Raw genomic sequence first — 67,901 nt, 5'->3', positions numbered from 1 at the left:
GTGCGGATGGCGGAGAAGATGAAGGGCTCGCAGAAAGCAAGCATTAGCCCGTCACGACTCGTCCAGCCTGCCGCCTTCTTTTCTTTTCTCTGCGTCCTTCTGGCTCGCTGCTGGCCCATGGCTGGCTTCGTTTTCCCGCCGAGCACGCTCAGGGTGCTGCACGGATGAGCTGGCGTTGCAGCCATAATCCCTCCTGGCCGGCACGACTAGGGGTTCCTCGCACCGCGATAGGCTCAGGGTCGTCTCCTGTGTCCACCTGCGGCCCATGTCCAAGTCAGCAGAATCAAGGCAGAAGGCCCAGTCACCGCCAACTTCCACTCGGAACGGGCCTATGACAGGTGCAGTGAGCAGTCAGAACAAGGCCAGTTGGCTAGCGCCATGTAATAGCTCGAGGGCCTGCTGCGGCCATTGTGACGGCCGGCAGCAGCAACACGACACATTCGACGTGCATTCTCTGCCAGTCGGCCTGTGTTGGAGGGCGGGAGTCCAGACACTCTGGCCAGGGAAAGGACACGGCTTTCAATAAACACGGCGGCAGCGAAATGAGACTGATTGAGACGCGAGACGGGCTGGCGCTGGAAATGAGTGGTGGACAATCAAGACCAAATACGTATCCATACGTATCATTGCATGCTGCGCACGTATGTGATGGTGGTTTCTTGGCCTGACACATCAAGCACATCCGCCCTGCAGAATGAAAGGTGCCAATGCTTCGGGAACAGGGATCATGAATGCCAGCAGGGCATGCGGCATGGCACGCACGACGTGGAGTCCACCCCGAATCCTCCCCTCCCCGACCGACCCCCTCGCAAACCTCATCTCGTTCGTTCGCTTCTGCTGTGCTCTCAGAAGCCTTCGTCGTCGTCCTGCAACATTAAAACCCGCTGACCCCCTCTCTCCCTGCCCAACGTCGCTTCTCTTCCCTTCTTTTCAGCCCAACCCGCAAGAACATTCCTGCCCAAGCATTCTGCCTACTGCAAAGCTGATCCTTTTGGCAACCCAACAGCCGCCAATTTCTCTTTTTCTACCCGCCTACATCCCTTCCAACCCTTACACAACAGCAACCCTACACAGAAGGTCAAAAAAGATCTTCCCCATCTTGCCACCCAAGGATCATCCCACTCGACACCAACTCGACCTTCCCATTCCACAGGAACTCTGCAAGCAGCTACCCGCCCGGGTTATCGCTCTTGTTATTCTGTACACCGACACAGCTCATCCGAGTTGACTTTACTGCCCCGGATTGCATGATATACAACCCAAGGAATCAATGACTGCTCTTGTTGTTCCGCGCCCGGATATGCCTGGCTACAACCTTGACCTGGACGACGTCCACACACCTTCTAGGTATTGTCTTTTCTTTCTCTGTTCCCAGGGTGGTCCATTGTCTTTTTTGAAATCCTGTACTGCAAAAGTCATGTTTGTTTCATTGCGTCTGCTTCTCAGATCTCGCCGGCCACGGAGGCCTTTTCATACAGGACATCTCGACCCAGGATTCTTCAGCCCAGGACTTCATCCGAGGATACTTGCCAGGACTTTCTCTCTCTTGCCCGGAAACTTCTTCCCTGGAATACCTGCTTGACTTGCCAACTGGATGGAGACCGGTGTGCTTGGGCCTCGCCCTATGCACTTTGTCAAACCGAACGGTCATCACACAAAGAATTATCTATCATCACATTCATACCACGGTTAGTATCGCCTGCCGACGAATCAGGATTTTGCAGCGACATAGACCCATTGGACGTTTCGCGAGAACTGGATTTTCATGCCTGGCTTTCTCCCTTGAGAACCGTGGGTTTTTTACTCCCTGGATTTGTGGACAAGGTCTCGCCCGAGACTAGAGACTGCCCAGTCTCGCATTTGGATCGGATTCCTAGGATGACCGCTGAAATAAACACTCCGTGTTTGTTTTCCCGTGTACCTGTCATAGCTTAATTCAGCTCATGCTGGTCACAACCCGATATGGACCAAGGCTTATCGCTCCTTGCAACTTACGGCTGGTTCCGTCTCTTCTGTTTATGGATTTCCCTTTGCTTCGATTCTGTTTCTGATCTACGGACTTCATCGACCTTGGCTTCCAGCCTTATGGACTTTGTCTCGACCCATTGCCGCGTTCAAACGGACTTGTTACTTCAGATGGACTTCAGCCTAAGGATTCTATTGACCCATGGAACTCAGCTGCACCAAACGGCACACCTCGGCATCAGGAGACTATTGAAATTACCAACTTCGACCTCCACTGTGGGAAGTATGAGATGACCGAACCAAGACCCATGCCTGGGTGCCTGGAGAACAACGAGGAGCCTCGAACACGTACATGGCCGCAAAGGACTTTCATTTGTCTTAGACCTGCCGGACTACCAACTGGATCGACCACCGCACCTGACATCCTGGACTGCATGATACATTCCGGCTTGATCTATATGATCTGTGCTCACTTGGTCTGTCAGCACGAAACCCCAAATCCGTGAGATAAAGCAACGACAGCTAACATGACGGGTGCTACAGGAACAAAGTTGTGCCATGTTGAGATGTTTTTTCATTTCTTGTTTTGCATCTTAAAAGATTAGTGGTGAAACAGAACACTAACCTCCCCTTCAGCGACTACAGCTTCTTCCACGCCGGCATGGTGCCCTCAGGAATGTTTTCCTTTTCTTCTCAAACAGGACCATCGGACCCCTTGAGTGGTTCGTGGGAAACGACAGGAGAAGGTGCACAGAACTTCCAAGACTTCTCAGACAACGGATCTGCCCACCCGGGAGACTCCGAGGACTTTTCTTTCCAAGTTGAAGGCCACATTACGCCCCGAGGACAAGGACAAGCCGTTGAGGACCTTCAGAGCAAGTGGACTGCTCGCGCACCTGCCACGACCGTGGCGCCTGTCGGTGGCGAGCCGATGAGGCGGGGAACTTCAAGGAGTTCCACTGGAAGCCGCAAGCAACACAGAATCTCCAAGATCACATCTCCCAAGGCCAGACCCAGAATGACTTCTTCTTCTGCGTCATCTCAAGTATCCGCACAGCTGTCCTCCATGGACATCACGGGTAATGCTACTGTCTACGGACCTCAGACCAACGGCCAGTTGATGGACGTGAACTCTTACTTCCTGGAATCGGACACGGGCGCCGTCTCGTCCCAGTGGTTTAACTCCATGGAGCTCGGAATCGTGGATGGCCTTCCATCCCAGACGGACATGACTATGCACGTCGTGCCTGCTCAGATGCAGCTGGACCCTGACTCCAGCCTTGGAGCTCACTCTCCTTCTGCCTCCTGGAACTCTTTCAGCCCCGCGGAATCCCAATTGTCTTCTCCTGCTCAGACCCCTGAGGAGTTGTGGCTGTCCGCCCCTCTCATGTCTTCGCCTTCCCACTCGGAGCACGTTTCTCCCATCATTCAGAGCCAGTCTCCTAGGTATGTTCCTCAGATCAGCTGCTCCCTCGAGCAAGCCTCTGACTCGGCATCAATCTACAGCGCCAACGGCAAGTTTGGCCCTGAGCTTATGGGCGATGAACTCTCTGGAAGCGTCCTCACTATCGTCGGTGATGCTGCTCTGCCTCCGGCTTTCCCTAGCCGCCGCAACACCAACGACGGTGACTCTGCCCGGGACCACCCTCTGTACAAGAACGCCACTCCTCAGGCCGATGGCCTGTTCCACTGCCCCTGGGAGGGAGAATCCAGCTGCAACCACAAGCCCGAGAAGCTTAAGTGCAACTATGAGTGAGTTGAACCTTTTTGGGAACCTGCCAGCATGTCCCTTTTCCCCGTGTATGACTAACGATTGCGTCTTTCCCCTCTACAGCAAGTTTGTCGACTCTCACCTGAAGCCCTACCGCTGCAAGATTGAGTCCTGCGAGAACGCCCGCTTCTCCTCCACTGCCTGCCTTCTCCGTCACGAGCGTGAGGCCCACGCCATGCACGGCCACGGTGACAAGCCCTTCTTGTGCTCCTATGATGGATGCGATCGTGCCATGCCTGGCAACGGATTCCCCCGCCAATGGAACCTCAAGGACCACATGCGCCGTGTCCACAATGACAACGGCGTCCCCGGATCTCCTAACACCGCTTCCAGCGGCCAGCAGGTCGCCAAGGGCCGCAAGCGCAAGGACGCGCCCAAGGCTGCCCCTGCCCCTGCCTCCCGCAAGGTCACTGCCAAGGCTGCCATCGTCGAGGCTGCCATCAAGGAGGAGCAGTCCACCAAGCCCCTCATTGACGAGTGGATGTCCCACCGCCAGGCCTTGGAGGACCTCGTCCGCGGCTTCACCCAGCCCGAGGATGTCAAGAACCTCCAGCTCATCAAGGATGCTCACAACCACCTCTCTGCCATGGGAAAGATCGGACAGACCCTGAGCCCCCAGCAGGCTCCCTTCCACGGAAACTTCGTCCAGGCCGGATGAATCACACACTTTTTGGTCCGTAAAAGCCCGTTACTACACAAAACACAAGACGCAATCCACTGACCTGTGACGCTTACAGACATAAAACGTTACAACACTGGATTGCCATCAGCCACAGATGCAAGTGCATCGGGCTCGTCATCAACAGCGCGCCGATCCTCGTAGGGTGAGGATCGCCGCCGCTGCTTACTACCTGGAGATATCGGACTATTCACGAGGGACTCGTGTGTCCACCATGAGATATACTTCATCGACCCCCTTTACGGACAAGCCACAAAGCCGGATGGACAGTGTTTACACAAGCCGCCAGGCTACGGATTTCCCAGGAGCATTGAAGCCATGGAACACACAGAAGGAGTACTCGCGAGCAAAGGATGATGCTCTGGTAAACGCCGAGCCGAGAATGGCGGAGAAAGAGAAAGACCGACATGATAGGAGAGGTCGTCTGATTTTTTTGGTTTTGCTACTGCACAGTTTTGTTCAAGGATCGCATTAGAAGAGACATCAAAGTCATGTAAGAGCTCGCAGCTCGACACAACAGAAATTGTACTTTTGAAGACAACCCTCGCTTTGAGGGTAAAGTCCGACGAACAGCGTCGAGCTCGGGAAGGATACATTAGCAAGGACACACATGTTTAGGAGGATATCATGTACAGAGACTAGAATTGTTCAAACCTTGAGAGAGAAAAGGGAGATTCAGAGAGCTAATAAAAATCAAGAAAAGGGTGTCGCAAATCTACGTCCAGCTTTGTATCGTGATGTTCTCGCTCTTGACATGTCAGTCAGCCTTGGTAACAAGGTTATCGGCAATTAATAGTGGCACATGGGGGTGCTATAGTCCGACTTACACATTGGCTTTCTTTAGTAAAACCTCATCCATGAGCATGGGACGATGTCGTGCAGCAGCAGCGTGTGAAAGGGCTTGCTTGCCCAGTCCGAGCTCCCAGGCTGTCTCCTGTGTCGACCACTAAGGTCTCTGCCTCCCCCTCCCCACGCTTCTGCTCTTCCCGTCTTCTTGCTGATCTCCTTCACAGATGAGCATCTCTCTCCTGACGGAGGTATCTGTACTTCCCTCCCCTTCCCTTCAGCCTGCAATCATGCCATCCCTACCAACACCACACCCTCGGACCAAATAGACATTTTTCCATAAAAAGGGGTATCAGGGGCACGCAGCATGTTAATCGGGCTAACGTTCAGCAACCGTCGCCGTTATTCACCTTTGATTGGGGCCCTCTTGTTTTCCCCATCCTACACGCCGCGCAACTTTCTCGTCTCATCGAGATGGCGCGGCTACTGGGGTTGATGATGATGGCCTTTACCGTTCGCCGCTCGCCGCTGTGGGTGTCGGCGCCGTCCGTCAAATGGGGGGTAAAATGGGGAGACGGGAAGTCTGCGTCCAGCTGAAGGTGCACCCCCATTCAGCGCAGCCTTCCTACAGGCTCAATGAGAGAGGGCTGCTCTCAGTGAAGGTCATCTGCTTAGCGGATTACGCGCTTGGAGATGGCTACGGATCGGACGTCTTGTCGGTGAATCTACCTCAATGTCAACCGTCCCACATTCGGTTTCCCTCATTAGCCGGGCCTTGAAGAAAGACATCTCGATGGCTTTTCCAACTATCAACCGCCATTTAGGAGTTTCAATCACATACCCGGTAGCTAATCTGTTTATCTTTCTTCCTTCAGGCTGGAACTGCGCTGCTGCTACGTCTCTGTTGTGGGAGGGGGTTGGGTGGTTTGCTGGCTATCTGTTCTTCAATCCATACGACCTATGCTTCGGATGACGGCCCCCCATCTCGGCTTGTGAAGAGGAGATGAAGACGATTGGAGGCCGAGGTGACATGAGCAGAGAGGCACGCCACAATCACGCAGACACGAGATGATGGGAAAGCAGAAACAGAGGAGAAAATGGGATTTTGGGCAAGTCAGTGATATTCGAAACAATAGCTTCGTGTTTGTTCAGCAGAGAGAAGAGAGGAAGCACGAGATGCCAACAATCAACGGGGGGGAACGAGATCAGGCCAAACGGTCTAACGGAAGATGAGAATGCCTGAGCCATCTCGATGCTTTTGTGAGATGCGCTAGGTGATGAGCGTATGCGGATGCCCGAAGATCAGAACAGACGGACGTTGAAGAACGGATGACTTTCTCTTCCCTCCCTGCCCCCCTCCCCAGAAAGAGGGGTAAGAAGGAAACGGTGTAGGAGGGAGAGGGGGAGGAGACGACGGCAAGCGCGCGTGGAGGGGGACGGGTTTGGGTTGTGTCAAGAGTGTTGTGAAGCGACGATCACTCAGATTAGCTGATGATGACACTGGCTGATTCCCTTGTTGACATAAACATAGTCGTTGAAGTTGAAATTTGTTCATTTGGGTTTGCTGTAGTACGTTAGCTAGTTGGCCCTCCCCCCGACTGACCCGGATCATCGAGGTTGAGAAGGCCCGATGCATGTTAGCAGTCAAGTTTATTCGTTGGGACTGGCAATGTTTCTGTCCGTGCTTGCGTTGGGTGCTGTCGCAGTCTGTGCCTGCAGTAGTGGCCAAGTCTATTTGTTGCATTGTTCGTCATCACCGCTTAGCAATGAGCGAAGTAGGGCAGATTTGGCAGTAAAGCAAATGTCTTGTCTGCCCAGCTACGTCTGCGCCTGGCAGTAGCCTCGTAGATTCACTTTTTCAACCACTCTTTATTGCGGTATCGTCTTTCCTCCTTTGGGATCTAATGCGTGTGGGTTTGTTTCTTGGACCGCCTGTGCGCTGCGCAGTCAGCAAGTTGAGAGAACCCATCCCCTCTCAAGCTTCGATATCTGAAAAGGCGGCCATGGCGGCAGCGGGCAGGCATGCTTGGGAGGAGACTTGGCGGGCACGTGGGTGTGGACTGACTTGTGCACGACAAAGTGTAGCTCTGCAGCGGGACGTTGACGGGACTTTGGAGCTGCTTTGCAGTCACTCTTTGTTTAGTGAGCGGGACGGTTGCACGCCATCATGAAGCCACCTGCAGGGAGGGAAGGCTTGACGGCTTGGATCGACATGGATGAAATAAGGATGTGGGGGAAGATGGAGAGCTTTCGATTGCGGCGAAAGAACAGGGCCGTTAAATCGGGATGGCTCCAGTGGATTGTGCTAAAGGAAGCTTATCCGCAGATGGTGGCTTCGATAGAAGCAAGTCATGAGTTGGTAACAGGAAGTGGGTGGGCATGTTTGTCGGCCGCCATCGGGACTACCCACCGACACGCATCTTTCCCGGTCTCCTCTCTGTCTGTCCTCTAACCGCGGGGCGGACGGCCCAACAGCGAAGAGCGAAAGGTTGATTCCCATTGGGGAGAAGACCGTCTGGGACCTGGGCCGGAGGTAGGATCAAGCTTTCCCAGAGTTCAGGCAATTTGAGATGTTTGGAGTGATTAAGGTTATCCAGAGTCAGACGTGGAAGAGATGGTAGGGCACAAGGACAGATTGGCAAAACCAACAGTGACTCTAAGTACTACAGTCTGTTGTATATTATTGGTCGTAGACGTCGTGACGAAGGTTCGGGTCTGGCTCCCGAAAAGCTAAAATTTATAAGAATGTACAAAAAAGGAAATGAGATGCAGGAACTGCCGCCTTCTTGCCATCCAGCAGACGGTGGGGGTGCGTATGGGTGTATCATAAGCTGCAAGGTGTAGCCGCCGTATCCCGTCTTATGAAGAGAAGAAAAAAAAAGTCAACGCCGGCAGGACGGCGTTAGAAAGCCTCAAACCATGTTTGATGGGTCCCTCTTCCCGTCGGTCTGCTGCTGCAACACACGCCACCACCTTCGCTCTCTGGCACACCGAAAAGAAGCTTCGCTGCCGAAATCAGCCCCCAAAAGTGCCGACGGACGTGTTTTTGGCGTGGCCTTTCATCGCCGTGGCGCCGGTAAGGTTTCTCGTAGACGCCGCAAAGCTCTGGCGGTCGTAGGAGCTGTAACGGCCGGCCTCGAGGTCATCAATGCTCTGCCGGTAGTTGCTATCCGAATCATCCAGGTTTTGGCTGTGACGATCCGAGTCGTGAGCATACTCGGTGCTCAAACGGTGTACGCTGTGAGGCTCCGACGTACTCCTCGTGTGAAGGACTTTTGGTCTGCTGAAGTTGTGTATTGTTGGAGCCGGGGCCGTTGGGGTGACTTGGTTCAGCGCGCGGTCTCTTCTGTCCGCGGGACTGAGGCTGGCTTCATCCAGCTGAATTTTGATGGTGTATACGGAATTCTTCTTGACGGCCGGCAATGGCTTATTCAATGTCGCTTCGCTGAAGCGCTTGACCGTCGTGGTTGGTGTTGATGTTTGGGAACCCATGGGTATGGCGTCCTCCAGATCCGAGTCGAAGGATAACTGGCTGCCCGCTTGGGAGCCCTTTGTTGCTTTGTCGGTAGGTAATGGTACGCTGGTAGGTTGTGACTTGCGAGACCTTGAGGCCAGCAATCTGGGAAGGTATCGGTTGAAGAACGGCTTGGTTGACGGGATGCTGGTGCAGATGATCCCAAGGAATAGCTCGAGTGATGACATGAGCCAGTTCATCCAGGCGTTCCAGGTAACATCCGGTTCCGTGGTCATGATCCACGTAAAGTAAGTGCGAGCTATGCCGGCGAAGCACGCCAGGAAACCGGCACCGAAAAGCAGGTTGACAATAACCATCTGCCTAGAAGAGAGTTTGTTCTTATAGACAATACGAACTAGAGCCAGTGGTAACAGGACCACGGCGAAGTCGGTCGCGGTATTGATGATACTGGCAACGAGGAGGTGCGCTGCCTCGTTAATACAATTCTGAGGCTCAGCTGAGAGCGTCCAATATTGAGAAAGAGGCCTACAGAGAGTCAGTCTTGTTGGCTGTGGAAAATTCAAAGCCTGCATACCGGCATTGCAACATGGCCACCATCATAAACACAACGCAGTTGATGGAGATAAACACCCCTAGGCCGATGACCAGGAGACTGAACTTGCGAGAGGCTTCGTGGGCGATCCGGTACACTAATGCCAGCATCGACAGCTTCGTAAAACTTGTAGTCAAGTCGAAGAGGATCTGGCTAGCGAGTCCCATCTGCAAAGACCCCGTGAATTTGTCGATGGGCACATCCCATACGTGTCGTCCCCAGCCATATCGATCCATAGATATCATCCCTACGACAACGAACGCTGCTGCGGGAATGTAGGCGAGGATGACGAGCATGTCGTCCCAGCCGAACCCGTTCGTGATACATTTTCGCGTATATGTCCGGATGGCGATGATAACAGTAGCGATGGCCAGGAGGATGAGGGAGACGATCTGGTTGGCCGGGCCTCTGGTTTCGGGGTCATCGTAACGCGGTGGCGGCCAACTGAGTATTACTTCTGGCGGCGGGATCCTCATATCGTCGATGTCGTGAACATCGTGTGGGCAGAAGACAGGGGACCAACGGTACCGAAAACGTAGCAAAGACGTGGAAAGGAGAGCGTCCTTATTCTTCCCCTCACGGCGGCAACTGTGGCCCGAAGACACGCGGGGACGAATGAGAGACGGGACGAGAGGGCTGGGCAAATTCAATGGGAAGGGCAAAAAACAGCCTTCAGCGTTGGTGACCGTGCCTAAGCTTAATCAACAGACGGACGCAGTGAGAAAGCATATCCACGGCTGTGACATCAACATGATGATGCGCGCTCTGGCCAATATATCTTTCCAACCCTGGACCGTTAGACCGCCCAACCCTGAGAATCGCTGCAGGGAACCGCAGAAAAACGTTGCCGTCTGGCGAGACATTCTCAAGACCGCACTGACGGCTTGAACTGGGGTTCTCATGAGGAACCGGTGGTGTTGTATCGTGTTGTCTCTCTCAGACCATTGGATATCCTTGGGGGCGGTGCTGGAAAGGGAGCAACGGATGCAACTCCGTGGATCCAGCGGCACCTTGGCCGGTTGCAAGTCTGTGTGAGGAAAGCTGGGTAGACAAAGCAGACTTTGGCGCCTTGCTTCTTTGCGTAAGTCATAGTCTGTCACAGCGTCGCATGTCTTCTCAGCGCCGTTCATGGTGAGGGCGAGAACAGTGAGCCCCCAGCCCTACCGTTGATCTTGCGGCTAGGTCCGCTTGGCCTTAGAGGAGGCTCAACGCCCGACTAGCGTGTTGCGAGTCTGGAGGCCGAGCTAGGGTTGAACAACCGGGATGGAAATGCCGCTGACACGGCGGGAGCTGGACGCAGCTACCGGTAGACAGCTGCCACAGCACCTAGGCCTGCATGTGGACGGTGTCAAAACTTGATCCATGATGGCCAACATCATGCGCAATAGCCACGATCATGATAAGGAAGGCCGGGAACAAAGGCGTTGGCATTGTGGTATTGCGGTTGACCAACGACGTCTCCCGCCGAGTGAAAACAGGTGGCTCCCACCACAAACCGCCTGCAAGGCCCCTCATCCAGACCCTGTCGCAGTGGTGGTGACACTGCAGATTGTGATGGTGGTCGTCGAAGCCAGGGGCGGTGTGGTGTGTTGGTTGTACCTAGACTTCAACGTGGAGGAGACATGTCTTTGCTGGTCGAGGATCAAGAAACGTTTGTGCCTGGGGAGTAAGATTGTCCAGTCGTTTTCGAAGCCGTGCCGTCTTCAGGATTCTCCACCTTCATTGGCGCTCTTCCCGGAGAGTTGTTTGAAGCTTGGCAGGACGCACGGGTTTTGGGTTCGTCGACGCGCATTGACGGCCGAGCGAGGGGATTGTCAAACCGAACGCGTCTGAGGATGCTGTGAACACGATAGGCCCATTCGATTTTTCGACCGTTTGGCTTCGACGCCATGGATAGCCGGCCAGCAGGTCCATAAACGGACCATTGTAGCCGTTGGTTTGTCGAGAAGTGCCCCGCGAAACGGCAGCCCTCGGGGCTGAGCCTGTCAGGTCGGGGTCCCTATCACATCGGATCTCGACTCTTCCATGAAGAAGTGGTGTTTGAATGTTACCTTATCTGACGAACGACAGAAACCAGGGTAGCCATGGTTGCAATGCTAAAGAAGTGCGCATACGGCCCTGCATGGCAGCGGGTAGTACAGGATGGCACATGGTGACGTGAAGTAGCGTTGTTGACGTAGGATTTAACAAGTCGTTGCAAGAATGTTGTCGAAGAGATGCGGTTGGCTTCACAGCGGGTGCCCATCCCCCACTTCGCCTACTTCTCCTACCCCTTAGTCATCAACGGGACGACGCTTCCCGTCAGCCCCTGGAGTGCTTTGATGTTAGTGTTTCTTTCCTCTCAGGGAGCTCATTTCACGAGAAAGCGTCCATCTGTCCAAGGAGCCATGAGAGTGAGTCAAGAAGGCGCAATCGCGCTGTGTGACCCTGGAACTGGGTAGTCGACACCCACTCTTCCGCGGCCAAGTCTCTAGCATGGGGTAGAGCAGGCCTCATCGATCTTGACCTAGTGGTTTGCCATCATGCCCAATTCTTTAGTGACCGCCTCGGCTAAGAGACTGTTTCTCGACTGTTTCCGAGTCCACCTCGACGAGAAGCCGTTTCAATCGACACCCCGCGAACTGGGATTTCCACCATTCGCGAATGAGTTCTGTTGCTCGCAGCTTGGACCCAATGTATCTGTCATTTTTGTCGACGACACTGCGGAATTGTCAACGTCTCCCGGGCGCCCACCTCCAACCTCCCTCGCCTATTCGAACTGTCAAAAAGCCATGAACGCCAAGAACCGCACCTGAATCCTGGATACTGAGGATGCGATTGGGCCCAGAGACTAGACTGGGGTCAACGCCACCACGTGTGTCTAGCCTTCCATCGGCTGCGCCCCCGGTTACTTAAGTGACCGGCCTAATCAGGACGACACACGCCATGGGTTCACTCATATCGCCCTGTATGTTCGTATGCTGGGTTTGAAAGCTATGAAGGACCCATCTTCAGTGGGATGCCGGACATCTAGAACGCCTGTTCATCGTCTTGCCCCAGGTTGCCACAAACCGTGATGTCTCGGGCAGATTCGTGATGAATAGCTCCGATAAAGGTGGATGAAACGTGTATATCACGCTTGCTGCCCGTCTCATGACGACGTCATCACATTTCAAGTACAGTAGGCTAACATGCTGCTCACTTACACTGGCGGCCTCATGGGTAGCCAAGCACTGTCATGCTCATCTGTTGTGCAAGGCCACCATCCTGACATGGCTTTGACATCGAGTACTTAGGGGAATTCGGTTCTGATTGCCATCATGGACGTGTTGTTGCTTTCGAAGACTCAAAGACAGGAGTCGGACTTCTGCCGATGCTGGTAAGGGGTTGGTGGCTCCCGTCAAGTCTGAAAGTCATCTCTTCCTTCAGCAAACTCTGAGGTGCCTAATGCGGAGAACCACCTGTTCGCTGGCCACCAAAACTTCCTGTAAACTGCCCTGTCCAGTGGTGTCAGTCAGACGAATGAGAAAACCAGGCCGGGTTACCAGCCAGCCTCGGAGGTGACGGGTTTCTAAATAGCTGGGTCATCATTTCTGACCCTCAACCGACTGCTGGTTAATAGTGCCCCAGACGGTCTCGTTAGATCCCTCTTTAGGACTGAATTGTTCGAATGTGTAAGGCCAAAGCTCGCGAAATACTACTCAACTCACAAATCAGATCCAACAAAACATCGTTGACATTGTATAACGCGATAACACACAATGCGCTGGTCCGAGCTGAGACTTTTCAGGTAAGACGAAGAAAAATTTGAGCTGGAACAGCAAGAATGAAGTCGGGCACGGTCTCCAGCAGGGGCTGGATTTCAATGAAGGCTTTCTTTTTCCTGGATCCATCGGCATGGATACGAAGCTGCGCAAGTCAGCCAGAGATCTGTGTCCCCGGGGCATGGGTCCTGGACAGGATGACAGTTAGGCGGGCGATCAGTTGTGGCTTTGCTTTTTTGGACTGTTACGGTGTGAATTTTATCCCAAACCGGGGAAAGAGAAAACCTGTCCAGGTCCGCAGCCCGCCTCAGATGTTTCTTTTGGAAAGCCGGTATGCTACAGCGCGGAATGAGTGTGGTGACAGGTAGACGAAGATCTGAGTGAATGCACACGAGCAGCAGAGCCAGTGAGTGGGTATGACAGGCCTGGTGTCTCCTCTCTGGCTTTTCCGTAGTTGTCGCGGGTCCCAGATTTTCAACCTGTCGATGAGTTTTTTTTTGTTCGCTCGCCATCAGAGCAGCTGTCTCTTTGGATAGGTACACATAAAGTGCTGGTGAATGGTTGCCGAGGTATGGTAATGCGAACTGCAGAGTAGCCGTGTATTCGGGAGAAACAGGATCATGCAGAACCAACCCGAGGTCTTTACCTCACAGGAATACGACAATGACCGGGTTCTGGCGACTGTGCATGAGAAGCAAGACGTGTCTCCTCATCACGGAGTCTGACAACAACGATGCTGCGGATATCTGAAGCCTGACTGTGATGTTGATCGATTCCACGACGATGGCCAGGTCTCAAGGCGATCACTCAGACGAGTCACCCAGTGTCTCGATGGAAGACACGGACTAGCCAAACCTGACCATGCGCTCCCCGATGAGGTAGCTGTCGTTGACATGAGCAACAAGACCTCCGATTGGATTATTGGAACCGTAGCTTGGCGTCCAGGGTGAAGGGAAATGGACCGGACCGACTGGTCACGAAAAGTGTTGAGGGGCGCTGGTTGTTGGAGGACAGTCTCAGCCCACGGCGACCGGCCGCTCAGGTCACCCAGTGAGAAAGTGAGGTTGAGTGCGGGGCGGGTGCAGGCCCCGGGCCAGATCGGAGCCGCTGGGAGCCCCACCGGAACTGCTGATTCTGGTGCTGCAGGCGCTGCGAGGTGTCGTGACAGCGTGCCACTGCCCCTCTGGTGTCCTGCACCTGCGAAAAAGCCCCCGCCCCTCCTTGCCCCTCCATCAAGCCCACCTCGCGCTGGAGCTGAGGTCTTTTTACTGTTACGACAAGCTACCTGCCAAAACCTGTCCTGCGTCATTTACACCTCCAGCCGTGATCCGATCTTTCTGGACTGTCCTTCAGACTCCCGAAGCTTCACCATTCTCCCTAGAATCATCAGATACCACCAATTGCCCAACATGGCTCGCAAGTTCTTCGTCGGCGGCAACTTCAAGATGTAAGTCTCTTCGTTGACGGGGTTCATCGGACATCCTGCAGCAACCCCCCATCCCAAGGGGGAGACGGCACATGGAGGGAGGGGGGATGGAAGCTCCGGTATCAGCCAGCACCGCAACATGGGCTAACACGTCATGCTTCGCGCTCGATAGGAACGGCTCTGTGTCGTCCATCAAGAAGATTGTCGAGAACCTGAACGGCGCCACCCTCGACCCCAACACTGGTACTTGCCCACTTGCTCCAATGCAGAGCACAGAAGAAGACATTGCAGCTAACAATAAGCCCGCAGAGGTCGTCGTCTCCCCTCCCGCCATCTACCTCTCGCTCACCCGTGAGCTCCTCCGCAAGGATATTGAGGTCGCCGCCCAGAACGTCTTCGACAAGCCCGACGGCGCCTTCACTGGCGAGATCTCCGTTGCCCAGCTCAAGGATAGCAACATCAACTGGGCCATCCTTGGCCACTCTGAGCGCCGTACCATCCTGAAGGAGTCTGACGAGGTTGTTGCCTCCAAGACCAAGTACGCCACCGAGAACGGCGTTGGTGCCATCTGGTGCTGTGGTGAGTCCCTAGAGGAGCGCGAGGCTGGCACCACCGTCGACGTCGTCAGCAAGCAGCTTGCTGCCCTCAACGCCGCCATCAAGGACTGGTCCAAGGTTGTCGTCGCCTACGAGCCCATCTGGGCCATTGGCACCGGCAAGGTTGCCACCACCGAGCAGGCCCAGGAGGTTCACGCCGCCATCCGCGCCTGGCTCGCCAAGAACGTCAGCGACAAGGTCGCCGAGGAGACCCGCATCCTGTACGGTGGCAGTGTCAACGAGAAGAACTGCAAGGACCTGGCCAAGGAGAAGGACATTGACGGTTTCTTGGTTGGCGGTGCCAGCTTGAAGCCTGGCTGTGAGTACTCCCTTCGCCAGTGAAACCGACTCCCAGTACTGACAGGATACAGTCGTCGACATTGTCAACGCCAAGCAGTAAATCCCTAAATAGAACATACCTGATGATGATGAACGCTTGAACATGGCCGCATAATGGCTTGGGTAGCTCAGGACAAGAAGTAACGAAAAAACCAAACCTTTCGTAGTCCCTGAGGTAGTAAAGAAGAAAACAAAATTCAGTATACCCACACACGCGTCTGTAGTCATGCCTCATCTGTGAGCGTTGAGAAATCTGCGTTTCGAGTGCTTTCAGGGGGCACTCGTTCCCCATCCCGTTCGGGTGATATTTTACAAGCAACAAACATGTCATGCTGCCTTTTCCTCCTATGCACGCCTGGCCCCGATCATAGTTTTACATGCTTTCCAAAGAGATGTCGTAAATGTTTTCGTAGGTATTTATACAGCCATGCCGTTGCCATGGTACGGTGACCATATACCTCTAACACTGGCGTTGATACTGGTGACAGGCTTGCTCGTCCTCTTGAGCTTCTCTCCGCTGGCGTCACGCAGCAGTTCGGCCTTCTTCAAGATCTCCAAGGGCTCCATGTTTCGCACACAAACGGCCTTCTCGCGGCCGTTGATGTAGTGGCCGACAATCATAGGGTGCTTCGCGGGACGGGGCGACACGGTGAACTCGATCTGGGGGTGGGCCTTGGCGAATTTGGGTAGCTGAGACTTGATAAATCCGCTGGAAGAGAATATCAGTATGCATATAAGACGTCCAGAAGCCAGAGATTGCCTACTTCATGCCCTTGGAGCTACCAGCCCAGTCGCAGTAGTGGAAGTCCAACTTCTTGCATTGGAGGATGAATGAGCCAAGGCCATTCTGCCGAGTTGTCAGTCATTCCAGCAGATCGCTAACAGGTGGAAAGTCCATACCTGGCCCTTGGACACCGTCTTCAATGCCTGGATCGTCATGGTATCCTGTCTGGCATACAGAATCCAATTGCGTGGTCGAGTCGTCGCAAAGAACCTCGTCCGTCTGCCACGGGCGGGAAATTTGTTAGCGCCAAAACGCAGATGATCCGAGCCAGACAGCTGGACCGGAGCTGCAGTACGTACCGCATCTTCCGGACCCACCTTGCATTGTTTGAACAGCTACCATTGGCTGGTACAACTGGGGTGGTCTGGACAGAGCCAGGCTGCACCACAAACTTTCCCTTGCCATGCGTTCTCGTGTCAATTTCAAGTACGGACGCGACGCTCATCCTTCAACCCCATTCCCACTACGTCCCATTACGACATCCCTAGCTGCACGCCATCGCGCGCATCTCAGTGGAGCTAGAGGATATCTTCGATCTTGGGATACTGACGAAAAGGGTCTTTCGCGATGACCGACAAGCTCCCTCCCAACCTCTTGGCGCTGTTCGCGCCGCGTCCGCCCCTGCGATGGGTGCCGCCTCCCGACCATGCGCCCGAAAAGCGCAAGACCCTGCCCGTCTCTGGTGTCGCCGAGTTCCTGCCCGCACTTCAAGCCTACAAGGAGACCGACGAATACAAACCGACAGAGAGCTGGTTGCAGATGCGCGACCGCAAGAAGCTTGAGAAGCAAGCTGCAGTCGAGAAGCTCAAGACGGAAGGGCCGAAGAATTGTCAGTACTCTACACATTGCTTTTGTAGGAGAAATATGCTAATGTTACTATTGTACAGTCAAACCCCACGAGGACTCCAACATTCGCGGCGATGCTTTCAAGACTTTGATTGTTGCGCGACTCTCTTACGAGGCCAACGAGCAGGATCTCGAGAGGGAGTTTGGCCGTTTCGGCCCCATTGAGCGCGTACGTTCTCCTGTTCCCCATCATAGATGGCCTTATCAAGCTGACAATCAGATAGATCCGTATCATCACTGACACTCATGCTCATGAGAAACCCAGAAAGAAGAAGAAGCCCCATCGTGGCTACGCTTTCGTTGTTTTTGAACGAGAGAAAGATATGAGAGGTAATGACGCCGAACCCCCTTGACGATGCTCGGCCTATCCGACATTCATCTCCCTCCCGGCTTGTGGCCCTCAGGCTTGCCCTTGCCCAGCTTTACACACCGAGATCCGTGGTCCTCAAGCTTGCCCGTCTCACAATCTTGTTTTTATTTCTTCTCATTCCACTCCACGACGCAAAGGTATGATATTGGTAAGGGTTTACTGACACAAGCGCCTTGGCGCACTGGTGAGTAGCTGCTTTAGATGCCTGCGATGGTATTCGAATCAAGGACCGGCGTATCAAGGTAGACGTCGAACGTGGGCGCACCGTCAAGGGCTGGGTACCTCGCCGACTCGGTGGCGGCCTCGGAGGCCGAGGATACACCAAAGCCCTGCCGGCTAGGCCCATGGGCGGACCTGGTGGTGGTTTCGGCGGTGGCGGCGGTTTCCGAGGAGGCTTCCGTGGCGGCTTCGAGGGAGGACGCGGTCGCGGCGGAGGCTTTAGAGGAGGCTTTGGCGGCCGTGGAGGATTCCGTGGCGGTGGCGACTTCAACCGTGGTGGTGATCGAGGTGGTCCTAACGGATACGGCGCTCCTAGGGATGCTCCTTCAGGACCCGGACGCAGCTTCGGAGGAGGCGACCGCGGCTTTTCCGGCGGTGGGTATGACCGTGGAAGCGGCCGCTCACATGACGACAGATCAGGTGGCCGCCATGGCGATCGTTACGGAGATCGCGACAGAGACCGCGGCGACCGTGACGGAGGCCGCAGGACAGGAAGCAACATGGAACCGATCAGACCCAGAGGAGAAGGTGGGTATCGTGGTGACCGAGGCGACAGGGACCGCGACCGAGACCGGGACCGTGACAGCCACAGGGACAGAGACTATGACCGACCCCGCGACGACGACAACAGGAAACGAGGCTATGACGGCGGCGGCTATGAGGATCCCAGAAAGCTACGTCGCTACTGACGAGACACGTCGTGTCTTGCGGTGGGTGACTAGCCGCGCGTCTGATCTTTCAGTCTCTTTCCTTCTTCCCTTTCTTCATCGAGGGTAAGCAGGTGTCAAGCACAAACAAGTCTTCTCCATCTCCGGGTCAAAAAGGTCGCAACCAGGCGCATACAGTGCGGCCGTGTTCAGGCGCTTCAGTTTCATCCTACAGGCTACCGAGACATTCGTTCGCATCAAATTTGCTGCAGCATGCCGTCGAAGGTAATCATCTCTGCATGTACTCTACTACCAGCCGCTTCGAGCTCGAGTTAGCAACATTACTCCGAAAACGATTGGTCGACGCTGCAGGTAAGGTCAGAGATAAGGGACTCCGTGCCTACTGACCTGGAGATTATTAGCATGGAAGACATCAAATGGTTCATCAAAAAAGGATAGGTGTAGTTCCCGCATGTACCGCGTTATAATTACTTGTACGAATAGGTGAGGACCTCTCGTTTTCCAAGACAGACAGATCGTACGTAGCATTCTTCTGGCTCGTTTTGAGTACGTTCTATCCTCATAGAAAGAAAAGCGTACGAGAAAGTACTTCCTCAACCAAGAGGACATGTGAAAATGTGTGAAAGATGCCCGACGCATGACCGAAAAAAATTGTAATCTAATGAACCGCCCGAACGCCGCAGTGTTGTTTTTGTTGCCCACCCCTCGCAATCCATGATGGTATCAGCCTACATGAAGAAGCAATCATCAAGTCTAGAAGCTTTTTATACGTTTTGGTCATCCATTCCCAACCCTGGCCTTCCCGCCGTCAAGGGCGCTTTAGTCGCTGTCGGCCTCCATGGCATTGGGGTTGACTTCTGTCACCTCGCCTGACGCCGCGCTCCAGTACCTGTTCGCGAAGTTAGCACAAACGAATAATCTTCCAGAAAATAATAGTTGAGTTGAAAGGGACAAGACGTACGCCATGACCTGGACCTTGAACTCGCTCAGACAGATGCTGAACAGCTTCAACAGCCTCGTCTGCCTGCTGTCCAGGGTGTCGCCCTCCTTGCACACGGTGTAGCCCTCGCCAGAGGAGCCGTCGGCGTCGCCGAGGCAGACGCGGCCCTTGATCATGCGGGTGGGCATGCCGAGGCGGCGCAGCTCGGGCTCGATGCTGTGCTCCATGGGCACGTCGTGCTCGGCGGGGACCTCGCCGCCGGTGGCGTAGACGACGCCCGGGGGAATGACGAAGTCGCGGGTGGCGACGGTGCCGGCGCGGGCAAAGTCGACGGGGGAGACGCCCTCAAAGTACTCGAGGACGGCCTTGGGGTCGCGGTTGGTGAAGAGGAGGCCGACGGTGCCGGAGAGGAAGGGGGTGAGGCGGTCGATGCCGTCCGCGACGGCGGAGGAGGGGTCTTGGCCGAGGGCCTTGGCCATGAGTTTTGTCTTGCCGAAGAAGAGTCTGGTTGTCTAGGGTCAGTCTGGAGGTTCCAATTGTACGAGGAATTGTCCCTGCTATGCGAGACGGGCGCAGCGCATTGGGTATCTGAGGAGAGAGGTAGGGAAAGGCGACGAACCTGCAGTCGGTAAGCTCGTGGCGGACCTGCTTGAGGTAGTTGTTGCGCATGTTGTCGACGGCGAAGACGAAGCAGTGCTGGTACTCGGGGACGGTTTCGCGGATGTTGGCGAAGAGCTTGTCCTTCTGCTCGCGCGTCTTCTTGCTGACCTGGGTCAGGTTCACGATTCTGTTGCGCTTCGACTTAGGCATCTTGGCGTTTGTTTCTCTCCGGACTGATTTTGAAAAGTCGGCTGGGCTGGATTATGTCCGGCGATTCGAAGATACAAATTGGTTGCGTAGGTGTGAACCTCGAAAGGGAAACCGTTCGGGGCTGGGAACAAGAAGTACCTGACGACCTTTTTTTCTCGAGATTCCGACTGGGAAAGATTTCGCGCCGACCGCCTTTGGCACAAATTTCTGGAAATTTTGGCTAGGCGCAGAGGGACCACCGCAACTTTTTTTTTGGAACCCCGCAATGCGCTAGGTCTAATGATTTTTCCGCAGGGACCGGTATGGGGTCTGTGGGTCTTCACCGAATGCTCACCGAGTCCCGGCTGTCGCTTTGTGGGTCAGTTGATATGAAAGACAACGACTTTCGAGAAAAAGAGTAAGGAAAAGTCTGCAAGGGGCCTCGAAACTGTGGGCTCTAGCGCTGGATAAGCATGATCTCTGTGTTTCAGGTGGTATAACTGCTGTACCATTACTGGGCATATTCACGGCCATTTATTCCAGGCGCTGTTGCTCAGGCTCGATACTAACACCCTTTTATACCAATTCATCGCCGCCGTATCTGCCTCACTTCCCACAATGTGAGAAGACTGCCATACCTTTATCTTGCCAAGGAGTAGCCCAGTAAATTATCGACTAACGCCTCGTGAAAGTCACTCATGTCGTGATATTCATATACAGTGGCTCTAAAAGCCATGTAATCTACGTGTCTTCCTCCGACGTGCCCGCGCCTTGAGTGTCTACGTCTAGTATACAATAGGCCTTTCCATCACGCTGTCTACGCCAGGTACGTGTAAGTATTACCCTCGCGCTCCAGGTAGTCTTTGTCGATAAGGCTACACGAAAGTTAGCAAGCATAAAAGGCGCGGAAAAAGGATCCCACTCACTTCTCAATCTCCTTCTTGATTTGCGCCGCGTCAACGGCACCGCGGTTCTTGGTCATGTTGATGACTTCGGCTACCAACTCACTATGGCTCATCGTCTTCCGGCTCTTCATAATTCTGACGATGGCAGCCTGAGTCTCAAACCGTCTGTCTTGTGCAATACGCTCGTGCGTTGCCTTGTTTTCTTCCTTGGTCTCCTTGAGCTGGATCTGGTTGATCTTGACTCGGATCTTGGGGTGTGAAAATGCCTTGTTGATGGTGAAGGTGTCGGTCGGGTTGATGTCCTTGCCCTTGGGATGTTTGGCTAGCACGCGGACCTGGCCACAGGCAAGAGATTGTAGTGTTCGCGCTAGCTCGTCCCCTTGAAGGTTTGTGGAGCGCGCGATTTGCTCATATGCGAGGAAGCCATCCAGTCCAACCTCATTGAACAGAACGAGAACAATGGCTTGGTATGCACTGACGAGCAACTCTTTGGTACCCTTAGGGAACTTCGCCTTGATGCTGCAGTGCGCCAATGCATGCTTCCAGTGGAGAAGCCTGCCAGTATGCTTGTTCTTGTAGTATTGATCGAAACGCTCGATCTGCTTGGCAACGTCGTCTGGCAGATTAACCCTTACGTCGGGGTACGTTGGCCAAGCAGCCGCGGACAGAATCATGACGGACAGGTCTACTGGAGCCTTGCCCGCGCCAGTGCCTTCTGACCACTGCTTGTATGTCTCCATTTCCTCCTTGGCCACCTCGACATCCTTGAACATTTGCTCCAGATTATGTGTGAAGTTGGTACCGCACTCTTCCCTCAGTTTCCTGAGCATATTTCTCTCGGCATCCTGACTGGCACTCCTGCCCATGAGCAGGCGACGGGCCAGATCCTTCTTGTAGAACGCTTCGAAGGCATCTTTGCCTTCAATAAATCGAAACAGCTCTAAGGCTTGGTCCAGTTGTCGATCAAGCTCCGCATCTTCGTCTCCAGTGCTGGCTTGGCCACTCTGTTCTGCCGCAGCGCGGTCCTTGTTATCTGACAACAACGCCTTGGGCAGTGCCTTCAGACCGCCACGAAGCAGCATGTCGATGTACTTCGCAATCATTTCTCCAACCTTAGACGTTCCTGATGTCCACGTCTTTTCGATTGTGCGGTCGTTCATGAATTCGCCAAAGGCATTTTTGAGCTCATTCAGGAAGTCTGAGTCGCCTCCATAGGAATCCCGAATGATCAGGCTGAGCGACCTCTTCAGCTCAAGCAACCTTCGTACCATCTCGTCGCCATGTTCCTTGTCGGCCACAATGGCAGCTCCAGTCTTCTTGATATACACGCTCCATGGGGCCCTCAGCTTCTTCTGAATACCCGATAGTCTCAATAGCTCATAGAGCGCCTTCATAGACTCGACCTCGTTTTCAGCCAATAATTTCGAGAGACTCTCGTTGTTCAATAGCTTATCGGAGTAGTTGTTGACTAGAATACCGTGAGCGGCATCGAGTAGTTGTTTCTTTGTGGTGGAATCGAGATTGTACTCATTGCATCTGTAGTCTTCCCTCTTAAGGAGTTTTTCACATGCAAGGATGTACTCTTTCAGACTCGATGAGCTTCGTTCCTCCGCAAAGTCTTGGAAATATTCGGCTGAGCTGTCTATGAAGCGGGGTTCGAATAGCTTCGTGTAGATATTGAAGACGTGGAGCATCATGACGGATTCTTTCAGTAGGGCAGCGTCAAACCGTTCGTCACCAGTCCGGTCGTATGAAATCAAGTCGTACATGCCCCGTAGCGCCCGCCCACCTGGTGATGGGCCGTCGGCATCTTCTCGAGACGGGAACGTCATCCTTCTAAACTGAGTAATTGTCATGTCGTTAATTGAAGTGAGGTTCTTGTTTTTCAACACGAATGTGCGGTCAAGCCAGCTGAATGTAGATCGTATCGTCATCTAGAGGCAGCCAATGTTAGTGTTGAGTCAAGTAACCTGAGGCAAGCTAACTCACAATTTGGCCGTTCCACACTCGCCAATGCTTGAGAACGCTCCGCAGCATTTCGACGTTGGTGTTTCCACCATGAGCCTTGATAGATCGCAGCACAGTGCCAGTGAGATGCTCCTCGCATTTCCTGCGTAGTGTTTCGTAGAGCTGCAAATCATTGCTGTTACCGCGCCTACAGATGTCCTCGACTGCTCGATACAGCCTCTCCAAAGGCAACTGCGGCTTGCGCCCGTTGAAAATGTCTTGGAGAGCATCGAGTAGTTCCTGCTCTGTCCTTTTGTAGTATTGCTCCAGCTGCTCGTTCTTTGCCGTCGGCCTCAGATTCTTGATGACCAGCTTCTTCGCGCCCGTGTACGGCTTGTACGAGTTGGATTGGGTGAGATCGATGACCTCGGGGAGCTTGCCCTTCATCTTGGTCGACATGTTGGAGTTGGGAGGATCTTCGGCACCAAACTTGAAGCGCTTCGGGCTGGGCCTGTTTGACGACAGCTGCTGATGCGGGGCGACAGAGCCAGAGCGCGAAACGTCCGAGTCCACGCGGGGTCGTCGGCGCTGTGGGCTATTCGTATCCGCGATTGAACCTGATCCGCCTGTCCTTCCCGTCGCCCGTGATGGCAAAGCTCCCTCAACTGCTGGGGGTGAATTCGACGGCATGGACCGTATGGTCCTGCAACAACTTCTGTCTAAGCTGTTGCAGACCTAGTTGCTTTTGGGGATCGAGGATGTTCGGGTAGAGAGGGTGACCGAGTGTCCGAAACGTCCTGTCTTCCTATCGTCGGGCTTGCAAAAGAGTACGTCGTCGTGTGGTGGCGGTATTATCGGTTCTGGTGTGGTTGGAAAGTGCGAGTACAGACGTCGTGGTCGTTGTCGCGGGAATCTAGACGCGGAGTTAAACGCGGAGCTAGGTATGCGTCCTAGCTACCATTATCAAATCACCATGCCGTCGTTCGCATCATCCATTTAAGAGACCCGGGTACGTCTCTTATCGCGCTGGCCGGGGATTAGATAAGAGTAGGCCCAGTTGCTCCACACCTACCCGGACCGCTTAATTTGATATCACTGTTAAATGCATCACTCCGCTTCGTCCAAAACTTCTTCTGTTTGTCATTCCATGAAATGACAGTTCAGTCAGGGTTGAGACCGACTTAGCTCTAGATCAAGTGTCTTGTTTGAATATTGTTAAACAAGGTCTATATTTCAATGTGGCATCTTATCTATATCTTCGAGGGTTCTAGTACAGCTCTCCGCAAGGTAGATAGTGGAAATTTCGGAAGACAGTGACGATGGAGATATAAAGTACTAATAATGAAAATTGGTTTGCGAACGTCATAATAGTGCTGTTAAACCAAGTCGTATTCAACGGCTTGGCCTAGGTACAATACTTCAAGGTTACTTATATCTGTTATTCAGCTAATAAGATGGTTTACAATAGATACTGCGTTTTTAGGTAATGGTAAAGGGTATGGATATCTATGGGTTCATATATGGTTTCAATGGGATCGTTGGGTTCATGAAGCTGCACATATTTTCTTCTCTATCGTCGTTCCCGAAGGCTTTTAACAGCTTGCCGCTGACTATCGAGGTGGATAAGCAATCTCGATGGAGGACATAGAAAGACGAGGGACGATAATGAATATGGTAGACTACAAGGACGATAGGGACGACAGACACGCGGGACGATACATGAGTGAGTTGGGTATAAAGCCTCAGCGTATACGACCCATTGCGAGCACAGGACTGCCGAGTTAATGATATCCGTGGTCTGGTGGTCTATGGATGAAATTTCGCCTTGCTCTTTCACCTGCTTCTTCACAGACGATAATACTTACTTACACAGGTAGACTGTATTATGCTATTCTAAGGGTATCATTCAACCAGCTCAATGCCCCATTCTACCTCGGCCCCCTTCGGCCCCCTTCGTCCCCCTTCGTCGTCTACCCTCATCGCCCCCCCTGCGTCGTCCGTCGCCCTCTATCTTTTACGCATATGCCGCCCAGCCTGAATATAGGACGGCGAGGTTACTTATATCCGTGGCCTGATTTATAAGATCATTGACGGTCGCCGTGACGCTTAGCGTCTTCGACAGTTTCTTCCGCACGACCTCCAAAGCACGATGGGCCTCTCCCGGCTCATTCACCTGCTTCTTCCCAGCCACATCGTCGTCAGCGTCATCTTGCCCACCACCCTGTAACTTCGCCAATCTGACGGGACTAATTGACCACGAATACAAGGGGTCATAACGCAAAACGTCGAGAATCGTCATGATGGAGTAGGTCTCCTCTCGCATGGCGTGTAGCGTAAACTCGCAGCAGCGACGGAAAACGCCCTCCGTCCCGGTTATTCCCATGCCATCCACAATGTCCCGAGTCAAACGGAACGGCACCAGCTCAGGCACAGGAAGCACTCGTCCCATCTCGAATGCTACGCCCAGATCAATGTGGACGACCTCTCCGGTCTTGTGGTCCAACAAGATGTTGTGGCCATGCCTATCTCCCAAACCAAGGACATGTCCAAGCATCGAGATTGCTGCTGTCGTGCGGGTATATGCCAAGCGCCTGACAAACCATTCGTCGGGATCTTCGAAATTTTCCATGAAGAAATACTTCATAACGGGATGGAATCGCTCCGTTACCTTTCGGTAAGTGTTGATGCGCATGTCGGTGGACTTTCCCTGTGCATTGGAGATCTCCTTCCTGCACTGAGAACCCTTGAGATCTTTGGGAAAGTATCTCTCGTGGGCTGGCATCAAGAACTCGTGTAGTGGAATAGTATTTGGGACGAATTCGATCAGCCCAGAGGCTGATGTCAGGGGCAAAACCTTGTACGTTCTGATGCCGAGATTCCTCTGCCGTGTCGATCGATGCAGCTTCAGAAGGGAAGAAACGGCAGCAAAGACCTGTTCCATGATGGCGTCCTGGCGTAAGTCATCGTTGCCACCTTTGACCAACTGTCTGTATTTTTGTCCGTCGGTTCCGATAGCTGTGATGATCTTCGGTGCACTGACGCCAGACGCAATTGACATCTGGGGATCTAGGCTTGCAATAGTGGGAACATTCGAGTAGTCCTTGTCCGCTGCTACTTCGAGTTGCATAGTCGGCGGAGGGATATGGTACTTGATGAGCGCATTGACGAGCGACTGAGCTGAGTGGATTTCCTTGAGGGCAATTTTATGTCCAGCCTTGAACTTAGAATTGTCCCTGTCGACGGCCAAGCGGTGATAGTAAGAGCTTGTCCTATCGATTGCTTGCCATATCGCGGCGACGGCTTGGTTGGACTGCAAGAGTCCAGCAAGCTTCTCGGCAGCCCTGATCCTCAGCTGAGCGACATGGTCCTCCTTACGGGGCTTAACTTTCGATCCGGACCAAATTTGATACATGCCGTGGTAAGGATGGTCGACGCAGATATTGTAGACGAGCGTGGTCAGGAGTTTTTGGAACGGATTTGACTCGTTCTGCAGTCTAGATGACAGCTGATTCATCAGCGTTGCAAACTTCCTTGTTGGAACCTTGCCGAGATGTTTCTGTACTGCTTCGTTGGTGGCGTCTTCATCCGATCGCTCAAGCCAAAGTGCGGTGAATCGTAAGGCATCGTTGTTATACTCATCCGATGCGATGAGAGATAACAGATAGTTTTCCAGACTGAGCCGCACAAACTCGCTTCTCGTTGTCTCAACGCGACGAAGCTCTTGTTCGTCCAGACTAAGCCATTGCTTGGCGCGGTTCAGATGAGACTGATACCTGGTCTTCAGCTGAGAGTCGCGGGTGCTTGCAATAAGACTTTGAAGTTGAGCAACTTCATCGCTCTTGCCTTGTCGCAGACTTTGAAGTCTTGCCAGATCCTCGAGGCCATCTTGGTTTTGTAGCTGCTCGTCACAGAACATGGCGAATTGATGGTATACACGTCCTGCCTGTTGACCCTCGCTTTTCCCCTTCAGCTCTTTGAGCGCCGGCTCGAGGTAATTCTTCTGAATATGATGCGGTTTTTCTAGCCTTGCTACTGAGACTTGGTGGCCGATCTTCGACAACAAATCCGAGCGACTAACAGGAATTGTCTGCTTTTTGAGGGAAGAATCGTTGTCAATGCCTTGAAGCATTCGAATGGAGTGAATCATCTCTCCATGATCCCACAGCGAATTGGCCGCTTCAATTTTGACAGCAGCATCGACTTTTAAGCCCAGGTTTTCGCAAGGTACGATCAGACTAGTAAGCGAGGTTGACACATTGAGTGACTCCTGCGTAGCTTGATGGAATCGGTAAATACCAGAAGACATCAGCTTAGAACGAATCTCAATCTGTCTTGCTTCGGCGGTAGAGAGGCTCGTATTTCGAAGTTTGGACTGTTGGCTCATCAAACTCAAAGTTGTTTCTCGACAGGAAAGCATATGGCTGACGTCTTCGTATCTGTGAAGGATCATTAGCTAGGCTGGTTGGTTTGAGGGCTTAACACCCATTGATATTGAACTGCACGTACCGTCCGCGTCTCATCCATTGTCCGCGCTGCTCAAATTTCTCAAGCATGCCATCCAGCTCCGAGAAATCGGAAACATTTATAACGTCATCCAGCTCTGTCAATGCCGCAAGAGCACCAAGGTGCTGCCTCAGCTTAGCCGCATTCAGTCCCCCGTTGACAAGAATGCGCATTGTATGGCTGAAGCCGTTATATATGGAACTTCGGACTGAAAGTGTATCGGCAGCTTGTTGGATGTTTTGGTAGGCCTTGTAGATTGTCACCGAGCAGTTATCAACCGAAGCCGGCGCTGGCAGATTCCATCGTTCCAGTCTGCGAGCGGTTTGAAATGTACTCGCGAGGGAGTCCTCGTCAGCATCATGATTCTCTTGGGCTTGTTGCATAGAATACGCCAGTCCTGCAAGGCCTAAAATACCGAGGGCTCTGACAAGTGATTGGCTATCTGATTGAGAAGCGTGATCCCCGCGCTGAATGTGGCTGTCGTACTGAGCGCCGCGGAAAGCCAAAAGTTTCGAGCCGTCCTTTTCGTATTCCAAGCGGCTAAGAACGCTGGACAAATCCGAAGGTTGAGGCAAGCCATAGTAGGCATCAGGATCATCGATGTTCTCGAATATGGAGAGAAGAACATCCGTTGAGTCTTCGTCACGAACTGCTGACGATCTCCGCGATGATCGTGTGGCTTGGGATGCGGCCACTTCAGTAAACAAAAGCGCGGTCTTGTACATACCGCAGCGCGAGGCGGCCGCAGCTGCAGAAGTAAAGTCGACGTCCAGCCACATAGCACGATCTGCTATGGATGTCTCTTTAGGCAGCTGCTGCGTTCTCAAATATAAGACAGTGTTGATAAGATGCTTTTGGTTTGTACGAGCAGATTCGTCCTGAATCTTGAGCCACTCTTTCGTGGCTTCAGAGAGGTTGCGCTTGATGACGTGCTGCTTGTCAAGTTGGCTGTATAGAGCCAAGTGGACGATGAATGGAAACGAATCCTGCGCAAATCCCTTGACATTCTTCAGAATCGGTACCAAGGCAGCGAGGATAATGTATTCGGGAACAGACTGCGCAAGATGAACTGCCAGTTCTTGAATCCAATCTGGGCTTTCGACGTGATCACGGAAGAAGACCTGTGAATCAGGAATGTTCTGTGAAGCGATGAAATCGGTTGGAGGCGTGCGATATGGCCCCCAAGCAGAAGCCACAAATAGAGGTTCGGTCAGAGTCGTTTGGGATGCGACGAGGAGGGCGTCATCCCCTTGCGCATCAGCCTCCGATACGATCGTCCGCAAGGCAGACTCCGCGAGACCCGAAATATCCGTGTGCTTGCTCTGCGTGAGCTGCTGCAGCAGACTCAGAAGCCCCTTCTCGGAGTTGTTAGATCCGGGGGCTAGCCTGTTGTACCGCGAAAGTTCGGATTCCTCCAACAGTTCTGGCTGAATCTCTCCAGACGCAGCGAATGACCTGCCCACAACACGACCAGCCCATGCGAGGTATTCATCACTCAAATCGAGAGCATTGCAGCTCTTCCATACAAGAGCGCTATTTTGGAGAGCTTCATCATCGTTCTCAATCACGTCCTGGTGGCCAGTAGAGGGCACGACGAAGTCGCCGCAAAGCATGCCAAGGGCCAGGTCTCGGGCAGCCTCGTTCAAGAGCTTCTGATCGCGCTCCCCATCTTTTAGAATTTCCAGAAGAAGGATACTCTCGCTCGTACCCTTCTCAGCGTTTCCAGACGACCGAATCTTAGAGGCGGACTGAGTAATCGATCGAAATGCTTGCCTCTGTTCTTCATCGGCAAGAATTGGCGATTCGTATCCTGCTAGGTATGTGCTAAACCAGGAGTGGAATTGCTGGGCTTTGCTCATTGTAGCTTTGAATTGGCTCTCTTGGGTTGTGCTCGACTGGCTGGACTCAAGGAATACTCTGAGGGATGCCAAGGTTGATAGCGCATACCCGGCAAGAAAGGATGGAGTATTGAGAAGATGACCATGTCCTTTGGATAGGAGGTATCGACTGATGCCTAGTGTATCATCTGCGCATTCGGAGTCCACGATGAAGGGTCTGATGGAAGAGAGTAGCATCTCAAGAGGGTATGCCTCGAGCGCGACTGGTCCAGCAAGGGCGATAACAACGCGTACTTTTCTGAGTACCGAACAAGCATGTAGAGATCCCAAAGCTGGATGGATCGTGTTGAGAAGCTTTCGTGTGACCGCAATTACAAGTGCCGGTGTCCACAACGTCTGAAGCTCATATTCTGTCTGGCTGCATAGATGGAAAAGCTCCCTGAGCAAGAACTTGGATCTGAACATCGGCTGTTGATTGGCCGGCAAGTTCGTCGGCGACATGGCGAACGTCTTCATTTCTTCCATGTTTATCGAGGCGTATTGAAAGTTTTTGTCCCTAGACAGCTGCTTTTCGATCGGGTCCTCTTGGTCGAAAATATCGAACAACAGAGCCACGATGTCCACGAAGTTGAGGTAGATCTGGTCAAGAAACTGCTCTCTACCCAGTAACTTCTTCACCCAGTTCTCACTCCCGTCATTCTGGGTCTCGGAGGCAGATATGCTTGTTTCATGAGCGATTGTGTACGCCATGATCTTCGTGAAGCTTTGTTTGACCATCTCGGCAAGAGGCATACCAAGTCTCTCGGATAGTGTCCGTACGCTGTCGTAGCGCCCTCGCATGATTTCCAAGGCTGCGGTCTCGGCTTGTGCTTCTTGAAGTAGTGCATTGAGGCTGGCGAAACCGAATATCTCAAACGGTATGTCGTCCATGGCATCCAGTTCAAGCCACGTGTATAGCAGTTGTGGGCTGAAGATCTGGAAAAGCTCTTTGGACGAAGTCAACTGAAGAGCGGTCGAGACATTATCCAGGCATCTCTTGGCGTACTTCGCAGACTGAGCAATCTTGCCAGGTGTTTCGAAGATGTGGTATGTGCTCCTCCTAAGAAGGGTTGGCCAGCGACAGGCAAGTTGTGACAGAACAAAGAGCCGAAATGCGATCCCCTCAATTGCTTCTGGATCAGTGGGCAGACTATTCAAGACATCAACGAAAAGTTCGTCGTGCATTTTGAGCACGTAAACGCCGAAAATATCTGGCAAAGCGACTCCGATGAAGTGCTTTACAGCAAGCGTCCCCTGTTTCATGATAGAGAGCAACGTTGTGCGGCAGGACGCCGACCCGAGCTTGTCTGCATACTGAGTTTCGTTTCGCAGCAGAGCAAGCAGCAAACTTGCCAGAGCTATCTGCGAGTTTGGTGAAAGACTGTTCTTCGACATAGAGCCGACAAGATGGTCATAGAGGTCGCCAACCATCTTGGATACTTCGAGTTTCTCATCGACCCAGATCTGCATGAGGCCCTCCAGAATGCGCAAGGTGGTTGAGTGCGCCACTTCGCAACAATTGTATTCTGCTTTTCCAATGATGTAGCCGATCTTCTCGACCACCTGTTCAGCAACATCGGGACCTATGTTTAGGTCGGAGCCGAATATTTCGGAAGTCAGGGCAGCGCACATCAAAAACCCTTCATCAGAGAGGTCCAGCAGCTGCTCCAAGAAATCATGTGGAACAAGGCCTACTTGACCACTATCATTGTGCATCGCCTCGAAGAAGTACATCCGCTGCTCAGTCGCAAGATAGAATGCTCCCAAGTCCAAGCTCAAGGATGTGTTCAAACGAGGAACATCAGCCGGTTTTGTTGCGATACTGGCCTTACTCTCTTGTGAGTCGAATTCATCGTCCAGATCCATGAAATCTTGGTTTTGTCCCGACGATTGGCGGCTGGATTGATCGCGGTATGCCTCGGCTATCTTTGTGATTAGTTTGAGCAGCGGAGGATCATCTTTCAAAATTGCGTTGATGCTCTCTGTCTCCAAGGACGGGAGGATAGGGCGCATGATTTTGAACAATATCTCGAAGAACTGCTGACTGTCGTCTGAAGCAGTAGCAGCCTCAAGGCTTGTGCTGGTGAGCTTGGCGACGGTCGACTCGATGTCCCGCGACTGTCCTGAATTCAGATCAGTCAACTGCGAGACAAGCATGGTTCCTGCAACCACAGCTGAAAAGAGACTGTGGAATCTGTCTGAAGATATTTGCGTGCCGCCCTCTGATCCTTTTTTGCTCCATGACTCGCAAAGATCTTGCAAGCTCTCGATTTTCGGGAACAGGAGCTCCAGTACGAGCTTCTTTGAGGCATGGAATGCTGCCGAGTCACCAGCTTTGATCAGTTCAACTGATACGACAGCTTGACCACAGCTCGTGGCCTCCCGGGTTTGTGGCTTTGGTTCTTCCAGCAAGAGCAGGTATCTGGTCAGCACAGAAGCGTGGTACTGAGCTCTCCAAGTTTGACTTATTGAACCGCCTGACACGGCCTCTTGGGACGTATGATGCAGCAGTGCAGAGCCACAGCAGGCACGAATCAAGTTGACTAGTTCAGTCACCGGCGCATGAAGTGAGTATAGAGCGGCATGGCTCATTTCAGCTAAGGACTGTTAGATCGTGGTTATCGTTCGCCAGGACTACTCACTTGGATTCCATTTCAAAAAGATCCATCGAATGATGTGGTGGCACGTCGCTTGACTGGCATTCGGCAGCTTTACGTTCCGAAGAAAGAGTAGATGCAGCATAAGGGTAATCGAAGAATCAACGAGGAGTACGGGCCCGTTGACGTCGGCAGTTGTGACTATGCTGTTCACTTCGTCTGAAACGTCATGATAGGAAAGCAGTTCGGTTTTCGCTTCCAGAACCGTATGAAGAAAGACACAAGCCGCTCGGCTAGTGCCAGGTAGACTGATGGCTCTCGCCGCGATCTGCCATATGTGCTTCCATACAGTGCTGTCAACGCAGTCGGTTTGAGTGCAACTATGAGACAGTTAGCTATCAGTTGACACGGATGTATCATCCGAATGATAGATAAGGGGGACGATGATGGAAAACGATGGGTACGGAGGACGATAGAGAGTGATGGAGGGACGATGGAGGCCTACCTTGTACAAGCTAGCATCGCCCAAGAAGCGATAGTTGCGTCCTTGTCGCTGATAAAGGCTATCACAGTTGGTAGCAACTCTGCAATCTCTGTTGTGGTATAAGTGCCAAGGTTCAAGAGAAAAGGTACCAGCTGCAATGCTGTCCTCTGTGTAGCTGAATTGTGCGACTGGAGATATTCTTGGATCCGGCTTGTATGTGTTTTGCGCTTCTTCCGAGGTTGCTCATCTGGTGACTGAGACCGTTGCTGTTTCCGGGCCTTCCACAGGATACGTTCTAAAATGGCGAGATTCTGGACTAACGCCCATCTTCTTTCACCATCGCGGTTGTGAGGGCGAAGACCGAATAGTTCAATAGTAAAATAATCTTGAGGCAATCGATGCGTTACGAAAGTGAGATCCTCCAGCTGAAGTTGTGATCGCAGGTCTCGCCGGGAGTACTCTTGCCACAAGGCATCTATGAGGTCTTCGATGTCCTTGAGGACGTGGTCATCCTCCTGGAAAACGAGACATTCGAGATGTAAGTGGGTAAGGAAGATGGTCTTCAACATTTCGTCTCTGACCGAATTCAGCATCTCATCTTGAGAAACTGTACGACCTTGCCACCAATGACTGACAAGAGGCACTAGATCCCTGGCCAAGCTGCTGGCACGAGATAGATCATCTGTCCGGGTTGCCGCAAGTAGAACATTGATTGAAGCAAAGGCGAGCTGTGTAATTTGGCCCAACCCAACATGACGAACATGCAGAATCTGAATCAGCGTCTTGGACAAATCCTTAGTTCTTCTCCAAAGAGGCGCATTCGGAGGAATGACAAGCAGGTAGATGCAGTGGAGAAGGTCCTGAACGGTGCCGCGATGGATCTGCCCCGTCACCCGCTGGCTTGGGTTTGTACTACGACCTGTTGAAAAGCCCATCGAGGCTGTACCGGGAGCCGGAGACGCACACGAAACGGAATCTCTGTCTGCATTTTCGAGGTATCGTGAAACCGTGTCGATGCAAAAGTCAACACAAGCTAGCCAGCCGTCTGCGTCTAATATGGCGAGATGCTCGCTATTGGGCTGGTGGCCAAGTAGCGCGGCGAGAGACCTTACGTAGTCTTTGAGTAGCGGCTCTACGAAGTCTGCATCTTCGCCTGGCCCTGGAAGGGTCTGTGTGATATGATCGATCACAGCTATGAGAGTCTTCCGCTTCAGTTTCGAGGCACCGTGGGCGACTGCTGAGCGCAACGCCTCGGCGCACTTGGATAATCTTGAGCCAGCAGCGGCCGCTGTAGTTCTTTTTCCTCCATAAAAGTTCTGTTTCTCGGCGATAGCGCAGCGAAACAGACCCTCAAAGATGCGGTGATAGTGCTTATCCCCCAGGTCGGTTCTGTCTTCGTCAGTTTCGTCATCCCACATCGTCGTCCCTTGCCGTCGTCCCTCGTCGTCTTGCCCCGTCGTCTTCCTTTGTCGTCTTCCTGCCAGCCAGGGGGTGGGGTGGTTTCTCAACTTACAAGGCAGCAGTCTTGCCCTTCTTATCCAGAAGGAATATCAGGTCTAATACACGTTAGAAGATGGCAGAATGACCTGTGATTATGCCGTATAACACGTACCATCGAGACCCGCCCCGCGCTCTTTGAGCGTTCCACCAGATATAGCGTCTTGAATAATCGTCAGTTACTGCTTTCAGAGAAGGATTGTTGACTGACTAAGGGCATCATTGACGGTGATCTCGCCCGTCTTGAGCTTTGGAGGCGCCATCCTGGCCTAGCGCATGCCGGTTCGTCTTTCTTGGTGTCGCTGGTTGATTCGCCGCGCATGGGAACGGATAGACAGATGACAGTGACGGATGACAGTGACGGAAACCAGAGCATTTATTCGCAGGGGCAGTCACGACTTTGGCCGAAACGCCTCTCCAAGGCAGGCGCAGGCAGTCGCCAATTCCTTCCACGTCAATCGCAACCAAAAGGTACGGAAGGTGGTTAGGCGCGTGTATGTATGTATGTATGGACTTATTATGTACGTAGGTATGTCAGACGCGGCGCATGAGAGCTCACTCACTCAGAGCGCAGTCAAGCTTCGCGCCTCCAGGTACCTCTAGCTCCGGGAGCTTACCCCCTAGGCATCCTACCCCTGTCGAAAATTCGCGGCAGAAAGTCCACCGCCTGCCTCAAACCGGACCGCTTTTGTTGACTTTTGCCCCGGAACATCTTCGCTCCGGACGGGAATTTTCGACACAGCAACGTACGGCGCAGACAATTGGACGAGCGAAGCAGCGTCTGGCACCGACCACGCGCCTGTGGTAAAGCTCAGCCTATGGACGCCTATTCAGAAGGTACCTTAGGCAGGTAGTGAGGTACCTGGCTTCCGGTGTAGGTCCACTCTAAAATTCCCAGAACCTCGAAGTTCGTCACCTGGGCAGACATCCGCGACCTAACAACATCTTCCAAACTTGTCGCTTCACGCCATCGCGACATCTTCGCGGGCTTTTTCTTAGCCCATGAGACGATTCGGCCCCGAGGCCATGCAATAGCGCGCCCAATTCCCCAACATGGCCGAACCAACTACCCTCGATGCGCTGCAGGCATTCCACCGCGATCTGGCCGCGGTCCGTGATGGTCGCCCTGAAGGCGCCGATTCCCTGGATAACCCCGTAATCCAGGCTATTTTCGAACGGGAGCTCGAGAGAGTTTGGCAGAGACCTCCAAGAGACGAAAAGAGCCGGAATCAGGTCAAGTCTGGTCAGTTGCAGCTCTCCAGTTTCCCAGGTTGACCGACTCAACTCTAACACAGCATGATGCGCTAGGCAAGATCGTAATTGACGACGAGGAATACTCCATCAATGAGAATTTCCAGCAGATCGTTTTCAACCTCTCCGACGAAGCCGAGATCAACGAAGTTGAGGCCGCGCGATACGTCCTCGAAGCTGAGGAGGACCCCTCCGTAATTGGCCGCTCACTCCTCGAATGCGGATTAATACGAGTGCATCAACAGCGCAAATATGTCCTTGACTGCGTTAGATTGATGCTGGAGATTGATGGCTTGGACGAGGACGACTTCGACGCCGAGATACTGAACGCGGTGCAGCTGTACCTGTCGGCTGCCGTGTTCCAGAACTTACCGGGTGAAACCGCATCTTCGCAGAAGAGACTGCTTCCGAGATGCATGTCAGCGATGCAAGACGTCAGGGGATGGCTCCAGAACATTGCCGACAAGATGACCGCCGCGGCTGTGCTCATCAATGGACAAGGAGGCCAAGTCCCGGAAGAGATGGAGACAATCGAGTTTTCTCGCGTCAGTCTGTATCAGCAGCATGAGCTTCTCGCCATTATTCTGTGTCGAGCAATTGAGAAACGGGAGGCCGAGGTCAATGATTTCAAGTCGTTCTTGCAGCATCTGAAAAATGCCGACAAATATGATGTTCTCTTGGGTACGTAGAAGACGACACCATTTCGGTTACGCCTATTGACATGACCAAAGCACACTTCTTCCCGGCCCTGGGCGCATACATCACACTTTACGGCTCTACCGAGGGCGTATCTAACCTGACCATGGCGAGACAGCTTCATCCGCTCATTACCGATGAAAGCCCCTGGCGTTTGGTCTACCTCCAGGCGGCGGTCAAGGCTTGGTGGCTATCTGAGTACAGTGGATGGTATCTCGACGACTCGCTGCTTGGCGGTCTAGAAGGCGTGGATCTCGATCAAGGTATGTGTCTACTGATCCTTTCGCTGATTCGGCGCTAATTTCAATACAGAGGACAGACAAAGATCCAAGCAGTTTCTCGAAGCACTGAAAGATGGTGCATTCGACTTCATTCTCTCCATCGCAGCAGACATTAAGACACCCGAATGGGTTGACCCATCGCGCATAACCATGCGCAACTGGCTCCAACGGAAGGCACCGCCCCTGATTTCGGAATCGATTCTTTTCTCCGACTTTTTCCAGCAATGCTTGATGGCTCAACTCGAAGTCTTTGTTGATGCTTTCATTTCTAACCTCCCCGACGTACTGCGGAAGCTCCGCGTAGAAGAGGATGAACAACGCCAGCTCAGCCAAAGCCACGAGCAGGACTTGGACTTGGAACGGTTCTTGGTCATCATAGCGTACGCCTACGAGGGGCGCCCTGATGCGGCGATGAGCTTTTGGTCAGACCCTGACAGCAATCTGGCGGGCTTCATGCACTGGGCATCGCGTAGGGCCTCTACGCCGCTCGTCAGTTCATTTTGTGAGATGTTGCAAGCCATTTCTGGCAACGATGACTGCGCGACTGCTGCTCATGAATTTTTGCTTGACGAGGGCCACCACGCATCTGGCAAAATGAGAAGGTCACAGTCCCTTACATGGCAACAAGTATTCAGAGAGCTTGTGTTCTTCGCGAATAAGATCAGAGAAAAGGCGCATACACCGCAGATTTCGTCAACATATCGACCAGGTCGTCCCAGTAGCGACCAGGCCGAGGCTGAGCCAGAATCCACGATGATGTTACAATCTTACCTGCGACTGATCACCAAGCTTGCGTCGGAGAGCGAGACTGCAAGACAATTCCTTCTGAAAGAGCCGAGCTTCAATCTCGTTGAGATGCTGTTCCAGCTGGCCAGCAGTCCTGTTCCCGCTGATTTACGAGCAGGCACCTTCATGGCTCTTCGTGCACTCATCACGCGGAAGACTCAGGAAGAAGCTAACATCATGTGGCAATGCTTAGAAGCTTGGATGAACGGCGGTTACATCGTGACTGCTGTTCAACATAGGTCACCACAAAGTTCGCCTGTGGTATCGATGGAAACCGTCAGCGACGATATTTGCCACGGCTTCGAAGAGCCCCACGCATTTATCCAGCTCCTGATTGCGCTTGTTGCCCCGCCCGAGGACAGTAGCTCTCTAAATGATGGCTTGCCTTTCCCCGAGAACCTAGGCTCGGCCAACCGCATGCCCGGTATCGAAATTTACGTCGACACGGTACTAGGCAAGGTGTTCGCTAACAAGGCCAACGAAGTAAACGACACCAACCAGCTGAGGATGCTCCGTCTGAGTTGTCTTGAATTTGCGGCAACCTGCCTGTCGACTTTCAACGAGAACCTCATCGTTATCGCCAATGAGACGAACATCCCCATTGACTCTGCGATGGCGGCAACGGATCTGGCAACGTACGTCAAGTTGCACCCTTTCGCTCGCGTCATGGAATGGATGTTCAATGATAAGGTCATTAACGCTCTTTACCAAACTATCCACCAAGATGCTGTGGACGTTGGTAATGCGACACCAGATTCGCCCGTCATCCTGGGCATTCTGAGAGCCGTGGATGTCATCTCAAAGGTCTTGGACCTCCAGGCAACTTTCCTAGATCTTGTGCGGCCAATCATCAAGATGCAGTCCAATCACCGCCGCCCACCTGTCGCGAATGCCGCCTACGCATCTTTCGAAGACGGGCTCGTCGGACATCTGGGTCTCGTGGTTGATCTCGGAAGCTACTGCGGGCTCGGGCACCCCGACCTGACTTTGGCATGCTTGAAGCTCCTGGAAAAGATGACTGCTTCCTTCAAGATGACCTCTGCGTGGTCGTCTAGCCCGGGCCGCAAGAATCATCGCAACAAGGCCATTGTCGCCATGGAGGCCAACGGAGAGCACGAAGCCATTTCCCGGTCTCTTGCGGCAGAGCTGACGGCGCCACTCGACTTGGGACGCGAAGCAGAATCGCCCACTTACCTAACCAAATCTTATATTCTCGATTTTCTCTTTAGCTGCCTTGCAGCAAGCCCGAATAAGCCAACTATTGCTCACCTCCTGCTGGGCTTCCAATGCGGTGTTGATACGCTGGCTATCGACTCAGACGGCTCATTCGCATCCAGAAATTCACTATTTCACAGCATGTTGAGATTGTTGCTAGAAACGCCATTTGGCGACCCTCAGGGCATGAGGCAATGGCTCATCTCTATGAAGAGCAAGTGCATGCGCATCCTCCGAGTGCTCTGGACCTCACCTCTATCAGCTCCTCTCATTATTGACGAGCTCCGCGAGAACGACGTTCTGTTTCACTTCCTTCTGCGAGAAGTTGTAATTCAACCTGCACTACCTTGGGAGGGACAGGAGATCAGTTTACCTCATTTCCCCCTTACAGACGGTGCCCCGACGCTCATCGATTTTCTGGGTCTCCGCAGCATGAGCTTAGAGTACATTGCGATGGAGCTTTGCAGCGTATCACAGACCCGAATGCCGTCCCTCAAAAGACGAATCTTTGACGCTCTCAACGGCAAGATAGTGGGTGACAACAACGAGCCCATGACGATCCCAACCGTGTTCGACCTCTACGACTTCTTGCTGCCTGAGGGCATCTGGGACATGTCGCTGCCAACCCTCCAGTTCTACAAGGAGCTTGACCTCAGGATATGCCTGGAAGAGGATGACCACGGAAACCCTATCTATCACATTGACCGCGCCAAGGAGATTTTGCTTCTGAAGCGCAGTGAGAGAAAGGACGAAGGCGTAGTGTTGACGGCGGCGGACTACGTGGCCTTGGAACGAGAAGAGTCAGCTATTGTCGACTATCTAATCTTCACGAACAGGCAAAAGCGCATTGCCTCCCAAGGTCTGGGCGTTCTCAAAACCTGGACGAGTCTGCTTCTCGTCATGGTCGAGTCAAATGAGTTCAAGGGCACAACAGAGGCCTCGTTCTACCTTCAAGCACTACAGGCCATCCTCCCCGGCTTAGAGGCGTCTGCGTCCGAGAAGCCTGTGGAGGCCATGGAACTCGCCAAGCTGGCGAGAGTGCTCCTCTTTAAGCTCGACCTAACTTCAAAGCCTTCGCTTGACCGTGAGAGCCAAGCTATCGGCAGCCTCGTCAGTGACAAGCTTTACCAACTATTCCAGATCTGCCTTCAGGCCATTGGCAAGTGGGCCGGATCGTCGGATCTCCGCTCGGTCTACTACAGCATCTGCTACCGCTATTTGACCGGCATGGTTGACCAGGGACTCCTCGTGGCCGGCCGGCAGAAGACTATCAAGACAATCCAGATCTATGGCGAGAGACTCATCAATGTGATTTGCGACGACGCATACGGGAGCGATGCAGCCTGCCAAACTGCCGCCTTCATTCTCCTGAACGCCCTCGTTAACCTCGGACGCCAGGAGGATGATGCTCACATCGTCGAAACCCTCAACCGTCTCAACTTTATCGGCATCCTCGTCGACTCGCTTCGCACCATTTTGCAAGACTGGTCTGAGATCGTCCGCACCGGCAATTCGGCGCAGGAAACCTACATCGCCGCCAAATTCGCACTGCTTCTCCAGCTGGCACAAACCAAACCTGGTGCCAAGTACATCCTGCACGCAAATCTTCTGCGCTCCATCGAGGCGTCTGGCCTCTTCGCCGCGGATCCGGAGTTGCAGATTGACCCCACGAACCCCAAGGCGCTCGAGAAACACTATGAGCTTCTCGCCAAGGTGACCCGTGTTGTCAGCGCTTCCATCGTCAGCCGCGGTGACAGCAACATCCTGCAGGGCCGCAAGTTCCTCACAGAGCACCGCATGCTGGTGACGCACACCCTCAAGCGCAGCGCGGGTATTGGCGCCGTGGAGGGTGAGGGAGTGCTGGAGGAGAGGATCGAGGAGCTCGCCGAGGGCTTCATGGTCCTGATTGCAGCGACTGGCTTTTTGGAGGTAAGTCTTCACGTCCCTTTCCAGACTGTTTGACCACCTTTTTTTTTTATTTTACTAACGACCCCTCCAGTTTGAGAACGAAGTTATGCCGGAACCGAAGAGACAAGGCCCAACGCTCTTCACATGAGCGCACGACTGAGCGAGAGAGGGGGAGGAGGTAATGTGTACATGGTTTTGGAGTAAGAGTAGCCCGACGGACAAAAAGACATAAAACGATGCCCAAACCCCTCAAAATTTTACAGCGTAAAGATGCCATGTCATCCGTGCATAGAACCAGGCGTTCAGGAGAGGTTGGCAGCAGGGGGAAAAGGAAAGGGAAATGGTCGGTGGCCATACCTGAGTATATCGGGGGCATTGAAGCGCCCCCTGAAAAGAGCATGTATCGAGTAAAATACTGTATATCTGAATACCTCCGTGGTACGTTTTGAGCTGCCCTTGACCTTTTTTTCTCCGAGTTCCCAACATTATTGCTGGGCCAGCAAGGTTGTCTCCTGAGTGCGCCCATCTACGTCATGACTCCACGTCAATGGAAAAGAATCACACAGCCACTGCGTTGTTGTACTCAGAAATGCAAGTTGGTGAAATCCTATGCCCATCTATAAGAACTGACGGGGGTTTACAGACTCTAGAACCCAATGCCCTGTCATCCGTCCCCCTTCCCTCAAGGCTAGTCGAACGGGTATCACAAGAAATATGACAAAACCTATCATCCTTCCGCCCAATGCACTAGAAATGCTCAAAATCCGTTGCCAATGCTGCCCTCTTTCTTCCGTTTCATGCCTTCGTGTAATGATGCTAGTAGAGTTTCTCTCTCTCGATTCAATAGATCGATCCTTTATGACAACTGCGACCCTTATGGTGGCACCTGTCATGCTTTTGCCGTATCCTTGGCGGTAACGAGGTCGGTTGCAGAGATGATGTTGTGTGTGTATAGTGTGTGTTTGTACATGGGCGGTTTGTTTCACGCCTTTTGCTTGCCCTTTCGGCTTGCTGTCATGAGTTTCAGCTCTAAAGGCCAGAACCCTTTCGTTTTTGAGGTGTAGTCGCTGCGGTCTTTGGTCTCGACTTTCTGCCTGCATATGGGGCATTTGTTCTTGGTGGCGTCCACGTTTAGAGCTGAGTGTAGGCATTCAGAGCAGAAGAGATGGCCTGGAAATGTGTCAGAACAGCTAGAACAGCTATGTATACCCACCACATACCACAATGCGTGACCGTCAGAGCAGTGACATCGTCCATGCAGATGACGCATGTAAACGCGGACAGCTTTATCCTCTTGTCCTCCTTGGGAACCAGCAGCTCTTGCGGCACCTCGTTAGAGGCCACAAGGTCGATGGCGTCCTCGTCCTTCTCTTCTTTGCCCTTGCCCTTCTCGAACTCCTTGTCGCCAAAGATGTCATCGTCGTCCTCAATCTTCGTAGGTGTCGCTCGTGGGGCGGTTGATGTTGTGCGCGCACGTGTGGCAGATGTCTGTGAAGTTCGGCGTCTCTTGGTGGAGGTCGGCGCCCCTCTTGCTGCCGTTGAGGAAGGTGCGGCCCTTTTACGAGTGGTGGCGGTCGGCACGACCTCATCCGGGTCGTTGTCCGAGCTGATGATTGTGGACGCCCTCCGGCGCGTCTGGACAGGCATGATGTCTTCCGGTTCGTTGTCCGAGCTCACAAATAGGGATTCCTCAATATCGTTGTCGTCGAAGACGCTGGGACGTGGTGTCGATCGTCGAGGGCCTGCCGCGGTAGATACGGTGTTGGGTAATGTTGGAGCAGGTCGGTTCGGTCGTAGTGAGCCGAGATGGTTCTGGGTGCTTGCGCCGTTGGAGGACCTATTGCCCGAGGACGCTTGAGCCGACTGCGGGTAGGAGGATGGCGAGGAGAAGTTTCCGTCAACCAGTGCAGAGAGGAAGTCGTCGCTGTTCGGTTCGCGGGCAGGTGTATGCGGGGCGGCGGCGCTGAGCAGAGTCGCGTCAAGAGTGTCGAGATCCAGGTTGGCGGCAAAGTCAGAAAAGGAAGGCAGGGCCTGTTGTGGTTGCTGTGTGCTGTCGGGAGTCAAGGCAGCCCAGTTCCAGAGGTCCCAGGGGATGTTGGTCTGTGGCTGTGGTTGTGACAGTTCGGTGGTGGAAGCAGTTGTGGTTGTAGATGGGTTGGTGGTGGCGGATTGGGGCCCCGGAGTGGGTTCTGAATCGCTATCGAGCTCGATGGGTGCCTGACTGCTGCTGCCTCGCGCAGGACCCCGGTCTGCGCTGAGGAAGTTATTCACCGGTCGAGCTATGGACGAAGAGGCGGTTCGAGTCGGCTGCGGCAGCGGCGGCGTGGGCAGAAACGGGATGAGGCCCGGCATGGGAGGTAGGGTGATGCGCGGGCGGTCGTCTTTTTTCGGGGGCGGCAAGCGGAATTGAGCGTCAGGAACAGTGTCTCTGCACCCCAATGGATGAAGGGTATTGGTATGGTGGTAGGTCAAGGAGAAAAGAACTAATTACCTGGCAAGTATCCACGAAAGGGAGGTCTGAAGTCGACAAAGGGATCCTTGGCCATGTTTACGTGATGGAGGTGAAGTGGAGGGTTGGGAAGATGCAGCGCCAGGAAGGCGAAAAGGCGGGATGACGCTGCGCAGCGCAGCGGCAGGACGTACGTCCACCCTTCCGTCCGTCTCACACACTCAATTCCCAGTGTCGTGGGCGTCGAGCGTGGGCGTGTTTTCGGGGTTTAGCCGCCGTTTCGGGGATTGTTCCACTGGAGTTTGGTGCTTGCTGGCCACCTCAGTACAAGGAGCTACCCGCCTAATTGCTGTGACGGGACCTACCTACTGGCAAGCGGCATACGGATAATGGCTCTTCGGGGACGGACAGGTGCTCCGACAGCTCATGCCTCACATGCACCTAAGATGGTGGTGATGAATAATGATACCCGTGGACAGCTCCACGGCGGCAATTGCGGCAGCCCTGAATCGCTCAGACCAAAGGTCAGCTGGTCCGATTATCGTCAACAATAGCACAAAAAAAGTTGGTGGCAAGCCTTGCCAGACTCAGGGCGCACACGACCTTTTCTCGACTATTTATCAATTCCGCCCAAGATTTGCCAGAGACACAGCAGTGGAGTGTGCTCGGATCACGCATTTGTGTTACTCCAATCGCGTCGACCGAGGCTGGAACAGTGATCGGGTCATGGAAAGGGGAAAGAAAAAGGAATAATATTACAAAAGCAAGCATCCATTTCGTTGGTCCGACCTGAGCCGCCTGAGCAGCTCAATAGTACTCGTACGTCTTCGCGCCTCGCCTCCCTTGAACAACAGTCAGTACGGTGGGCGCACAGCTTGCGCGCGTCTATCTGGAGTCCCAAAGAGGCAGTCAGTCTGCTGGGCATGGAGGCGTCCCGAGTCTGACCCCTCAAATTGCATCAGCCATCATCCTCATCCATGATGCATGTCTGTGGCTCTCGCTTGCCTCGAAAGCTGTTCAAGCCCAAGCATCCGGCATCAGTTGTTTATGGGCATTTCCCTAAAACTCTTGATTGCACTTCTGACTCTGCTATCAACGGACCTTTCGAATTCTCTCCACAACGGCGGACCGAACTTTTCCCATGTTAGGGATGAGGGGTTTTTCACTATCTCGGGAGGGCAACGCATCCATGGCCGATGCCTGAAGAAATTCTCTCTTATATAACCTCGTCGCTGCTCGTCGCCCATACGCCGCAGGCTGACAAGCTCGCGGAGCCCTCGTGAGGTGAGCAAGTATATGTATTGAGATTCTTCTTCGTCCATAGGCCGATGTGCAATGAGTTCAACGTGGTCTCCTCCTGAGTAAACGATGATGCTGTTTCCAGACTTCACGGCTTCAAAGCCGGGGGGCCAGGCAGATCCGCTGTTCGAGGCTCCCACTACTGCCACCAGAACATTCTTTGCGCCGCAAGCCAACTGTTCGTTTGACATCAAATCCACTATCATGTACGGGCTTTGTGGCTCGACATAAGGCTGGAGTGTAACTCGTCCTGTCGTTTCCTCCCATAGTTTGACGTGCTCTTTGCCTATGAACCGTACGGCCTTCTTCAGTTCCGATGGTGAAAAGGAAATGGTTTTATAGCATGCCTGGTGGAATCGTTCGTACGTCTGTTGGCACAATGTGCGAGCCGAGGGCTCATCTATAAAGAACACCTGACAAGCCAGCTCAAAGCATAGGAAGTCATGTTGCCACTTTAGTGTTTCTGCTGTCTTCTCGGCCAGGGTGAGCGTACGATTGACAGGCCTCAAGGCCACGGCGGTGCAGTAATCGACCTCGTCGATCAAAATTTCCAAATCGGCCAGTTGACGCACCCTCAGATCCTCGACCCAGGCTGTATGATCACTCCTCAATGCTGCGCAAGCAGCTGCCACGTATGCCTCGGTTTGAGTGGCCGACGGCATTTTGGGCCAAAGGCCGGAACCTGGGATGGCTCCCGAAGTATGTTGACGGTGATGGCGAATATTGATAATAGCTCTAGCGTAAGTCCAAAGCGACTCGGGCAGGTATGACTTCAATTCGCGGAGGGAACGTCGCGCCAAGCCCTTTCTTTCGGCTCTGAAGCAATCTGAGGTCTTCTTGCAGGCGCAAGCCAGCGCCAGCACGTCTTGAAGTCCGAGATGGTTCCACATGATCATACGAAACAACTCAGGAAGCAGATTTTCAAAGCCGCTGGCTGCCGGGCTCTGTATGGTCGACATGATGCGTCAAATTCACTGGGCAGTTGGTAGCCTAGTAATGGCCGACTGGGTTACTGGTATACTTGCTTCGGTTAGGTTATGTCTCCTGGCTCTGTTTTCCGGGGAGATGGTCATAGACCAGGTCGTGAAGAGTGCCCGGTATGTTAACCAGTCATGGACAGAGATATTACCTATTCACTACCGATCCACAAGTGTGGACGGCATAATGGCCTTAAATGCAGAAAAGAAACCACCTTGAGGGTGCGTTCATCGGCCACGGCTGAGGGCCTCGCTGATTCATTTGACTCAGCCGGGCAAAGCGCACGCCAGGACAGTACGTATGAACTTTACTTGGGTAGTCGAATGGATGGGTGTCTATATTGATCGTAGCCTGCAAAGCTCTTTCGCCTGCGTACCTAGCGTTGACCGACAAATACCGTCTTGATACTTATATGTGTGCCGGTATTTGCGGATAATATTGGCATCGGCACCTCTCCACAGTGTCAGGTCAATCAATGACTTTGGCACAAACAGGGCATCTTAGCTTGGTGTTTGCCAGAATGAGAAGAAGCTGGGGTCCCGAGCCACCGGTTCATCAGGGAATGCTGATGAGGTACGTACCTTTCCTTGCATCTCGGCGCAGACCCTTAAATTGTGGGGCCTGACAAGGTGTGCAAGGTGTGCTAGGTCAGACAATCCAGCGTCGCCGATTGGCCAGCAATCCCTGTCTTGGAGGAGACGGAACTTTAGCTAACGCGCCCCTCTTCTGCGTCCATCACGACGCCTATCAGAGTGGTGACGGCTTTCGATTTTTCGACGTCGCCCCTGCTGCCATCGTCATGGCCAACGTCTTTTGTTTGCGCAACATCCGCCACGCAATCTAAGGCCATGCGTCTTGCCCGCGCGACCACAAACATTATCAAATTTGCCGTGTAATGTAACTCCATCGGTCGAGACGATGGTTCAACTTGGAACCCATTTGATGAGGGGTTCGACTGCGAGCTTTGTCCGCATTGCCAGACATCACGCTTTTCGTCGTCTGGTATGGCGCTCTCAAGCTCGGTGGCAGTCTGCCGTCGCCGCAGGCAACCCGGCACCTAAGGCTACGGAGGAAGAGGAAAGGAGTCTGGCGAGTACGCGCATCTGCCTGCCTCATGGCTCTCCACATACTGACCACCGCAGTCTCGTCTCAATCACGTTTCAACGAAATCGGCGTCCAGCACCTCAGCGAGCACGTATTTAAGCAGATTTTTCCCGATGGAAATGCGCCGCCACCGAAAGAACTAGTGGACTTATCCAAAGACCATTTGCGACGACACGATCTTCTTGGTAAAAACACCGATAATAGCGAGCCCATTGCCTTCGATATCCCTGAACTACAAGGCCGAACGTTGGATGAGCACTTCCACAAGCTTGCTGTTGACTGTGCCGAACCTTACCTTTCCTACGCCAAACAGTTTGCGCGGTCGGCTCCGCCACCAAAACCGAGAAAATGGGTTCGCAGAAGCGGATGGACAAAATACTATTCCGACGGCAAAACGGAAGCTGTGGAAGCCCCGGACGAGTCGATGCTTTGTTTTGATACGGAGGTCATGTGGAAGGAGAGCTCATTTGCAGTCATGGCTTGTGCATCAAGTCCGACAGCCTGGTATGCGTGGCTATCGCCCTGGCTCCTGGGCGAATCCGAGTCCGATCGGCATCTGATTCCGCTCGGCGATCCGACGAAAGAGCGCGTGATTGTAGGACACAATATTGGATACGATCGAGCAAGGATACTGGAAGAATATGACATCAGGCAGACGCGAAACCAGTTCTTGGATACGATGTCGCTTCACGTTGCCGTCAACGGCATGTGTTCGCAGCAGAGGCCGACATGGATGAAGCACAAGAAGAACCGGGAAATGCGGGAGAAACTTACCAGCCAAACCGATGACGTACAGTTAGCGGAGCTGCTGAGCCACAGTGCCCGGCAGGAAGAGGCGGAACTATGGGTTGAGCGGAGTTCAGTGAACTCGTTGAGGGATGTTGCCAAGTTCCATCTCGACGTCACCATCGATAAGGCGATTCGAGATGATCTGGGCACCCATGATCGCGAGGAGATTTTGCAAAAGCTGGACAACCTGCTGGACTACTGCGCTGCCGATGTTGCCATCACTCACAGGGTTTATCAGATTGTATTTCCCAACTTTCTGGATACTTGCCCTCATCCCGTCAGTTTTGCGGCTTTACGTCATCTGGCATCCGTCATTCTGCCCGTCAACAAATCCTGGGATGCGTACATCGCCAATGCCGAAGCGACATATCGTGAACTCTCCGACGCAGTCCAGGAGCGTCTGATTGGGCTCACCGAAAAGGCTCTTGAAATCAAAGATGACCAGGAGAAATGGAGCAATGATCCATGGCTGAAGCAGCTGGACTGGTCTGGTCAGGAGATCAAAATGGTCAAAGGAAAGAAGAAAAACGATCCTCCCAGGCCTGCTGCGAGGCAGAAAAAGCCTGGTATGCCTCAGTGGTACAAAGACTTATTTGCGAAAAACGATGCTCCGATCAACCTGACGGTGCGAACCCGTGTCGCGCCTCTGCTACTGAAGATGTCATGGGACAACCACCCATTAGTTTGGTCGGAAAAGTACGGCTGGACTTTCAGGGTGACGAGAAACGAAGCACTCAATTATGAGAAGAAGCAAATGGTAAAGTGCGACTTTTCCGACTCAGAAAAAGACGCGGATTTGCGGAGAGACGGGGGAGCGTTCTTCAAGTTACCTCACAAAGACGGTCCCCTGGCCAGATGCACCAACCCCATGGCCAAGGGATACCTATCGTACTTTGAGAGCGGTACTTTATCATCTCAATACCCGTACGCAAAGCAAGCTTTGGAGATGAATGCGTCGTGTTCGTACTGGATCAGCGCTCGCGATCGTATTACGTCGCAAATGGTTGTTTACGAAGACGATGTTCCTGGGAAGGTTTCCCCCAACGGAGTGAAGTCTAAAGGGCCTGTCAGCAAGTCTCCCGAGGACGTTCAGGGCTTCATCCTACCTCAAGTAATTCCGATGGGAACCATTACGCGAAGAGCTGTGGAGAACACATGGCTCACAGCGAGCAACGCAAAGAAGAACAGAGTGGGTTCGGAGCTAAAGGCAATGGTCAAGGCACCACCGGGATACAGCTTCGTTGGCGCTGATGTTGATTCCGAGGAGTTGTGGATTGCCAGCCTGGTCGGAGACGCAACCTTTAAGCTCCACGGCGGCAATGCCATCGGATTCATGACCCTTGAGGGCACCAAAGCGGCCGGCACAGATCTCCACTCTCGGACGGCAAGCATTTTGGGCATCACGAGAAATGACGCAAAGGTTTTCAACTATGGCCGTATCTACGGCGCTGGGCTGAAGTTTGCCGGCCAGTTGCTCAGACAATTCAATCCCAATCTGACCGACAAGGAGACGAACGAGACTGCAGCCAAGTTGTACGTCAGGACGAAGGGAACGAAAACAACTAGATCAGTCCTGAGCAAGAGGCCATTCTGGCGTGGAGGAACGGAGTCCTTTGTGTTCAACAAGCTCGAAGAATTCGCCGCGCAGGAGCGGCCGCGGACGTTTGTCCTCGGTGCAGGGATTACAGAGGCCTTGATGCGTCGCTTCATCAACCAGAACGGCTACTTGACCTCACGTATCAACTGGGCCATTCAGTCTTCTGGCGTGGACTATCTCCACCTCCTCATCGTCAGCATGGACTACCTCACCCGCCGCTTCAATATCGAAGCCCGCCTAGCTATTACTGTCCATGACGAGATCAGATACCTCGTCAAGGACCATGATAGATACCGCGCCGCCATGGCTTTGCAGGTGGCAAACCTTTGGACGAGAGCCATGTTTGCCCAGCAGGTCGGCATCAACGACCTTCCGCAAGCATGTGCTTACTTTTCCGCCATCGACATTGACCACGTTCTCCGCAAGGAAGTGGACATGGACTGCGTAACGCCTTCCCACAAGGAGGCCATCCCACCTGGCGAAAGTCTCGACATCGCCGCCCTCCTCGCCAAGGGTGCCCAGGCCTGGCTGGACCCTGCGATCGTGCCCGACCCGTCCCATGCGCCGAAGCTCGAGGGCATCGCGTACACGCCCCGCACGCCCGTCATGGATACGCTTGAGGACTCGACATCCAGCGATCCATACTTCCTCAAGGCGCAGATTGTCAACACCGAGCAGGAGCTGAGCGAGGTGCTCAAGGAGAGGAGGTTGGCCGTCAAGGCACCCGTGGAGAAGAAGCCGCGCGTGACAAAGAAGAAGGAGCGCAGCGTCTTGCCGTATCAGTCGGATGCCCAGCTCATGCCTGTGGAGACGATGACGGTTTCGGACGCCCTGGGCAACAAGTTCACGAGGTTCGAGGGGAAGAACCGGTGGACCAACTGGCAGAAGGACAAGGGCCGCTGGTCCGGACCTAGCTCCAGGATCTAGTGTAAGATGTGGAGAGAGAAGAACTTGTGTATTATTTATCTTGCCTCGACGGCACCCCTTTTCTATATGTATCATCCGCTCTGGTGGCTTCAAAGGATTGGAATGAAAAGTTGGCATGGCGGGAGGTGCTTGGTTTGTGGGGTCAGGCGTACCTGTTGGGCCGGCGTTGATCGTGTTTTGATGATCGCAAGGCCTATGACAGTATGTGTATTCATGTACAGACGTGTAATATCAATGTATCGGGCGAGCTCAACTCGCGATGTCTTTATCGAAGCATCTTCTTCAGCTTTGTTGACTAGCTTCATGGCGGCAGTCGGTTTCGTCTTGTGATGTTGAATACTGCAAGTTCAATGGACTACTATCCATATCTAGTACGTGAGAATGCCAAGCGGAGACATGGTGGTGGCGACGGACAAGTAAGGGGTCGACAGTAGAGAGATCGAGCAAAAAGGAGGTACCATGGGGTCTGTCTCTCAACTCTGACACACTACGGCATTCAGGCATTTGGATGCCAGTCCACCAACCCCTAGGTCAAGTTAACTTTAAGTCTTAGTTATGCTCTCTGATCGAGGACCATCAAACTCCGATCACGAATAGGACCGTCTCGGTGTGTCAGTCTACAGTAAGAGAATCACGCCTTCACGTTTCCGCAAGATTTTTTTTATTTTAATTTTTCTTTCGGGTAGTAAATACACACTATTGATATTACAATTTACAGCAGAAAGCTTAACCAAACGCCCACTTTGTTTTGCAACCAACCGTCTACCAACAGGTCTGGTTCCGTTAGACCTCTGGATAGCCAATTTTTAACAACACCAACCAAGAATGATCTCCGACAAGAAAAAGCAGCAGCAGCAGTACCAAGACACCCATATGTAGGTTATCCGACCAGCGGGTCCAACCCCCCTTCAGTTCTTCTTGATCTTCAACACAATCCACGCGGCGATCCTGTACCCGGCAATGATGCCGATCATGATGCCGATGTTGCGCCCAAAGTGCTCCTCGGTGTATCCGTACGTGTCGAGGACGCCCTGCCCGGCAATCTTGCACTGGGCCTCGAGCGCGGTGCGGTACATGCACTGACACCCTTTCCCGCAGTCGTAGACGCGCTTGGCGAACTCGTTGTGCATCATGCCCTCGAAGACGTACTTCTGGTAGTCCCAGTAGTGGAAGACGTACTTGTAGAAGGAGTTGAGGATGGTGGGGCTGACCATGAAGCCGTTGACGGACATCCAGAGGCCGTTGGCGAAGGCGACGAGGGCGAGGCTGATGACGAAGGAAGGGAAGAGAGACGTAAAAAAGACGACGAGGGACTCAGCGGCGAGGAGGTCGAGGAAGAGCCACATTGTCCAGACGAAGAAGGCGTCGGCGGCGGGGCGGAAGTTGGAGAGCCAGTAGGAGATGACGGAGAAGATGAGGGCGATGAGGAAGAGGTAGGGCAGGCCGATGAGGAAGTTGGAGATGAGGAGGGCGGTGGCGCCGTAGAGGCCGTTGTGGTGCTCTTTGACGTACTGGGAGCGGTCTTCGAGGAAGGCGGGGACGTAGGCGACGGCCATGAAGGACATGAAGGCGCCGCCGAAGAACTGCAGCTTGTTAGTCGAGACCGGGCCTGGAAAAAGCGGTCGTCTAAAAGGACTTACGATTGCGTTGGTCAGGGGAATGATGGATTCCTGGCTGGTGGAGAGGCGGACCCAGACCGTGCCCATCATGATTGCAAGACCTGGACTTGTCAGAGAAAGATCGTAGTGAGGGAGAAGGGAAGCATACCGGTGTACATGGCAAACCGGATTCCGTACGCCACGACGTCACGGTAGCTCTTGATGAAGCTCCGGTGAAGCAGCGTGAGCACCAGGCTGGGCAGCCCGGGCTTCTTCTCCTCGTCGCTCAGCACGACGGGGTTGCTCTTCTGCTGCGCGTCGGCGATGGCCGTCTTCAGGTCGCGCGCGGAGCCCGACTCGCTCCAGGCCTCGTGCATCGCCTGCAGCCGCGCGGCGGCCTGGCGCTTGTCCTTGACGAAGTCGACGTTGACGAGCTCGAGAAGGTGCTCGGCCGGGTTGACCTGGACGGGCATGGGCATGCCCATGGACTCGTAGTACGGCACGACGCGGTCGACGCCGCCAAAGTAGTGCGTCTTGCCGCCCGAGAGGAGCATGAGCTTGTCGAAGAGGTTGAAGGTCGAGGTTGAGGGTTGGTGGATCGATGCGATGACGATGAGCTGGAAGTTTCACACACACCAGTCAGTTGTGATGGGAAGGGGCAAAGTTGCCAACATGAAAGTGGTACATACGTTGCTTCGTCGGGCGACCTTCTTGAGGTAGCTGATCACCTCGTAGCTGGCCGCAGAGTCCAGTCCGCTGGTAGGCTCGTCCAGGAACATGATCTTGGGGCTGGTGATGAGCTGGCTAGCGACGCCCACGCGCCTCTTCTGGCCTCCGGAGATGCCCTTGCGAATGGGCGTGCCGATGATGGTGTTGGCCTGGTCGTTGAGACCGAACGAGGCCAGCAGCCCGTCGATCCTGGCGAGACGCTCCCTGCGGGGGAGGGAGCTGGTGCTCGAGAGGCGCGAGGTGAAGAGCAGGGTCTCGCGGACGGTCAGGGATCCGATGAGGGCGTCTTCCTGCTCGACGAAGCAGGATATCTGGCGGAACTCGGAGCGGGACGGCTTGACGCCGTTGACCAGCACGGAGCCCTCGACACCGGAAGCATTGGTGGGACGTCCGGCGAGGACGTTAAGGAGGGTCGTCTTGCCGCAGCCCGAGGGTCCCATCAGGGCGCAAATTTCCCCTGGTGGTGTGGTGTTAGTGGTTCAACCGCCGCAAGACGAAAAATTGGTGATAAGCCCGTACCAGCCTCGACGAGCCCGTCAACACGATGGACGATGCTCTTGGGTTGCTTGGTCTCCCTGTCCTTGACGGTGACCTCGATGCCCTCCCACGAGATGTTCTGGACGGAGGTGTTTAGTAGATGGGCGTCCACTGCACCCATCATCTCCGCGTCATGGTGGTAGACGCCCTCGTCGTCGCTGCGCGTCATCTTGTTCCGTTCCTTCCTGGGCTCGTAGTAATCGCTGCTGTTACCGTCCATGTCTTCCAAAGTTTTCCTGGCAGGTTTGATTAAGAAATGCTGTGATGTATATAAGTACTCGAGAACAGAGAAACAGTCTTTCTTCTCCCGACGTCATATGAAAGATTAAAAGATAACAAAAGAGACTCGAGGGAATAGTACATCGATTATAACCCACCAAATGGGACAGGGGATAATGTTAATTATACATGGCTCCCAGGAACCGAACCGACTTCCGCCAAGCCAGAGATTACATGGCAGCCCGCGGGCCGGCAGCCTGCATGGCCACGTTCTGAGGCCGTTGTAATAGGCTTCAACGCTGGCACGCACTAGGAGACGTGGTAATCGGCGACCTACTGTGTTAACTTTTGACCTCTCAACAGAGCCGCCGAAACACAAAATACATGGTGCAGGAGCAGAATCAGGCAGACAGATAAGGTAGGGCAAAGGTAAGTCAGGTAGGTAGGCAAAGTAGGCTAGCTACTGCTGTGGTGTCTCATCCCGAGCCCACTCTCTCCATCTCCCTACCCTCTCGTACCGCCAAATCCGGCAAGAGGAGCATCGAATCCCTCGTCCGGGATGCTGTGCACCCACAACCTGCAACGAATCCCTGGCCTCTCAACGGATGAAGGGTACAAGAGAAAATCCCCGAATGATGTCCTACAGGCTGCGCCAGGGGAGGGAGGCGAGGTCGTCCTCCTTGGCGGCATGCCCGGACCACACACATACTGCCCCTGGTAGTGAGTGGTGGTGGTGGTGGATGTCGAGGGTTTGGGGGCGGCTCCCGATGGCCCGCACCGTCAGCAGCGATGTCACCCATTGTTTCCTCTGCATCTGTGATTGGCACTGCCGAGATCCGGCAGGGGGAGTGTTATTGATAGCCTGCCATTGCGTCCGTTGGAGTGGGCTACGGTACCCAATACTCAAGACCGTGTGTGTTGTGTGGGCGGGAATGCGCGTGGGGTGAGGTTCCTTTTGATCCCCGAGGTGAGCGGGCAAGTTCAGACGACATCGTGGCGATGGACGCCGAGAGGGTCGCCGCACCTCCCACGGGCCACCAGCCCCAGCCCCAGCCCCCGTGTCCGCTTACCCACATACAAAACCCCTGGTTCCCGGCCAGGCGGCGTCCCGCTGCTGCGGCACATGTAACGGTAAGATAGAAGATTGGATCAACAGCCGGGGACGTCTTCAATCAGCCCGTGATTGTGTTTTTTTTTCCTTCCGAATTTTGCGAAGCTGAACCGAAGTTCCTTGCAAGAGCGAACCGGGGCTAGCTTTGTTGGCGGATATTAGGGGACCCCGGGGATCGCCAAGATGCGCTGCCGTTGTACAACGCCGGCACTGGACTGCAGTGCCAGTGCCAAAGTAGCCTATTCGGGACGTCCGAATGATCACCACCTCTCACATCGCGAACGCTTGACAAATAATCGTCTTCGGAGATGGGACTGCGGCTGAAATTCAGAAAATGCGGCTAATGCAACGAAGGGGTTCACTGCGGCATGTCACCTGCCTTCTTGACAAGATCGTGACCCGCCTTTTGAAGGGTAGGTTGCATTGCTGTAGGGCTGCAAGGTAGTACGTAGCAATCCCCCGGATTGTGGCCCACGGGAACATCCTCAGATCACCACGTGGGGGACGCCCGGGAGATGCGCTCGCACGAGCTTCATCGATATGGCCAGGCATCTGCTTGGCAAAAACCGGTCCATCAAGGCCCCAGATTTAGTTTCGTTTCTCGCGAAGCTATCGAGCGCCGCGGCGGCGCCTCCACATCTGAGACTGCTCCCCGACAGCTAGTTCCCGTCGGCGTCCACACGTCTCGATGGCCGGGAGGTTAATCAGATCATTGAAAAACACAGCGATGGTCTGAAACAAGGTTGTCCAAATCAAAACAGACTGACAAATGAAGCCTGTGGCCACCCGTCAGGGGGGCCTTTTGTCATATTAAGCAAAGATGGAAGTATCTGAGCAGAGTTGTTACCGCCGTATCTGAGTCGTCCCAAGAATGGAGATTCGCCTCACAAGCCACGTCCTAGGCGCCCGCTTCAAGCCCGCATCCGTGTGGGCTGGTATATCCATAAAGAAATGACATATAGAAGAACATGACAGAAATTGTGCCACCCCTCCTTTTCGCGTCTATTGCGCCCCTGTAATTCGTCCTGATCGCTGCTGTTGAAAGAGATGGTTTGTACTGTCTCGGTGAACCGGCCGAGAATTGAATGTGCTGCCGAAGCCCCTCTTTCGCCACAATCAAGGCTCGAGGCTGTCGAGGTTAGGCATCGGGATGGACCCAAGCCCGGTCTCAATGTCGTGCATGATGGTCTCATCCGCAGCGATGCTGTTCATCACCTCCTCCTGCGTGAAGCCCTGCCAGTAAGATGGGTTGATCTGCGACGCCTTCTTTGTGCGGTAGATCTCCTGTGCGACCCCCTTGACCTGCCCCGAGGCGTTTTCTGCCGCCTTCCAGACCGCCGAGAGCTTGTTCAGAGCCCCAATGTTTAAGCGGATCTGTTGTCGCAATTCGTCATCGTCGTGTGGGATGAAGAACAATGCCCACTTGCTCAGGTGCACGATGGATGAGAGCGTGACGACGCAGGTGAAGAAATGAGTGTGTGAAAGCAGAGGCACCCGGTGCGTGATCATTTTGCTGATTTCGCCAGCCGAGGTGATGGTGTGGTTGGTGTGGGAGTTGAACAAGTCCCCGGATGGCACCGGCCTGTGCGGGGCACAGGACGTGACAGATCGCGCAGGCGACGAATCGAGCTGTGAGTGTGGTTGATGCAGCATGATGGATGTCCTGAGGGTAGGTTAGTCACTGGAGCCTCTTGCTGGTGGTCTTGGTATGCTTACGCATGGGTCATCATGTTTGCCTGGAAAATCATCTCGTCAGACTGAAGCTTCTGGTTCAGCGCGTCCTTCTTAGACGAAGGCAGATGGAGTCGCCAGTTTGTAAGGAGTGCCTCGATCCGCGCCAAGTTCTCGTCCTCTGGGCCGAAGATGGGCGGAACTCGCATGAACTTGCCCAAGTTTCGCCCAGCGAGAACGCGGTAGGAGAAGGAAGAAAATTCTCGCTCCTCTCCTGAGAAGTCCTGGTCCTCCAGTTCCGCAAGAGTCATTGAAGGGGGGATGTTCTGTAATATACCTTGTCAGCCTTTACTCGTGAGTATTCGCAGAAAACATCACTTACCCCTGACATGAACTGGTGCTCTTCGCACGGCAAAGCAGCATCAGCTGGGACGTCAAAGAGGAGGAAGTTCGTTTGGCGATGAACTCCAGCTACCATGCCATCGACCACAAACAAATCCCACCATGTCCTCCGCCAGCTCTCCTCCAGAATCGGGATGCCTCGGCCATACTGTGTAGCATATTCTCTGGTGTTCATTCCCTGCTCAATGGCAATACGCTCAGCTTCCCCCAGCAGAGCCCGGGCTTTTTCTTGTTGGCAACTTCCATCCAGGGCGACAATCAAGAGAATCAGAGCCTGCACGAAGAAACCGTCCTTGGTCGTTGTGGGATCCTGCACAAGCCGGAGTGCTTCATCCAAAAAGCCAGCGCGGGCGGGCCCGATTTCGAGAAAGAGGGACCCAACCCATCGAATGGCAGCCAAAAGAGGCTCCACGTTTGTATCGCGCATTATACGAAGAAGCCATTCTTTAGGGAGGGCGAATGGGTGGGAGGCATGGAAATGGTGGTAGAATGAGTCTAGACACCGTTCTGCGAGGGTCGGCACGGGCACTTGAGCAGGGACTCCATTTTGCTGTTGATTCAGTGCCAATTGGTTCGAATTGAAGCCAATCGCAGCACCGAAGGATCGGTATAGTTGCAGATTCGTCAGGTTCGGCGTTGCGCCAAAGGTCGTGCTCGGGGTGTCCGGGAGGACGACGCCGGGGTTGAACGGAGCCATTGTGTTCTGCATCGCGGCGGAGGTGCCATTGGCGCCAAGAAGCATCGGGCAGCTGTCGCCGACAGCACCAGCGACGGTAGATGTGGGGGACGAAGATCGCGCCCTCTTATTGGGATTAGCGGCAGTGTTCCTCCTCGGGCCCTTGTAGCCTCGACGGGAGGCGACATAGACGCATTCCGACTGCGAGCTTTGGCATCGCGAGCAAGGGTTCTGGCCATCACATTTGAGGTGCTTGCCTCTCTGTTGCAGAAGGAAGATTGGGGTCAGCGAGGGTTGGTTCGAAGGGGTACAGACTGTTCCGCCAATCGCAATGGACGACATGCGAATGGATGACTCGGCCAGCGGGGAGCAGAGAGGGGGACTAGAACTTACACATGCGAGACATGCAGCAGGAACAGCGACGACGGGTGCTTGGCCCTGGGTACTGGTCGCCGAGGAGGGTGCGTTGGGGGAGTCGCGGTCGCTGGGAGAGTTGGAGTCGGCGACCATGCTCATGTTGTTCGGCGACCCATTGCTGTGGACGCTGCCCGGAGGCGGTGGGACTTCGGGGGACAAGGAACTCTGCATTGAAATTGGGGATCGAACGGCCGATTGCCGCAGACCAGACCTTCAGGGTCGGAACCGACGACCGGGAATGTTCAGACTCGATTCGGAATCGGGCTCGCCCGTGATTGAAGTCGGGGTTGTTGCGACTTTTGCTTTGGAGCGGAGCTGAGCTGAACTGGCGATGGGTGGTTGCAGGAGGAAAAGTTGCTCGAGCTGGGGTATGTCCAGGCCAGGCAGACAGTATTTAACAGCACCTCATACGTGCCCCCTCAATTTTGCAGAACAGGTAGGTACGGTACCAAACATCCAACCTAAGCAAACAGCTTGAGTTGCTGTGCACGGTTATGATGGGCTGAACCCGTCCAAATACCCCCTCCACCCTGGACCGCTGGACAGGGGCCGACCAATGGTGTCAAGATGAGCCGAGTGGCTGAGGTTTGGCCGTGCGCCGCAACCTATACCGCGACCTTCTTTGTCAAGATTGCCGCGGGACGGATCCGGGTGTTATCAACGTGGCTTGCGCCCGATGGTGTCGTCGTTGTTGTTGGTGTGTTGGTGATGCGAGCTTTGTGAGCAAGGGTCCGAGACTCTCGGGGATGAGGAGCTGCCGTGGCTTGTGGGAGAAGTGGAGAACGATCTCGGGGACAGCGGCGTCTAAGCTGGTGAAAGAAGAGCCTAAGCGAGCAAACGGGCAAAGATGACGACGGCGTAACGTTGACAGGATGACTCGAGAGACCTCCATCATGGTCTCGCATGAGACGCGGCCGATGCTTTTAATACAATGATGGATCTATAAAGAAAGACGACGTCGCTATCAGCCACCTGCCAAGACCGAGCCCGATAATGACTCTTAATCGACAATAGCATAGCAAGGGCAGACCAGACGACGGTTCTCGGCCGGTGTAGTCGAAGGCGCGTCCATGTGCTCGATGCCAGGATGAAGCCACGGATATCGGAGCGTCCTAAACAAGCGTTGCCGACGGGTATGGCCTGGCATGGCAGTCGATTCCCCCCTCCCTCAGCCCTATACATAACGTACAACGGGCCAAAGCGCAAGGTAGGTAGGGAATCAGCCGGGGCGTTTCCACCCGCTCAATTGTGAGCAGCTTTAGAGTTCCTTGGTGCCACGCGGCAAGTCGGACGCTACATGAGCAGAGATGTACAAAAGACGAATTCAATACCGTCTTGTGCGGAACCTTGCTGCGTACGGCTTTGCGTGATTGGTCGGTACGAGTATCGCCAGCGTCAACCTGAATGCAGAGGTCGTTTCGACATCTGTGAGTTGATGGTGTAGGGCATTGAGCACCAGCGGACAATCAGACCGCCAAGCGATCTATCCAAAGCGACATACCGGGCCAAGCATGACAATGGAGGCGTGACGGTGTCGGGATGCCCCGGGCCCAAGTCATCGAAGAAGTCGAAACTCAGAGAACGAATGGGCGAATCGGTTCGCAACTCCAACCACCTCAAGCTGAGTTAATTTGCTCAAGTAAGCAGGGGCAGCTCAAAGCACGGTCCATGGGAGCCACCGCGCCTTCCTATCCGCTGCGTATCTCGCCTGAAAGAAACGGCTGTCACGGCTGTCGGTCATCACCGCCCAGACCTGTCAGGTCTCTGCACACACACGACACGACATTGGCATCGCACCTGTCAGGTACAAATAGCTATCGCCGATTGAGCTTGGTAGGATGCGCTTTGCCATGAAGCCATTCCCACCACCCGGCCATCGGTCCATCTCCGCATACAATCCGGACTCGGCCGGGAGAAACACGGCAGCAGCCGGACGGGGCACAGACCAAACCCATCGGCCATTCATGCACATTTGGGGCCCATCACCCCACGCCTGTTCTTCACCTTTCACGTGTCACGCCCATTGTTGGTTGATTCAACCTCACTTTTTGGACACGTACCTTTCGTGTCCCCCGGATCCGTCATCAAGCTGATGATGATGATGCAGCAGGGAAGCCCGATCGACTAAGCGCGTTCGTGCAGAGCAGAGGACGAATCTGGTCAGACATGCCGCGGCAGACATGCTCCATCGCAGGGCGATCTGACTCCAGCTTTGGTCACCTGACTTGGCTACCATCTTGACGAGCGTTTTTGTTCACCCTCTTGTTGTCTCTTCGCTCAGTAGCAAGCCAAGCCCGCGAATACGAGCGCCGTCTAGCCCCAGCTGGCGCCAAGTAGCCATGTCTGGCTCTGGATCGCCGTGGGACGAGAAAGGGGCGGGGTATGTCACAATCGGTCGACTCTAGTGAGCCTTTTAGGGCGTGATATCCAAGACATGAGTCTATTTCGAAGAGAACTCGGCGCCTCAGGGAGCTTCTCTCGTCTTGCCTTTCGTGTCATGTTCGACAGCAGCGCCAACATCCGCATCGATTTGTGAGGAGAGGATTGACCGCTCTCGTAGCAGGTCTCAGAAGTCACCATGGACCCTGTCTCCGCGGCGGGTTTGGCCATTGGCGTAGCATCCATTGGACTTCAGGTCTACACCAGCTGCGTACAAGGTGATACACTCCCTAATTATTGTCAAAAGAACGAGTCAGCTAACAAGACCCAGGCATACAATTGCTCATAACAGCAAGGAACTTCCCCGAAGACTGCAAGTTTCTCAACTTGAGGCTGCGTATGGAGCAACAAAGACTCTTTGCTTGGAGTGAGACGTCCGGACTTCTGGATCTTGACAACAACCAAAAAGACAAGATTCTCGAGTCCAACACCTTCATTTTGCATCGAACTACCGTTCTCGACCTTCTAGTGCAAGTCCAGTATCTCTTCAAGGAGTTTGAGGAGCACCAACGGTCTAACAAAAGACTTAAGCCTGCCACCGATCAGGATTCTGTACTTGAAAACCCGGAGAAGGATGCCGCATCGGCCAACTTTCCCTTGCCGGAAAAGCGGCGTAATTTCATCAAGCGAGCCATGTCAAAGCTCAAAGAGCAGTCCAAAGAGGGCCTCCTCATCTGGAGCTGGGTCTCGTTCGACAAGGCCGCCTTTGAGCTGTTGCTATCACGATTTTCAGCTCTCAATGACAATATGACCGATATCCTTGATGCTCGGCTGCAGGTTGAAATCCATCATACAGTCCAGGACACGAACCGAGGGGTCTTGCAGCTACATCACCGCATAGCTGACCTTGGGCGGCTTGTCATGGCTTTAAACGTAAAGCTGGACGCCACCATCCCACCGAACCTCTCTACCATGTCCATGAACCAACGGGCGGCCAATTCCGACGATTTGAAGCTGATATCCAGATTGGCAAAGTTCAAGGCCTTCAACGAGTCGATGGAGTCGGAAAAGCAGCAACTTGATGATGCGACGGCCATGCAGCTGGAGCTGGGAAAGCCTGGTCAACAAGACCGGCTGGTCCTGAAGCGGGAGGCGATCGATCTGGACGAGGGCCACGAGGACTTGGATCAACCCAGGTGTGAAGCAACCCTTCGTGGTCCTGACGGCGTCAGCAAAAGAGTCTGGATTGAATGGAAAGAATACGAACGTCAGACCAACACCGACGATTCTCTCCCGAAGCAAGTCATTATTGACAGAGTGGGCAAACTCGCCGCTCTTCTGAACCACAGCCCCAAGCCCGAGGCGTTTCGCACACTTCACTGTCTAGGCTTCTTCGACATGTCAGGATCAGAGCCTGTCGCGCCCGATGATGACGACAGCTTGAACCGGAAGCTGGGCCTCGTTTTCGAAAGGCCCCTTGATGGCGATGTACACGCGTCGCTGGCCCCCTCGTCACTTCGTGACCTGTTCGAAAACGAGAGAAAGCCTCGCGTGACCGATCGGATCAGGCTAGCTCACGCCATCAGCAGTTGCCTGTTGTACTTGCATGCCGTGAACTGGCTTCATAAGGGGCTGCGAAGTCACAACATTGTCTTTTTCCGGACCAAAGCCGGTCTAGTCGACTACACAAAGCCCTATCTGACCGGCTTCGACTACTCGCGTCCAGCTCGCAGCGACGAAGCGACGGACATTCCCGGAGACGACGCCGAGTACAATCTGTATCGGCATCCCCAGGTGCAGTTGATGAATCCGGCGGAGAGGGAACGCTTCCGCAAGACGTTTGACATCTACAGCCTCGGCGTTCTCTTCGTCGAGCTGGCGCACTGGAAGCCGGTGGACAAGGTTCTGAGGTTCGATATTTATCGCAAACCGAGTCTGGCGATGAGAGTAAGGGATGGCCTGCTCGTCGACGACGAGATGGCTGAGATCGGCGCGAGTCTGGGTGAGGTTTTCGAACAGGCGACAAAGAAATGCATCGCTGGCGGAGACCAGCTCGGACTGGGGGACGATGAGATCGAGACTGATGACCCGGTCGCAGCGAGGCTTTCGATGCGGTTTTACGAGGACGTTGTGAAGAAGCTAGGCGGGGTACGCGTGTGAAGTTAGTCACGGCACGACGCACGAAGGACTCAAACGGCAGCACGATAACCCATCGAAGGGACACTTACTTACCGTCGGTTGACTTGCCGTGGAGGATACTGCACACGACACGGCGGCGGTCGAGACAACGACACGGCGGTGGTTTGGTCGACACTGTCGCCCAATCAGGGCGAGGAGAAAATTTTCAAAGGTGCAGATAACACCGGCCTCCGTACGATCAATACCAATCTAGTTTTCGAGACATTGTGACGCGGGCGGACGTCTCTGCCTGAGAAAGCCGTTCTTGCGGTGGGAAAAAGGGGGGCGCAGCGGCCCCCGATAACTTCATTTCCCGGCGCGCGCAAAAGCGCAGCATTAGGCAACGAGGCAGCCGATTTTCTCTCCCACATCAAGACGCATCGCCAAAAACGCTTCGGCATCGTCAAAAAAAAAGTTGCTAGAATCTTCTTGATGGCGAGGCAGACTCGGCGGTGACCGGTTTCCTAATTCGGACGGATGCTGTCATCTGTTGGTTTCATGATGGCAACCCCTGAGCCGTCTTCATTCGTTAACAGACCGGCCGCACAGGAAAGACCACCCCCATCAGAGCAAGAAAACGGGTTGCATTTTAGAATACCGTCGGTCTTGGAATTCTGTGTATTTTCATGAGTCGTTCGTCGGCGCTTAACTGACAAGCTAGGGGGTAGCACGCGGTCACCCGACCAGCTTGTTCTTGGTCACAGAAACCGACATTACTGGCCAAGAGACGGGTTTTTACACTTTGAATTCAGCAACCCCCATATGCTCAGATTCTCTGTTCAGTAGCCAACTTGAAGATCCGGGCCACCGGTGGCGACTGTACTCTCAGCATACCGTCGGTCTTTTTGGCGAAGGCCCGCGGCCCTACGTTCAAGGGCTGGATTATCTTTCACTTTGCAACGGTTGGCTCGAAGCATAGATGTATTCGCGTTACCCGAGTGCTTGTTTTGAACACTCCGTGGAAAGAATTGTCGATCCCAGGTCCATGTGGCAGCCAAACTCAGCCGAACGCTGCACGCCAGTACGCTCGACTGCTCTGGAGGCCTGGAAAACATGCGGCCGCTCAAGAAGAGCTTCCCCAGTGCGGCCATCTTCGCACCGGCCAAGCAAGATCAAAATAGAAAGAGCGGTCAATAAGGCTGACTAGCTTTCATGGGCTTTCCGGCCTCGACTATTTGCGGCGCAAGGCGTCTTGGACCTTGAGGGCTAGAGGTAGACCACCAAGAAAAGGCATCACGAGGGTCAACGTGCCATGAGCTAGGACGCTTGCAACTGCATAGAACCCGTCCTGGATGCTTTCTAATCTCGGGGGCGGGAGGTTTTGCAATTCCAGCCGTTTCTTCTTCCCCTCCCTGATCTTAGCTCTGCATCATCATCACAAATGATTGGCATCACGAACGGCTTGGATCAGCGCAATCAGGGGCCGGGACGCCTGCCCCGGAGCAAGTACTTGCTCTGATAGCTCACATCCATGGTCTGCCCGGCCATCCCACAACTGGCATCCTGGTGGTGGTCAAGATATGGCCCGAGCAGCCTTCACCAAAGCAGTCTGCAAATGGGGTTCATCCTCCCCCTTGTCCAGGCGGTGGTTCGTGGTTGCTCCCAGGCGCTGTGGCTCGTAGCAGAGCTAGCGTAGACAGGCTGAGCTTTGCTCGGGGGCAACACTTTAGCAGCTGTCTCTGTACTGGTTCGCCTGCGGCGCCTATTGTGCTGAGAAAAGTACGTGATCAGAATGCGAGGCGGGAGTTGATCTGCTGTGCCCCTTGCGTTTCTTCTTTCCCCTTGTTCATCTTGCCGCCTGCCTCTCACACGACCAGCCCTCACCATCACCACTTCTGCTCAAGTTTGCCTTTCCTTGAGGTTCCGTATGGTCGTCCATGACGTTACTACTCCTTCCCTCGAGGATTCCATTCTATACCGCCTTCACGTATACGCTCAGTGAGATCATGTCTCTGGAGGTCGTGGGAAGTCTGCTCATTACCCTCGGGTGCTCGACAATGATAAAAGATATGGCGGGACGTTATGAAGTGAAATCCTATCTATGTTTTTGCTTTACTGCTTTTCCGATTGAAAGAACGGACCATCAAAATATCAAGCGCTTCGCCCCTTTTCTCGTTGCTTCCTAGCTTACAATTTCCCCTTTCCTCCTCGCCCTTCAAAACACAGCACCAGTCTCACAATCAGTACCATGTACTTCCCGACCTATCCTTACTCTACATCACACATCTTCTCTCGCCACAAGACCTCTTGCGACGCAACGTTTCCGGGGATATTTTAAGCCGAAGCGTTCTTCCGGCGGTGAGCACCGCAGCATTCGATGGAAATGTTGATGTGGATCAACCCCTGGGGGTCGCCGTCGTCCACACTCCCAGCCTCACTGGAAGACTCGCTGCCATGGTGGTCTTCAGCCTCTGCCAGAGGCGTAGCAGCGGCGCTTCGGCTGTTGGTGGCGGGCCCGGAGCTGCTAGCCTGAGACTGCTCTGCCCGGCCTGCTGAGGAGGCGCAGTCTTCTTCGTGGCGCCGGATGTCGTCGTCGTTGTTCTTTCCCATAACTTTCCCGCAGCAAGGCAGGTTCATTGTTTCTCCGTGAGCTTCAGGGATGTGGGCGCGAAGATTGTGTTCGTCGGAGCCGAGCACCCAGGGGCAGCTCGGCTGGGAGCACATGTTGGACCGCCGCATTGTACTGGCCGGCTGAGACATTGAAGCAGACGGGTATGCTTGGTTCAGACGGCGATGATGCTTGGAAAGGGGTTTATGAGGCTGCACCGAAATACTTGACAGCTTTAGATCTCTGGTTTTATTCAGGAGGCATCGAGAGGGCGCGCCGTCTTATTTATACTTGAAAAACAAGCACGCGATCTCTCCAGCTTCGCGATGAGAGTCTCACGGCAAAACACCCTGTCAGTTGATCTTGTCCGGCGTAATCTGTTCCTTGGTGGATATGCGTGAAGAGCACATACATCCGGTTGCCTTGTAATTCACACCGTTGAACCTGCAAGGTCAAGACTCATTGGGCAAGAATACACCAAACGTTCGATACTGGTCCTCCTTTCTTTTTCCAACGCAACTTCAAGATACATCAAAGGTTACATTCTGGGGTCAGTCATTGCTGCATATAACCCACCTGATACTAGGAAGTAGTGGGTTGACTATCCTGTTTCGAGTATCCGATTCTCACTTTAGCTGGAAGAGAAGACGACATGCGAAGGTGTTTTCCGACGCAAACGCTGTCAAATGAAAGTTAATGTACCGAGACTGTGGTTTAGCTCCTTTCTTCTTAGCTGACCTAGCCTTCCCATGTTGTCACAAATCAATTTGCGCCTGCTCCTTGACCAACCACAAGGCACCGATCAAATTGATATCTTCCACTAATGCCGGGTGTGTCCTCCTGTGCATGCGGGCAAGAGTTCTATGTTGCATTCCGCCTGCTCCCAGGTTGTCAAACATGGGGTCTGAGAAGCAGTAGATGGAAATCGAGGCGAGCATGGAAAAAGCATCCATGGTGTATCAGAAATTTCTTTGAATTGGTCCTACCATTGGTCATGATGCGAGAGTGACATATGTACTTTCTCCTGCACCTCACACGATACCCAATGGCAGCGGCAGCCTTCCATGCCCGGATGCCTTGTGTTGGACCGGAGTGCATTTATGGCCGTAAACTCCAGGACCCGACCTTGACAGTCCTCTATATATATTCATCCATCCATCCATCCATCCTCCCATCTATCCATCTATCCATCTATCCATCATCCCACCTATTCTCCCACCCATTCTCCCACCCATTCTCTCACCATTCCCCCTTCCACTTCGTATCTTTCACACGCCCTTTCAAGGCATCTGAACTGTCTCGCCCCCGAGTTTCCACCTGTCTGGAGGTGGGTTCTTTCGGCAATCAGCATCGACATATCTCTCGCGAATTCGCGATGAACGACCGTCAAAGCATAAGGAGAATCAATTCGCAGATTTTCCTGACCGAGCTTGGAAAAATTTTCTCGATTTCATGCCCAAGACGGTCAGATACCAACTGTCGCCTCGTGTTCTGGCAACCGACTCCGACGTGGCGTCGGGGCTGCAGCATCAGTCACCTTGGGCGGGCATGGCAGACGTGGAATCGTTCAATCTCGGATTTTGCCGACTAGAGAGACTGGTTCGCACCGTTGCATGGCTAGCCGTTTCGAGATGAGACCTGGGGAAAGGATTGACAGGTTCTCGCACGCCTGTCTCGGAGAACACAACCTCACAAGGAGAAGGCTGGAGCTGGATAAGAACCGTGAACCAACCGGTTTTCTGTCAGGATTGACAGTGGTGACAGGTTTCAGCCACTTGGCATTCGCTTTTCGTGAACGCACCTTGATGTAGGAACCGATCCGTCATTCTTTCTTTCCTTTTCTCATTCCCCGTAACTCGTGTTATCTCAACGTAGCCCCATCCATACATCCGTCCTTAGTGAGGATGTGACACCCAAAGCAGGGGGGCATGAGCTGCGCGGCCGTTATTACCAACTGATGTCCACTTTTGCCTTGCCGCTCGCCTCATTCTGATAGACAGTTGGCAGTTATTCCGGTCTTAATCTGCTGTTCTAGTGGTATGCACCCAGTGGTATGCACGTATCTCACAAATCACCGACCCCCCTTTCGTACTTTGTGAATCTTCCAAGGTGGTCTCATAGCACCATCAAGCGGTCTGTGTTCAAGATTTGCTGGAAGGTGTACCCAATGGCACTGTCTGTGAGGTGCTATCAGCCCCTGACTTGAACGGCTCACAGTCGTGCGGCACGAAGAAGAGGGCTAATACATGCAGGGTGAATAATGACATTGCAACTGAACTTGTGACGGATTACAGTGGCTTCCGACCGATCACATTTTGTGAGATGGTAATCATGTTGCATTCGAATTCTTGGTCGTATCCTCAGCCAGAATGTCGGCCAACAGTCACAAGCCAGACGGTTCGATGCCCTCGAATTCCCTTCTTTTCGTCGGATTGGCATAGTCGTTGCGGGGAGATGAATCCCCGTGAGACCCTGGAGTACTGTTGCCTCCGCGATTCACGCTGTGTACAAAGATGCCAGGGTACTTGAAGGGAAGGCAACCAACAGCGCACGTATACCCTGCATTCTGAGTCAACCTGGGCGACTTGAGGGCTCTCAAAATCACGTCCTGTCGTGCTTAGATAGGCGTACGCAGTGCTGTTGGTACCTGACAGGGGTCCTGGCTGAGTCCAACTCAAGGCGTTCTCCCCGAAGGCACCGAAAGCCAAAATGACCTGTGGAAGATTACAGAATGAAAATTTTTCTTGCTTCTGTTGGAGCGGCTGCGTTTTTGGCCTCCCGCCCCCTATTGACACTTGCTTGAATGCCACCCAGTCCGGCCAAGAGCGGCTTCCGGCTCCGACTTTTAACACTTTTTCCTCGTCATTAGGGGGGGTCTACCACATTGCTTATTGCAATGAAGAACTGCGGTCTCTCCTCACAGTGGTAGACGTCTTTTCAAATACCTGCTAGGCCGAACACCGTTGACTCCACCTACCACTCCTCAATGATGTGCAGTTTTGGACCGCCCTGATCAAGATTTCCGGCGGTTACTCTTGCGTCAGAAATGGGATGCAGACAAGCATCCCTGGACCCTGTAATAACGACCGGCGACGATGGCGCCACGTACGCTACCCTTGTAGCGCAGGCTCTCATAATTTTGCCAGATCTCTTGGATCTCGAATAGGCGGTGAAATATTCATTTGTCGGAGTCTGTTTGTCTCATGAGCGGAGGGCATGACCCATCAGGCACTGTCTGCGTAGAGGATATTTGTAAAGAATAGACTTGAGCACTGTCCCCGCGCGTTCTTGTTGAGAGGCCGGACCAAAGCGAATTTGCATTTGAGGTGGGCTTGGGAAACCGTGATTTAACACTCACATTGGGCAGGAAAGTCTTGTTCTGCCACACGTTTGATGTTGTAATGTAATGTATTATTGAAATACTTCTTCCGGTTGAGAAGAGTAGAAGTGAAAGCGTCTTAGTTGTTGTCCGTTCATGTCCATGTCCTCTGCATTTATTGCCCCCAATTTCAACCTTCCCTATTTTGGTAACTGTCTTCCCTATTCCTTACGCCCTGCACTCTATCCAATTCAAGACTCCATCGTGACTCCGCATTTATATCAACGTGCTCGTCCATCCGCAATACCCTCAGAGTGACGGAATAAAGGCGGGATTACATGTTGATGTTGTACACAATGCTGTTGTAGAAGTTGTTCTGGTAGCTGCGGCCAACATCAGAAGCCATGCCAGCACCCGCCTCTGTTTCGGGGGTGCTTCGGTTGCTCTCATCGCTGGCTTCCTCAATGCTCTCATTGATGACCTCAGGCTGTTCATTCAACCCTTCGAGGCCGCCATTGACTGACTCGCCAACTCCGGCTCCGTTGGCTCGGTTGTGCGGAGGCTGGTTGGGCTTCATCTCCAACCCCTGACGGTGGTGGCTGGCATTGTGAACTCGTAGAGATCTTCGAATGCCAGGCACAGGCCGCCACGAGCATCGGTCACAAACATCGTGAGAGGTTTGAGAGACCATGCTTAAACGGTAGATGTCGACTTGGATCTTGACAGGAGATAATTGAAGGCTGAAAGGAGGGCGTGACGAACGCTATGGGGGGCAAGAGGGAGATAGTTGTTCGATGAGATGTAGTCCTGCAGTTCAAGACCTTAGAATAAAACGTTGCGTCAGTAGACCCCTTTATACTCATGCGTTTGACACTCGGTACATATGGTTGTGATCTTTGTGGTGTCTTTTGGGCTCCCCGCTGATCAATGATCCAACCCCCCATGTCAAGGGCTGGCCGACCCAGAACCACATCAGGTCCGAAACACGTTCCCTCCAGGTGACAAAAAGCCGTCTTCGTCGTCAAGGTTTCCACAGCCG

At 53.6% G+C, this 67,901-nt stretch overlaps 15 protein-coding genes across 15 annotated transcripts; 6 read left to right on the top strand and 9 right to left on the bottom strand.

Annotated features, from left to right (window-relative positions):
- Positions 1-2,626: 2,626 nt before the first annotated feature.
- Positions 2,627-4,394, top strand: COL26b_002970 (uncharacterized protein; the record flags this gene model as incomplete). Its single annotated transcript, XM_053175876.1, has 2 exons — positions 2,627-3,717; positions 3,800-4,394. 2 exons carry the CDS (start codon positions 2,627-2,629, stop codon positions 4,392-4,394), a joined length of 1,686 nt encoding a protein of 561 aa, XP_053040305.1.
- A 3,822-nt stretch (positions 4,395-8,216) lies between these two features.
- On the bottom strand, positions 8,217-9,744 carry COL26b_002969 (uncharacterized protein; the record flags this gene model as incomplete). The annotated part of the gene is made up of 2 exons (XM_053175875.1): positions 8,217-9,201; positions 9,251-9,744. 2 exons carry the CDS (start codon positions 9,742-9,744, stop codon positions 8,217-8,219), a joined length of 1,479 nt encoding a protein of 492 aa, XP_053040304.1.
- A 4,676-nt stretch (positions 9,745-14,420) lies between these two features.
- TPI1 (triosephosphate isomerase) lies at positions 14,421-15,433 on the top strand (the record flags this gene model as incomplete). The annotated part of the gene is made up of 3 exons (XM_053175874.1): positions 14,421-14,458; positions 14,610-15,352; positions 15,405-15,433. 3 exons carry the CDS (start codon positions 14,421-14,423, stop codon positions 15,431-15,433), a joined length of 810 nt encoding a protein of 269 aa, XP_053040303.1.
- Positions 15,434-15,789: 356 nt separating this feature from the next.
- Positions 15,790-16,311, bottom strand: COL26b_002967 (uncharacterized protein; the record flags this gene model as incomplete). Its single annotated transcript, XM_053175873.1, has 3 exons — positions 15,790-16,081; positions 16,137-16,219; positions 16,273-16,311. 3 exons carry the CDS (start codon positions 16,309-16,311, stop codon positions 15,790-15,792), a joined length of 414 nt encoding a protein of 137 aa, XP_053040302.1.
- A 412-nt stretch (positions 16,312-16,723) lies between these two features.
- Positions 16,724-18,280, top strand: COL26b_002966 (uncharacterized protein; the record flags this gene model as incomplete). Its single annotated transcript, XM_053175872.1, has 4 exons — positions 16,724-16,985; positions 17,044-17,171; positions 17,227-17,332; positions 17,574-18,280. The coding sequence occupies 4 exons, from the start codon at positions 16,724-16,726 to the stop codon at positions 18,278-18,280; spliced, it is 1,203 nt and encodes a 400-aa protein (XP_053040301.1).
- Positions 18,281-19,078: 798 nt separating this feature from the next.
- Positions 19,079-20,009, bottom strand: COL26b_002965 (uncharacterized protein; the record flags this gene model as incomplete). The annotated part of the gene is made up of 3 exons (XM_053175871.1): positions 19,079-19,148; positions 19,221-19,703; positions 19,819-20,009. 3 exons carry the CDS (start codon positions 20,007-20,009, stop codon positions 19,079-19,081), a joined length of 744 nt encoding a protein of 247 aa, XP_053040300.1.
- A 796-nt stretch (positions 20,010-20,805) lies between these two features.
- On the bottom strand, positions 20,806-23,530 carry COL26b_002964 (uncharacterized protein; the record flags this gene model as incomplete). The annotated part of the gene is made up of 3 exons (XM_053175870.1): positions 20,806-20,863; positions 20,915-22,734; positions 22,883-23,530. The coding sequence occupies 3 exons, from the start codon at positions 23,528-23,530 to the stop codon at positions 20,806-20,808; spliced, it is 2,526 nt and encodes an 841-aa protein (XP_053040299.1).
- Positions 23,531-24,854: 1,324 nt separating this feature from the next.
- COL26b_002963 (uncharacterized protein) lies at positions 24,855-34,061 on the bottom strand (the record flags this gene model as incomplete). The annotated part of the gene is made up of 7 exons (XM_053175869.1): positions 24,855-27,276; positions 27,347-31,817; positions 31,863-32,197; positions 32,563-33,690; positions 33,815-33,857; positions 33,914-33,961; positions 34,010-34,061. The coding sequence occupies 7 exons, from the start codon at positions 34,059-34,061 to the stop codon at positions 24,855-24,857; spliced, it is 8,499 nt and encodes a 2,832-aa protein (XP_053040298.1).
- A 790-nt stretch (positions 34,062-34,851) lies between these two features.
- Positions 34,852-40,083, top strand: COL26b_002962 (uncharacterized protein; the record flags this gene model as incomplete). The annotated part of the gene is made up of 5 exons (XM_053175868.1): positions 34,852-35,041; positions 35,107-35,730; positions 35,781-36,008; positions 36,058-39,956; positions 40,027-40,083. The coding sequence occupies 5 exons, from the start codon at positions 34,852-34,854 to the stop codon at positions 40,081-40,083; spliced, it is 4,998 nt and encodes a 1,665-aa protein (XP_053040297.1).
- Positions 40,084-40,917: 834 nt separating this feature from the next.
- Positions 40,918-42,287, bottom strand: COL26b_002961 (uncharacterized protein; the record flags this gene model as incomplete). Its single annotated transcript, XM_053175867.1, has 2 exons — positions 40,918-41,105; positions 41,156-42,287. 2 exons carry the CDS (start codon positions 42,285-42,287, stop codon positions 40,918-40,920), a joined length of 1,320 nt encoding a protein of 439 aa, XP_053040296.1.
- A 3,292-nt stretch (positions 42,288-45,579) lies between these two features.
- On the top strand, positions 45,580-49,078 carry MIP1 (DNA-directed DNA polymerase gamma mip1; the record flags this gene model as incomplete). The annotated part of the gene is made up of 2 exons (XM_053175866.1): positions 45,580-45,754; positions 45,804-49,078. 2 exons carry the CDS (start codon positions 45,580-45,582, stop codon positions 49,076-49,078), a joined length of 3,450 nt encoding a protein of 1,149 aa, XP_053040295.1.
- A 908-nt stretch (positions 49,079-49,986) lies between these two features.
- COL26b_002959 (uncharacterized protein) lies at positions 49,987-52,162 on the bottom strand (the record flags this gene model as incomplete). Its single annotated transcript, XM_053175865.1, has 5 exons — positions 49,987-50,661; positions 50,719-50,798; positions 50,846-51,293; positions 51,366-51,862; positions 51,925-52,162. 5 exons carry the CDS (start codon positions 52,160-52,162, stop codon positions 49,987-49,989), a joined length of 1,938 nt encoding a protein of 645 aa, XP_053040294.1.
- Positions 52,163-54,388: 2,226 nt separating this feature from the next.
- On the bottom strand, positions 54,389-56,609 carry COL26b_002958 (uncharacterized protein; the record flags this gene model as incomplete). Its single annotated transcript, XM_053175864.1, has 4 exons — positions 54,389-54,935; positions 54,989-55,269; positions 55,326-56,222; positions 56,415-56,609. 4 exons carry the CDS (start codon positions 56,607-56,609, stop codon positions 54,389-54,391), a joined length of 1,920 nt encoding a protein of 639 aa, XP_053040293.1.
- Positions 56,610-59,016: 2,407 nt separating this feature from the next.
- Positions 59,017-60,977, top strand: COL26b_002957 (uncharacterized protein; the record flags this gene model as incomplete). Its single annotated transcript, XM_053175863.1, has 2 exons — positions 59,017-59,095; positions 59,170-60,977. The coding sequence occupies 2 exons, from the start codon at positions 59,017-59,019 to the stop codon at positions 60,975-60,977; spliced, it is 1,887 nt and encodes a 628-aa protein (XP_053040292.1).
- Positions 60,978-67,196: 6,219 nt separating this feature from the next.
- Positions 67,197-67,553, bottom strand: COL26b_002956 (uncharacterized protein; the record flags this gene model as incomplete). The annotated part of the gene is made up of 1 exon (XM_053175862.1): positions 67,197-67,553. The coding sequence occupies one exon, from the start codon at positions 67,551-67,553 to the stop codon at positions 67,197-67,199; it is 357 nt and encodes a 118-aa protein (XP_053040291.1).
- Between the last annotated feature and the right edge of the window lie 348 nt (positions 67,554-67,901).

Source organism: Colletotrichum chrysophilum (assembly GCF_026319265.1).
Source record: "Colletotrichum chrysophilum strain AFK26 chromosome Unknown scaffold_15, whole genome shotgun sequence".
In the NCBI taxonomy this organism is placed as follows: domain Eukaryota; kingdom Fungi; phylum Ascomycota; class Sordariomycetes; order Glomerellales; family Glomerellaceae; genus Colletotrichum; species Colletotrichum chrysophilum.
Note: the sequence above shows the minus strand (reverse complement) of the source record. Positions and strands in the feature narration are given on the sequence as shown.